Raw genomic sequence first — 70826 nt, 5'->3', positions numbered from 1 at the left:
GAGATTCCAGTTTCACTCAATACGAATCCTAAATATTTTACTGATTTCTGGCAAAATTTGGATTTCTCAACACTGATTGTCAAATTGGCCTTGTGTAGGCGCAGTGCGACTTTTTGAAGCAAGTCAAAATGTTCATTCAAAGAATCGGACGTTATAATGATGTCGTCAAGGTAGACCCACACCTTCGGGCTCAAATCATAACCGATAACACGTGCCATTAATCGGGTTAATGTTGCACCACTGTTTAACAACCCAAATGGCATCGTTTTGTACCGATAAAGCGCTTTTGAGGTGCGAAAAGCGGTCAGATCACGTGAATCGGGATGTAAGAGTACCTGATGGTAGGCGTCTTTTAAATCAATTGTTGTGAAATATTTAGATTTTTCGATTCGGTGTAAAATTTGTGACATATTTGGGAATGGGTATTCATCCCGTTTTGTCAATGAATTTAATCGTCTCGCATCAAGACACAAACGCCATTTATTTTCTCCTTTCCGCACAGGAAGCAAAGGGTTAATGAAATCACTTTCACATTCTTCAATCAGGTCTAAACTCTTGAGTCGTTCAATTTCCTTGTCTACTTCTTTTTCGATTTTGGGTGAAATTGGATAAATCGGAACTTTTTTGTGTTTGATTTCATGCAGACTTTGATTTAGTACGATTTTATGTTGAATAAGTTGTGTTCGTCCTATTTTTCCGTTCACAGTTCGTGGAAAAGCTTTCAATATTTCAAATAATTTCAGTTTTTCAGGTTCGGACAGCGCGTGTTCTGTTTTTATCTCATCAACCGAAGTAAGATCGTGATTGGAAATTTCTATTGAAGGAATATCTAAACTTTCGTCGACCGGAGGGGATTCTACTGGGCCGCGGAATGACGGGTCTACTTCTAAGCTGAAACAGATGTTATCGTGATCGTATTCTGCCACGTGCGATATGGAATTAACATCGAAATCGATCGCGCTGCCTTCCGGGACAGGTTTACCGCCGATTGACAAGTGGATATCGAACGCTTTCCAAAAATCTGTTCCGAGGATCAAGTCTTTCGACAATTCCGGGATGATCGCGGTTGGAATGACTTTCGTCTTATTATTGAACGTGAAGGGAATGTACGCGAAACCGATACAGGTAAGCTGAGCTCCATTGGCTGCTTGAACACGAATCTGATTTTGACTATTTTTAGATTTAATCGCTCGAGAAGATCTACTGCGTTAGTCACCGTAATATTCGCTCCTGAATCGAGAAGTCCTGTTAACCTTTCATTGAGGATTTCAACGGTTGCGTGCGGACATCGTGAAGGGCTCGTATTGACGTGGAAAACTCGATTGAAATAATTGAAATCAACTTGGGACGACGGCAGTACGTCCTGGGCCGTCCCGCCACCTAGTTTTTGGACTACTTGACGCCACGTATGCTTATTCGGACAAGTTTTCAACGTACAATCCGGCTCACCGCACACGTAACAGAAGGTCGTACGTGGTTCTGGACAATCCGTGTACCAGTGTTCAGTCTTCCTGCAGTTCCAACACGTGCTACGCTTGATACCGTCCTGATTATCTTCTGGTGAGTTGTTCGAATTCTCTCTTCTTATGAATTTCTTGTTCTTAAATCTTTTATCCCTGAAAAGTGCATTCACTTCTTCATCGTCTTCAAATTCATTTTCCTCATCATCCAATTCAGAGCAGCTGATCTGATTGATTGGATGAGAATTGTGGATCGTCGATTGGTTAATCGCAGGGTGAAGATTTGGTTCCAAACAGTCAAAGTTGTGACAACAATCGGTTAGTTGTTCCAAAGTGTAAATTGGGATCAACAATAAGCGTCTTTTATATGAGATTTTTGTATTTTGGTAAATTAATTTAAGTTTTTGCCTTTCATCGATTTTGTATGATAACTCCTGGAATAACCTTTCCATATCTTGCAAGTATGTCTTAAATCGCTCGTTTCCACGATGTTTGCGGCTCTTAATGGCATCTTCGACCGCCTCGTCCTTGTTGGGATGTTCAAAGTCCAACTTCAAATAGTAAATAAGGTGATCCCAAGTTGAAAATTTTTCCCAGTACGTGAAATACCAACGTCTGGCTTCCCTGTGAAAACACATGAGACTGTTGAAGCAATTGTTCGTTAGAAACTTGGTTTGAATATGCCAGTATTGAGACTTGTCTTACAAAATCTCCAACCGATAGCGATCTTGGTCCTGGTTCACCACTGTAATGTATTTGCCACCTTTCTAGTTTTGTTTTCAACGGGTTGTTGTAGTTTTGTTCATTGAATCTGGGATTATTTGGGACATTTTGGGTGTTTGGGAAATTGGGGTTGTTAGGGATGTTCACGTTGTTTGGGATGTTATTACTTAATAACGGAAAACTACTCTGAGGGTTATTTACACTGTTTGGGGCATTCTGGGCGTTAGGGATGGTTGGGTTGTTAGGGATATTATTACTCAAGAATGGAAAATTACTCTGTGGGTTATTAACACTGGTTGGGGCATTCTGGGCGTTAGGGATGTTCGGGTTGTTAGGGATATTATTACTCGAGAATGGAAAACTACTCCGAGAGTTATAAACATTTTGAGTGTCGTTTCCTGGATTAGAAGTAAGAATTTCATTACGCCTTTGTTCGACACGGTCTTGGAAAAAAGTTGATCTTGGTGTCATTGTTGGGGTTCTCGCTTGCTCTAAGTCACCGAAATAATCTACGATCGAATCCCTGACCAGGTTTCTAATTAGAGATTGCATTTCTGAACGAAAATCATCGTTAACTAAATCGTTTGCCTGACTGTTCGAGGGTTGATTCTGATTAGCGTTAGCAGAATTTTGGGACGTATTTTGGTTTTGAGATTGATCTTGTTCAGAATGATTCTGGGTTGTGTTCTGGGAGAATTGTATTTCATTGAGAGCTCTGCTCAAATCATGCATGTTTATTGCGGTACTGTTTGATTGTTGGCTTGAAATTGAAAAATTAGGAGGATCTAGGTGAGAAGTAGTGTTCACTGCTGTTCTATAGTTGTGTTGGGTTGGTGCTTTCTGTTTTGCAAAGGGTAGATTTGTTTCTGAATTTAAGTTGGTCTGTGAAAACGATTTGTTGGTAAGGTTTTGGCCTAATTGAGGATTTTGATTTCTATTGGTTTGGGTTCCGCTAAATGGTGTATTCCTCTGATCCTGGTTTTGAGCTTGATTCCGAAAAAAATTGGATTGTGGGGGAAACTCGAAGTTTGGATTACGCGGCATTTGATAGTGTGCGTTTCTCTGATCCTGATTTTGAGCATGATTTCGAAGGAAATCTGATTGTGGGGGAAACTCGAAGTTTGGATTACACGGCACTTGATATTGTGATTGGTTGCGCTCGGTATTTGATGGAATTGTTGGGGGTGGGAAATTAAAGTTTGGCACTTGTGGGTTGAGGTTGATCGGAGAAGATGTCCTGTTCATAGAATTTTGTGAGAAGTTTTGATTTTGATTAATGGGTTGGGGTGGTCCGAATTGAACCTGGTACCCACCTAATCTCAATTTTACACGCCTGATAACCTGGCATTCGCTCTGAGCTGCCCTATTATCTAAGGTATTATTTGATACGTTCTGAACATGATTTGACTCAGTTTGGTCGGCGATTTGGGTCCAAAATTGTGAAGCTGGCATGTTTGCAAAACTGCTTGAACTACTAACATTCACCTCATTTCTGATCATATTTGTTGATGTATTCGTTGAGGGATTTGTTGAGGGATTTGGATTCATCATCTGATTAACAGCCTGTTCAATCTGCTGATCCCAAATATGGCTTAAGTTTTCTTCTACATTCTGGTTCGTATTAACATTCGACGCTTGATTTGAAACTTGTCCTGAATTTGAATTTGTAGTGTGATTTACTGCCTGGTTTGATAGTTGATTTACGTTTTGAGGAATAATTTGTTGTTGGCAAGAACTAGGATTTGGAACTGGGTTAGTCTGAACTACTTGTCCTAAGGTTTGAACCTGAGAGTTGGGTTTTTGTTTACTGAAATAGATTCGCAAAAGTCCGTTAATCTCATCAAGGAAAGACTGTCTTTCATTAATGCGCTGGTAAGCGGTCGAGCGTAAAATACGATACACAGAAAAAAAAATGTAAATTTACCCAACACTGAAACCATGTTTTATACGTAAACATGCTCAATGTAATTTAGAAATTCATTGTAAAAAGTTGTATCGCATTTAAATGACCGTAATGTAAAATTAGATTCAACGTAATGCATGAATCTCATCTAAATGGAACTTTTCATTTCGAGAAATCATAAATTTGAATCTATGAAAAGCATGTAAATGTTGTTCGATGTAAAATTTAGTAAATGTAAACTCATAAAGCATTTAAATTTATTGTAAAACTCTGTTGTGAAAGTGACAGCTCAAGAAAATGACGAAAACAAATCAGTGCAAAGTTTTGAATGTTTAGCGCGCATCAAACTTAAGCTGTATTCGGATGATTGCTCGATTTTAAGGCAAAAAAAATAGTCAAACGTCATGGTGACGTCCGAGACTGTCCAAAACAAATAATGCCGATTGGAGGCAACTTGAAAATGTTGCGGGCAATGAAATGGTTCAATTTCTAAAAATGAGGTAAGTTTCCAAGTAGATCGCTAGCAGGTATGACAATAATTTGTAAATACTAACTTATTTAATGATTGATGTTTAGCTATCATCATCAAATTGTTTGTCGCTGAGTCCGCTGCAGAATGGTAAACAATGGCACGGAAACCGGAAAGCAAAGGGCGAGTAGAGTCTGGAGCTAGGAATAGGTACACTCGAGGCACGGCAGACCAGCTGGATGTCCCTGTGGCACACGCAAAATAGAAGTACCAGGTGAACTTCCTACGGGCACCGACTAAGAGTGCGGATTGATCATGATTTTCTGGGCGTATTCATGCATCACCGCTGGAACGGAAACTTGTAAACAGGAACTTCTTCTGGGACCGTGACACATCTTCCCGGCTCCGGTGAAAGGGGCACTTTAGGGGCAGCGCTGGTTGCTGCTGGTTGCGTAATTTTCTCCGGAAGTTCAATTCACAACAATGCTGGGACTGTTTGCTTGCTTTAGAGCAAAACAAACTTTTCACTGCAAACCATGGTGTTTCCGTGGGCTTGGCCACGAATTAGAGAAATTTCACACTTTTAATAGTGAATTATTTACAAATTCGGCACATTATTTTTAAAAGCAGGTATAATTATAATGTTTAGAAAAAGGTTTAGTAAACAAACGGATTGTCAAAGTTGTCAGAGTTTACATACACGACTATCTTAGCATAGCAATAATTTGGATGTATTACAACTCCGACAAAAAGTGCATTCTAATTTGAAAAAAGCTTAGCCCAAAAGTGGGTAAAAGAATTTACGTATTAGTTTTAAAGCTATTTTGTATCGCTTAAGTTGAAACAAAAACCGAATATTCATGTTGTAATCTGATCTGAATTTCTAATTTCAAGCCTAATATTCAAAATTTCTTAACCAAAAGTATAATAAATAGTTATGGTTTTATAAAAAAAATGCTGAATATCTATGAATTTATGATAATATTCAATTTTTTAAACTTTTACGTTTTGTACCGATCCTTAGTCCCAGAATACAAAATTCTTTAAAAAGATAACTTAGATAACTCTATAATTTGTTTTTGCTTCCTATTTTTTTGGGAAAATTTTGAACCAAAACCATTTTTTTTTTTTTGCAATGGTCTCTATCACCTAATGCATGTCATTCTTGAGCGCATTTTATTCTGAGATGTGATTTGAAAAATTAGGCTTTATTTTAAGTCTTTCGCAAAAAATTCTCTCAACTTTAGATTTAGTCGCTGTTTTAGTTTGTTTGATTTATTTTACCTTCCAATGTTGTTTCTTTAAAGTTACTTCCTTGGCCTGAGGCAAAGTGTATATACTAAAAGGCTATCGTTCTCAATAAACAAACAAATTACAAATAAAATGCTATCGAGAAATTAAAAAGAGAGTTGTGAACCGGTATCATGGAATTAAGCTTTCTCAGCTGATATGGAAAACTTCACAGCAGCTAGACAGAAAGTTTAACTCCATGTTGCACTTTGAATTTCTCGATTGTGCGTGAGATCGAGCTCAAAAAGCAAATCGATAAAATATTTCATTTTGAACTTTAAGCTACCCTAAACTGGGTATATTGCATTCCGACAAAACTCCGACAAGCACTTCTGTTACCAGTCTATCAATATGCAATTTCATTGATTCCAAAACGTCAGTTTTGTTTACCAACTTTCGGAAGGGCAGCAGGCCAAGAGATGCTGTGCCGCCTACTGCGATTGTTTCGTTCGTGGTCAGGCCGATCATCGTCGACTACTTTTTAACATTTTGCATTTCTAAAGCGCGGGCCGTGTTTGCTGCATAATTTTCCGGTGGTGTTGCTTATCCGGTCGGTGGCAGCGGCTACAGTAGTTTGTGGAAACTGATCGGTTGTGACCGCGGTGACGATCAGACGAGCCAGATGATCCTGCTGCTGGGCGTCGATGGACAGGAACAGCTGATCGAAGCTTCGTTGGTGAAGGCCGGAAGGGCAAACTATGCACGTTGCACGTTCAGAGAAATGTACCATCAAGGTAAACTCACGGATTTTTGGCGATGAAGGTAACAAGCTGATCAATTTCTTTGCTTTTTAGGATAAAAAAAGTGGAACATACAACGCACAGCGCACCTTTGCCACTGGCATGCTCCCCGAGTTTTTCAACGGCCCGAAAGAGTACACCGCTAACTGGTTCAACATGCCGCCGATCTGCCTGTCGTGCGTGTAACATCGCGTCAACGCCGTGTTCCTCAACTCGTGCAAGTGAGTTTTGAGTTGATATTTTTAAAGAATTAGAATTAGATTTTGACAATTGATTGACCAATTTTGACCAGGTTCGACGGTGGCCGGCATGCGCTCGCTCGTATCATTACTACCAAAAGTCTTGTCTACGTTTGATACTTGCGGGAAGACTTCGAAGAAAGCGCAGTCAGGACGTCATCTACCGTCAGGGCAACAAAACTTGCTTCCGTTGCTGGGCCGTTTGCTGATCGACGGCTTGCAGGTGCTATACAAGAAGCAACACAACATTGCTTTCGACACCGGGCAGCATCTCTCCACGTCTCATCTCGATAAATATATAGCCGGCAACCAAAAACGATGACTCAGCGTTCCGATTGGACTTGTCGTTTGCCATGAACCAAGAGGACATGACCCGAATCAGGACAATCGTAAGTAATTCCGTATTGAAAAAATCACCTTTTGCCAGACACATTTTTGACATTTTAAAAAAAATATTTTATTAACTGTTGTAATGTTTATGGGACGGGAAAACTGTTAGGCTCAGTAATCCCCATTCATTTAAATGTGTTTCTTATCATTCAATCTTCCAATGGTTTGTGGTCATTTAAATCATATCCCTTTTCAATTCTTCGTTGAATCTGGTACCTGATGCAATTTTCAAACACTGGCTTTGCAACCCGTTTGAAATTTACATCGGATTTTAGATTCAACGGAGCTAAAAAAATTTTTGAATTGTGGTAAATTTACGTTAATTTCATCGGAAATTTACAAGTTTTCAAAATATTTTGCCTAGGCACGTTTACATCGGATGTCATGTAAATTTCCGATAAAGTAAATGTAAATTAGCATCATTAATGACGTGCACTTTTGGTACATCATAAATGATGTAAATTTACCGGATTTTTTTTTTCTGTGTAGTAAAGGTGAACTAACCTAGATCGGATTTTCTGTTCTGGACGCAACGTGATAAGTGTACTGATTTGTGCTAGGTCATGTTTGATCACATCGTACTCCTGGTCAAATGTTAGTCTCGCGATGTATTCATATTTGTTTTCTTTGTCGTGTTTCAACCACTTGCGTAAAGACCGTTTCATACTATCAATGGTAGCGCCTTGTTCAACCCGGACTTCCCGAAGGTCTAATTCATACCTGATCTCTTCTTCGACCAAGTCATCTGCATGATAGTCGTACATTTTGTACAGTTATTTAACGTTAAACTTTGATTTGGAAATCCAATTAAACAATATAAACAATATAATAATACGGGGTTCAAAAAAATGAAATGAGCAAATGAGAAAAGAAAGATTTGAAAAGATAGGTTTAAAGGAAAGGTGGGGAAAATTGAAGAATTTAAAATTCAGTTGTGCTTAAAAATAGTGAAAAATAACAACTGAAATTAAGTATAATATTCAGTAAATGATAATAAAAATTGAAACTCTCTAATAAGAGAAAATTATAATAATAAACTGAGTAAACTGCAAATTCTCACAACGCAGTAATAGGAAAAGTAAATGAATAAACCAAAATCAATACTAAATCCGGTAGTTGGGCGCCAAAATGTAACAGTTCTTTTGGGGGGATGCGATTAGCGACTGGTGAGGTGAGGGACACGGAACCAAAATTTGATTTTTTTGACCCACCACCACAACTGTTTCCGCCAACCAACGATCCGGAAAAGACCACCCTTTTGAAACCCTCTCGCTTAAGCGCCAGTGTGGCTTGGGGCCACACTGCGAAAGGGCGTGTTGCTTTGAGAACCCGGCTTAGCTTCTCAGGGCAGGTCAAGTGGGAACCACTTATTAAAAGCGCGTCAACGGAAACGGAACTAGGGATAGAAAAGGGACTCAAATACCAAGTGTTCTTTGAAGGTGCGTTTCGTAAAGAGTCACACGGAGATATAAACTTTGCATCCACTCGTTTATTCTCTGGGGCAGGTTTTACAATTTAGGGCACGTGCACGTGTGAGGGGATAGAGAGCTCTCTTAAACCTAATCTGACCTGCTACAGCCTAAGGCTGTTTTATGTTGCTGCACACTCAGTCGCCGGCGCGGTCCACTGGCTCAAGGATTTGACGCGTCCTCTACGGACTCGCACGCCTGTCCGATTCTCGATCGGAAGTTGGCCAGCTGGGCTGGCGTGAACGACTGGGTCCTCTGGCTCACGTGCGTTGGCGGGCACGCTACGGACACGTTGCTCTGCTGCTTCTGCTGCTGCTGCTGCTGCTGATAACTCACGGTACCGCTGCTGTTGCTGGGCGGGCTCTCGGGCCGCCTGGTACGAATGCTGCGCGGGTGCTGCTCTGTTGCTGCTCTGTTGCTGCTGCTTCTGGGCGGGCTCTGGGGCCGCCTGGTACGGGCGCTGCGCGTGTATGAATTTCCTACACTGGTGATACAACTCGCCACGGAGTGGCGACTTCGCAGGGACACGTGGTACTCGAGATAGCACTTCCAGGCGTCGGTGAAGTCCACTGGCTCGGGGTTTTCGGCTCGTCCCCTACGGAGCACTCACCTGCCGATCGATGTCGGGTTATTGACCAGCGCAGCTGGCTTGAAACGGCTGGATCCAATGGCTCACGTGCTTTGGCGGGCACGCTACAGACTCGTGCTTCGAGCTAGAGTTGAAAACCACGTGTCACGGGTCGAACGCCGGATGGGTCGGATGCTGACGAACGTCGATGGTGGTCCTGTGGCTCAAGGTCGTAAACGAGGACCTCTACGGACGACACCACGTGGCCGTGGGAACGGCTCAGCTGACCAGCGAGGCTGGTTCTCGTCGACGATCGCGTCCTGTGGCTCGGAGGTTGGTATGGCCTCCTACGGACTCTCGGCGGACCCTGGCGGATAGGCACGGTTCGTTCGCTGTGCTAGCTGGCTTGGGCTGCTCCGGTGTGAAGCACGCGATGGCGTGGTGCTTGCTTCACGGTGCGGCACCGCGTTGTGGAACGGTCGCGGGTGCCAACGGGAAGAAAACCTAGCAAAGAACCTTCGCCTGTGAAGGTTCTACAGGCGAAAACGAGAAACCTTAGATCACTGGGCCTAAACTAGCGTAGGAATTTACCTTTGGTCTGCTTTAACACAGCACGCCCGCGGAGGGTGGAAAAGCACTTAGTATGGAAAATTGGCCTAATTTGCAAAAGGTAATAAAGCGATCTAAATAAGTTATCCTAGCAGTTGATCTGGAGTAGCCTCCTACTCACTTCCAAACGCAATTCACTTGGCACACGCGGGTACAATTCGTACGGCAAACTCACTTGGTAACTTCTAAAAATTAGCAACTCGAACACTTCCCTAATGCTTGCGATCTTCGCTAGCGCACGATCTCGGAGCAAATGGCAGAGAGACCTTGACTTCGCTAGCTCGAAACCTTGACCGCGAAAAGTGGCTCATGCGTGGCCGGCCCTGATTGGCCAAGGCCAAGGTCCTCTCACAAGGTGCCCTTGTTGCTAGGCGTTAAGGCAAATTAGAGAGAGTTTCAAAAAGGTTGATCGATCCCGCGATCATCGTCTACGGGAGTTGCAGAGTAGGTCTATTTTTTAAATTTTTAGTTCCCGTGCTCGCCACCTCACACAGTTGGCGCTCGCTCATTTAGGGGAAATTGATGATCGCCCATGATCGCCCTTAATATGGTTACAACTGCCGCCGATTGCTTGCAACAGCCTTGCAAAAACATTCCCGCATCTTGGTAACTTTCGAGTGGTGAAGGAAAGTAAATTGATTTCACTTCGATTTCTATTTCAGCTCCACATGCAATTTCCGTCCCCTTAGTTCGATAGGACGGTTATTATAAGGGGTGAATTTGGACCGGACATTCTAATCGAAAATTTCAACAATCATCTTGCAAAGTTCTTTGTCATACTGGTCATGTGTAACATAACCACCTGCACCTTTTTTTTCAAAGAATATTACTTTGTTATTCTTGACATTCGTCTCTTTCTCTTCATAATAAGAAAAATTTCAATTCAAATTTAAGTACAATCAGCTGAAATCAATTTAAAATGCATTCCCCTGCGTTCAGAATCATGTTAAGCATGCATGTTTGCATCTTTTGAACTGTCGAAATTTTTTAATGTTTATTATCGCAAAAAAAAAAAATTTCGCTTAAATTTTTGTTTTCCAAAACAACTGAACTAGTTAAAATGCACTTAAAAAAACTTTTTTTATGCATATGTTGAAACTATGGCTTGTTATTTCAATATATATTTTTTTGCCCAATCAATTGGCAATTCACATAATACAAAATTTTTAAATTATTATTACATAATTATAGGTATCCGTTACACTATGTATACCAAATTATTTTATTTTACGATTTAAAAAAAATAAATATACTTGTTTTTCACTGTTGAATTAACAGCATTTGCATACCTAAACAACAAATACTAGAGCCATCCCTAGATTGGTGAATTATCATGATTTTGCGGAGCGCGTCTAATGCATTTTTTTTTTTCAAATATGGTATTTACAAAGATCTTTAATAAAACAAAAACAAGTGCTTTATACAAAAATCCACCACATTAATCTCAACACATAAATTTTATGAAATAGTCTATTGAATTCTAGAATGTTTCAGACGATATCAAACTACCATGGGTAGGGTACACAGAAAAAAATATTCCTGTAGATTTACATTATTTATCATGTACCAAAAGGTATCATGATAAATGATGTATATTTACATTACTTTCATCGGAAATTTACATGCTTTTCATTGGAAATGCTTACAGCAAAACAATTCAAGAAACGTGTAAATTTCCAATAAATGTAATGCTAATTTTCAATGAAAATAATGTAAAATTTCCAAAGCAAAAAAAATTTTTTTGCTCCGCCGAATCTGGAATCTGTAACCGTTTCCAGATTCCAGACACAACGGAGCTTTGTTTTAGTTGATGATATCGAACATTATTTTGTGAGTTTAACACTAAAGAACATATTGACCTACGAATTGAGGTCTGTGGCATGGCGAATTTATTCATCATCGTATTGATGACCGTGGGGAGCCTAATCTTACAAACCTGGAGCAACATTTGAAAGGGGCAGTACGACATTGCTGTTACGGCCTTTCGTTCCATTTAAACGCGTGTAATGAAAGGCCGTAAGAGCAATGTCCTTCCGCCCCTTTCAAATGTTGCTCCAGAAATATCCATGATCGTCTGCGGCTCTCTAACTCTCTGATGTCATTCTACGACGAAGAAATTGTTTGTAATCAAAGCTTGCAAAAAAGAAATCTCTAAAGTAACTCACCTGGTTATGGTTTTGAAGATATTTTAAGGTTAGGCACCACGCAGAATAACCTCTTCTTGATGATTAGTTATAGCAAGAAAGGTTACGCGATCAGGATTGCGACGAGCTTAGCTGTAGAACTCGCAATGAGCAACGCTGAACTCGGGATGATTCACATACGCTAGATCGTTGTCAATTTGTGGCACTGGCCACCGTTCTTGTAGGGTCACACCAGGGGCGAGGGGCAAATGCGTTCCAAGGCGTGAAAATCATGTTAGGGTTTTTGCAAGTAGATGATTTGTGTTAAGGCAAACGACCTCGGCTGTGCTGCGGTGCGATGTCAGTATTGTAAGGCAAGACTATCGGCAACCTCCGCGACCAGCGGCACAGCTACGTGCACGTGTACAGATCGTGATAATCTGAAGAAGAAGAAGATTAGAGGTTGAAATCGAATAAGTTAAATCTACGCTCTACTCACCCTTCAAACTAGATGGATTGGCGAGGCTTCGTTAAACCACAACTTATACGCGGTCATACGGGCAACTCGAATACGCCGGTTCGTTTGGGGGCTGCAGCTGAGCATTATCATCTAGCGATTTTGCACCGCTAGTTCCGGTCTGGACCGCACAAACACCACATCCTCCCTGTCCGTGGCGAACGACGATCGTCAGATTGGGTATTTTGTTCTTTATTTTTCACGCACATTTTGGAACACTCCAGCCTCGACTTCGTTGAGCTGGGTGTGACAAATCTCTCACCGTTGCTGCCACCCGGGAACTGGAATGTTTTGTTTTGATGGAATCGATGGAAATCGCCTTGCAGTCGAAAAGCTGTCGTAACCGGCACCAGCAGTCCCAGACGGCGGATGATTACGGGTGTGCTTGTAGTTGAAACACTCCTACCGGCTCAAAATCTAAACATCTGACGTGGTTCTGGCGATCGAGATGCATTTCTGCTACACGCTCACCTGTTGCAGCCGGTCTTAAGAACCGCACACGGTGCCATCGCAATCGTTATTTTACCGGAACGTTTGAAAAACAGAGACATTAATCTGTTTGTAAAAATGTTTTTGCCTACTGAATGACGTTTCATCTGGCTTTGGTGTTTTTTTTTACATTCTGTTTTGCATGTCTGTTCTGTTGGTTGAAACACATGCATGGGCGTAGTAAAAATTGGGTTTCAAAACTTTTGCTGCTAGGGCTTGCGCTGTTAGCCAAACCAGGGATGTCAGATGCACAAATTTGTACTTGGGCAGATTTCTTTAGGTGATTAATTGTTAATTGATTTGGTTGACTTTTTATCTGTAAGTTCGACAAATCTAGAATTTTCATATCTTGCTTTTTGAATGTTTTAAAATACCCCTGACTCAAGGCGGTTTCTAAAACATTCAAAAAGGTAAAATTGCAAAATTTGAATTTTGAAATTCAGGTTAAAATAAATCTAGGTCCTTTCACAAATTTTACACAAACAAGCTAATTTTTACTCAATATTTTTCTCAAATATTGTTAAATACATTTACCTGGGTTTATCAAATTTTAAATTTCTAGATTTTTTTTAAAGGTCCTGCAAACAAAATTTAAATTTTGACATAAAAAATGCTGATTGCCAACCTTTAATTTGCATATGTGACACTGCGTGTTGTAAGTATAGGAAAAGCGTGACAAAGGGGGGTAGGGGGTAAATTTTGGCTGTTTTGAGCGTGACGTACTTTATGGATGAAGCCTTGGTCAGGAAATTCCACCCCCTCAAAAATATATTGGGATTGGCCAAATCAAATCTTTTTAGAAAAAAAAGTGTTTACAATCACCTCATTGACAAGAACAATAAAAAGTCTATGTTTGCTAATGAATTCCCGAGAAAATCTTTTTTATTTGCATCAAATTAACCCAAAAATCCGAAACGAGAGCACCCGACAATGGCAGGACAATCTGAATAACAAAGTCGCCCGAAAACGGCCCGACAACGTCGATTTTCTCAAACGTCGATTTCGTCGATCGTCGGACAAAGTGTTGCAAATACGCACGGAAAGGGCCCGAATTCCGTCGGACAAACCGTCGGAATTCGGGCCGTTTTGTCGAGCCGTCGGACCGTTTTCGGGCCGTTGTCGGCCCCGTCTGTCAGTCAGGGATAGCCGGCTTGTTGCCCATGAAGCAAAACTTGTTCGTCGATAATACTGTCACTGCCACGGCACTGTTGTCGAATGAAACGAAAAGAAAGCGCTGACAAAAACAGAACAACAATCAGAACAGGAAAAAAAACACAAAAAATCATCTATAGATTTCTTCAAAAAACATTAAAACGCATCAAAAGTAGTTTAAAATTGTGGTCAGAAATTAAGCTGTCAGCAGCCCAACGACTAGCAGCCCAAATCTCCGATCAGCCGGTGTTTTTGGAGAGCCCAGAAGGAGATGCGGAATTTTCTAGATTGAGTTAATGGAATCGATCCGGCTGGATTTTTTTAGATTGTGGACATCTCCAGCTTTGTGCACTCGAGGAAGAAGTCAAAATTAGCTCAACCTCAAACTGTCCCACCTGCCCCGGAAGAATCTCCTCAAAGTTCGAATTGCACGCTCACAAGGGGTAGAAGAAAGTTGTTTGATGCTTCCGAGCGTATTCTGCGATGTCGACTTCCGGATGCCCGAGGTTGGTATGGATAATTGCGTACGCTGCGTTGGTTGGCTGACCGGTGGAAGTCAGATGTTGATACTTAAGATTACGGCCACTCTGGAATGGTCCAGCTGATGGAAATACGTTGGCAGAAAATGAGAGGTTCCGCGTGGAAGCGCTAAAAAGGTTGGATACTTTTAGGATCAAGATTAGGCAAAATTTTTGAAAATTTTAAAAGCAACAATCACCGGTGGACTTGTTTTCACGTCTGACTTTCTCTTACCTGATGTAACACCCGTACACCGATTCCAATTCGCTTATCGTTACAAACACAACTAAATTTGACACGAAATAAACTAATTTTGAATCGAATCAATCTATGATTGTTTTTGAACGACCGCTTCCTAACAACAACAAACTTGAACTGTTTTATTTTGATTAGCTGTCACTTGGCAGTCGCAATGAAAATTTACATTTATTTCAAATTTACATTGACTGTTATTTACATTCTTTTAAGATTTACATGTTTCAGATTTGTAAATAAATGACAAAAGCTGTTCCGTTTACATCTGATTCACAGATTACATGCGATTAATTTTTACATGATCGCCTTTTACATCTGATTTAGCATTTTACATATGATTTTATTTTTACATGTACCAAGTTTACATTTAAAACATAGTTTACATGACGTGGAAATTTACATATTTTTTTCTGTGTAGAGTAGTCATCAATGAGACACGGGGAACAATGATAAAATGGCTCTCACAAGTTGTAGTTTCAACCAATCAGGCTCATATTTGGGGGAAAGGTGTATCTGGATACACGTCTGCTATAATAGTGGCTTTGGTTATGGACGCTCCCTTGAAAAGTTATTCATAAATGTTTGATTCTGGGTTGTAAAAGTAAATTATGGACAAAAAATACTTTTACGCTCGTAGGCTGCCATTTACACCAAAATTAATATTTCTTCAAATTTCTTTCGACGCTCCATAGGGATTGAGTTGGGCTACAATGTCCTTTCATTTGGTTTGACCAAAATTTAGAATATACCCTGAATCCAGGGCTGTCTCATTGTTCCCCACTCATTTTAGCCCATGGGTAACAATGAGACACTTTGATTTTTCTTCATCAAACAAAATCCGTGTAAATCTTTCAAAACATGAATTGAAAGTGATTTTTGACATATTTATAGAGTTTTAACTTCATTTAACCAAACATACAAAGTTATTTGGTATAAATATATGGTTCCCCAGCTGTCTCATTGTTCCTGTCAAGTGCGTCTACAATGAGACAGTTGAATAACTCTGGCTGTAGATGTCAGATCGATCTCATATTTTGGTCAATGTTAGAACACACTAAAAGAAAGAAAATGCAACAAAAAGCTCATTAAAACATGCTGAAGAAAAAAAATAGAAAAACCGTTGAAAGTTGAAAACCAAAAGTATCTCATTGATGACTACCCTACCCTACTGACAATAATTGTCTATGAATGGATTTTTGAAAGTCAATATTTTTAAATTTGAAAATGGCTAAGTGTTTCTAATATTCAATTCTAAGAGAATAGACACATAAGTTTGCCGCATATGTAGAATTTTGAATAATTAACATTCAATATACTACCCATGATCGCATAAATGTCCCATATGCATTTTCATCGTTTTTGAGTTAATGATGCAGTTTGGTTCAAAATCGTGTACTCTTTCAGAAAAGCCTATAACATCCAGTACTTCGTTCTAGAAATCAGGAGAAAACCCAGTTTTTTCGAGAAAACTTAACACGTACCCTTATGCGTGGGACAAACTTCAAATGCGTATTTCTCAGCATGCTGTTTTTGCATATGGGACATTTATGCGAACATGGGCAGTATAGCAAAGCACTAAAATTAAGAGTTGTTCTTTTCAAAATGCCAAGATTTTTTATTGGGGGGTAAAACATTTCAAGATCATGGAAGCAAATTCGTTTAGGTGTACAGAACAAATAAAATGTTTAGTGGCAGGGCCACTTGAAACAAAAGTGCCGTAATCTGGGGTGAATCGGGACTACAGTTTGAATGGGGACAGCAGTTTTTAGAGCACTTAAAGCTTTTATATTTGGAAATGGATGTACACACTTTGTTGGTCGGAGTCTGTTCTAACCGAAACCAACCAGAAAAATCAAAATGTTGTGCTCCAACATGGTTAAAACTGCTGTCCCAATTCGCCCCATGTGTCTCGATTGAACCCAGTTTACGATGAGTTTTTTTTAGTTTGTGGCAAGGTATTTAAATACAAATTATATATTATATAATTATATACCTAATGAAACAAAAAAATAAATTGAATAGTAATGGTTTTTCAAACTTTCTGATGCATTTTTTCGATTTGTATTATTTTTACCGTGTTAAGGAAGTCATTTCGAGCAAGTTTTGTTATACCGTCATTAGGGGTAACATTTGATCTGGGGGGTGAGATTGGATCATACAAATTTCTGCATTTTTGTATGACACAATCTCACCCCCAGACCCAATGTCACGTCTGATGACGGTACAAAAAAACATAACTTTTCTTGTTTTATGTTTTTCTTGTTTCATTTTTATTGTTTTATTTTGACTTTAACTTGTTTAGTTTATGTTTGTCTCTTATCGAGAAATTAAAGGTGTTGGTGTGTGCGTGCAACATAGACAACTTTTTGAAAAGCCTTGGTAAGCTTCACAGCAACTGCACAGAAATGCTTAATGTTGCGATTTGACAGCTTGATGGTTTTACCTTATTCTACCGCCTCCTATCATTACTTTATGCCTTTAAATTGTTTATACAGTCACTTCTTAATTTTATTGGATGAGCACAGCCAAAATTGATCCAAAATATTTTTTTTTTAACATTTTGCCAATGTGTCACATAAAACAATACGAACTTCCAACGCTAACATTTTGATAAACATTACTGGAGTTTTTTTAAACCATTTTTTTCAGTTTTTGCTTTTTAGGTGTTTTTGAAACCGCCTTGAGTCAGAGGTATTCAAAAACACCCAAAAAGCAAAAACTGATTTGTTTTGTTGAACCCAAGTTGAACCTTTTCAAAAAAAAAACTCCAGATTAGTTCCTCTTTCCAATGCTACTAAAAGATCAAAAATTGGTTGAACAATTGATTTTTGGAGAATTTTCAGGGTAGAGTGTTTTAAAAATCAGTCTAATCTCCTTTGTAAACTCTTGCCACATGATAGTGTTGCCACAAACTGTGTTAAATTTGGCTCAAGTTACATTGATTTTTATAAAATTATTTGTTGGACGAGTTGGGAAATGAAGTGCACCTTCTGTGCAAAACTTTGGTTTGTTTTCATAGCGTGTAAATTTTCCGTGTACATTCAAATGACACAAATAATAAAGAAACAGAGTTTAGCGTGTAACAGAAAAGGCAAGACGCGCGCGTTTTTACTCGATCCGTTCGCGGAAAGAAAAAATCCGAAAAATCGAGAAAAATACAGTCCACTCGAAGTAAAACGCAAGAACATTGTGGTCCTTCGAACCGGATGCTGAAGTAGTGGTCCGGGAGTGACGGTTGACGGATTTCGACGGGAAATCCGACTTTGAACACGGTCGACGTGTCCGTGTGTGCGCGTGTGTGAGACGTCGAGGGGCGTAGCACCCACGCCGCGAAAAAGTGCGCGATCCGACAGTCAGTGCTTTGGAAGACCGGGAAGTGCTCCGGAAGATCGGGAAAAGGTTCCGAAAGACTGGACTAGTGGTCCGGAAGTGACGGAGAAATCCGATTCGTTCGCGTGATTGACGTTAGCGCGTGTGAGAGTGTTTGTGGGACGTCGAGGCGTAGCACCACCTAGCGACGGGCATGGATGATGTTGAGAACGCCCAAAGGTGGTAGGAAGAAGACGCCAAAGAAGAAAACCCCCGCGAAAAGTGACAAGAACGGTGACGCTCAAAAGAGCGATACGCAAGAAGTGAAAGTGGTTCCGGTTACGCCGATCAGCAAGCAGCTTGAGGAACAGCGCCGGAAGGAGGAAGCTCGGAAGATGGAAGAGCAGCAGAAAGTGCTGATGCGGCAGCGGGACGCGGTGGCGGAAAAGCTGGACCGAGTAAAGGCAGCCATCAAGTCGAGCACCGAGCAACTGAACCAGAACTTGAAGAACCTGCACTTCCTGAAGTTGCAGTTGAAGACGGTTGAGGCCTGCTACGGTGAGTTCAATGCATTCCAGAACCAGATCTACGGACTGGCACTCACTCCGGAGCAGGAGAAGCTGCACCGGGCGTGCTACTTAAAATTCGAGACGCTTCACAACATTTTGACGGTTCAGCTCAACGAGTTGATCGAACGGCTTTCAAAGCCAAGCGTCGCGCTCGTTCCGGCCGCCCCCGCGTGTGCAGTTGTGCCGCAGTACTTGCCGCCGCTCAGTGTGCCCTTGCCGAAGTTCGACGGCACTTACGAGAACTGGTTTTCGTTCAAGTGCATGTTCAGGAGCGTGATGGACCGGTACCAGGGTGAGGCTCCGTCGATGAAGCTGTACCATCTACGGAACTCGTTGGTCGGCAGGGCAGAAGGCGTGATCGACCAAGACATCATCAACAACAACGACTACGAGGCAGCGTGGGCTCTCTTGGTGGAAACATACGAGGACAAGCGAGTGATAATCGACAAGCACATCGAAGCTTTGTTCAATCTGCCGAAGATCACAAATGACGACGCCGTCGCGTTCCGGAAATTGATTGACACGTGCGTCAAGCACATCGAGGCGTTGAAGAATCTTCAACTTCCTGTCGACGGATTGGGTGAGCAGATGCTGATGAACCTGCTTGCAGCAAGGATGGACAAGGAGACGCGGTTGGCGTGGGAATCGCAATGGAAGGCCGGCGAGCTACCGACGTACGCGGCCACGATCGCGTACCTAAAGGAGAAGTGCCGAGTTCTGGAGGTGGTGGAACAGTGCAGTGTGACGGTGGAAAAAGTGACGCCGCACAGATCAGTAGCGATGCTGATAGCTGGTACGCAGAAGTGTTCCGTATGCAACCGGCAACACGGCTTGAACGGGTGCGAGCAGTTCAAAGGAAAATCCGTCAACGAGAAGTACAGCCATTTGCGGAAATGTGGGTTGTGCTTCAACTGTTTGAGGAGAGGACATCGCGTGGCAGCATGTACGTCTACGAACACCTGCAAGATCTGTGGCAATCGGCATCACACAATGCTGCACACTGGTGGAGTGAAGAAGCAGATGGTCGTTCCGATCTCGACGGCGCCAGTTACGTCGAAGCCAATGGACAAACGCCGCACTCGACCTGCCAGGAAACAGACCCTTCTCTCGACCGCCGTAGTACTCGTCGACGGTGGAAGCAGCGGCCCGCACTTGTGTCGAGCGCTGATAGACTCGGGATCGCAAAACCACTTCGTCACGGAACGGTTTGCCGACAAACTGGCGATCAAGAAGGAGCGCGCCGACTACCAGGTCAGTGGTTTGCACGACTTTAAGACGAGGATCAGCAGCCTGATCCGAGCGACGGTTAAGTCTCGCGTTGGCGATTTCTCGACCGAGCTGGAGCTGTTAGTCACTCCGAGTATAATTGATGACCTGCCGCCGGAATCGATCGACATCACAAGCTGGAACTTACCACCGAACATCAAGCTCGCTGATCCGGGGTTCAATTCGGCAAGCCCAATCGATATGCTGCTGGGAGCAGAATTGTTTTGGAACCTGATAAGGTCAGGTAGGATCACGCTGGCGGAGACCATGCCCTCGCTCAGGGAAACTGAGTTGGGATGGGTTGTCGGCGGTGTGTTGAAGCATTGAAGCGGCAGAGGAGCAGGAAGCGAGGATGGAGGTTTGAAATGCAGTCATTTCAACGTGGGGAGGATGTTGGACGAGTTGGGAAATGAAGTGCACCTTCTGTGCAAAACTTTGGTTTGTTTTCATAGCGTGTAAATTTTCCGTGTACATTCAAATGACACAAATAATAAAGAAACAGAGTTTAGCGTGTAACAGAAAAGGCAAGACGCGCGCGTTTTTACTCGATCCGTTCGCGGAAAGAAAAAATCCGAAAAATCGAGAAAAATACAGTCCACTCGAAGTAAAACGCAAGAACATTATTTGTAAAAACTTCTACCTCTCCAGGCCAAAAATTACAACGCTCAAATCTCTGCTACTGTACCTACCCAAAAAAGAGTACTTTTGTTTCACTATTCTTCATTTCCACGCATCACCCCCCGGCGTCCTGCGCTCTCCTCCTGACAGCCGACCCTGGCACAAAACACAAGCCAACTTTTGACAACTCACTCGCGCGACGACGACGACGTTTCCAAAACACAACACAACATTTCGCTGCTGTTTACCAGATTTTCGCGGAATTTCGCGGATTTGTTGGGTAGGAAAGTGCGTTCCAAAGTGTAGAGTTCCCCCGCGGGTGCGAAATGGCCGCCATGGACGAGGAGTACGAGGAGGACGGATGGATCAACCGGAACAACCAGCCGGTGGCCGCCGGAGCTGGAGTCGCTGGCATCGTTGGCGGTGGTGGCGGCGGCGCCGAGGAGGAGGTGAGAAATTTGGACATTGTTTTTTTGCGGGGAATTTTGTTGACGATTTTTGGGAATTTTAGGCCGACGGTCACGACGAGCCGCTGGAGAACCCGCAGGAGGTGCTGGGGGAATGTTTGAGCAAGTTTGCCACGAATGATTACATTATGGAACCGGGGATTTTCGCCCAGCTGAAGCGGTACTTCCAAGCGGGAGGAACGCCCGAGCAGGTCATTAACCAGCTGTCGGCGAATTACACGGCCGTTGCGCAGATGGCCAACCTGCTCGCGGAGTGGTTGATCCTGGCGGGGGTGCGCGTCACGGACGTTCAGGCCATGGTCGAGAACCACCTGAAGGACATGATCCTGAAGACGTTCGACCCGAAAAAGGCGGACAAGATCTTCACCGAGGAGGGTGAAACGCCAGCCTGGTTGACGGAGATGATTGAGCATCATACGTGGCGGTCACTGATTTACCGGCTCGCCGAAGAATACCCGGACTGTTTGATGTTGAACTTCACGATCAAGCTTATTTCCGACGCCGGCTTCCAAAGCGAAATCACCTCCATCTCGACGGCAGCCCAGCAAATCGAAGTGTTCTCGCGCGTGCTCAAAACGGCCATCGCCAAATTCCTGAACCACCCGGACGACGGTGCGACCGCCATCCAGGAGTGTGCCAAAATGGTATGCCACGGCCAGCACACTTACGTCTACAGTCAGGTCCTGATCCAAGTTCTGTCCCAGGAACCCAAAGGTGGTTTCATCATGAAACGCCTCGCCCAGGAAATCACCAAGTACGCCCTCAAGAACAACCACAACGTGACCCCGATCACGATGGCCCTCAATTCGGCGCGCCATCCCCAAGCCTGCGAAGCCCTCACCTCAATGCTGACCCGCAACGCGCTCAACCCGGCGGACATTACCGTGCTCTATCGGAACTATTCCTCGCCGGAACCCCCGCCCATCGACCTCATCCGAAACCCACAGTTTCTGGACCTGCTCGTGGACTCGCTCTTCAAGGTGGGCGTCAAAATCAACCAGGAGCATAAGGCGAAGTACATCTATCTGTTGGCGTACGCGGCCAGTGTGTGCGAGACGCCCGGCAAGAAGGGTCAGCCCAAGGGCCACCGGAACACGAACAAGGACGAGCTCAAGCCGACGATTCAGGTGAGTTTAGCATTTTGAATTATTTAAGGTGTGACTTAAACAACTCCCTTAATGTTGGGAACGATTGGTTTGAACCTCGTTTTGCGCAACGCGATGTGGGTATGTTTCCATACAAAAAAAAATATGTAAAAAGTGATTATTTTGATTATTAGAATTTTGCTGCTATTAGGGCCTTCAACTGAATGCCTTATTTCTCAGGTCTGCAATGTTTGATAAAAATGTATTTAATGTTTGGAAAAATAATCCGCATTAAAACGTGAGCGTGATTGCTGGCGACGCCACTGTTCACAATTTTCGCTCGAGTTTGAGCCTAAGTCGACTCGAGACTCGAGCCAAAATTCTTACTGAGTGTCGGCCAAATGTTCGTCAGGTCCCTGTATAAAAATTGACAGTTCGCAAATTGACGCTGATGCGAAAAGCGTGAGTCGACTATGTTGGGATGCGGCAATGGATTTAGCTAGAGACCTTAAATAGAGAGACTGGTCTAAGTTTGCTAAATCGATCTGCAACGTATGGTGTCGCTCGTACTGACTCAGAGCAAGGGTGAGATGTAGGTTTAAGGGCAGTGCGTCTTCGTCGGGAACCTAGTGCATAAGATCGGTCAAGGCCCGTTCTTACACTGAAAATTGTAAATTGCGAATGAATCAACACATAATTATTGATTTTGAAGGTGAACGAGAACAAAAAAATAATAAAAACCCATATTTGCCCCCGCGGTGGGCTTGTTTCGGTGGCAAATTTGCTACCCTACCGGTGGGGATGACGAAGTTTTTACAAGGTGGCAAATTTGATCTCGGTATTCATAAGCTGGGTGCAAATTTGATTTGCACTCCAGTGCTGCAGATGCTCTAAGAAAATTTTGAAATTCAAATTACAAGTTTCAACATTTTAATGAAAAAAGTGTTTGAAAATTCATCTACACCAATACAATTGATTTGCAAACATTGAAATATTTTTAGACGAGGCCGAACATTGTTAATATGATTAAAATGACCAACAAAAATTACTGCGCATACTCAACTCTAAAGAAGCATGAACTTTGAAGTTCCCCGAAACACGTGCGCTTTGATTTTTCAAAAATATTTAGATAGGTCCGAATGGTTTTCCTCGACATTTCAATAGGACGGACCAGGATTTGATGCCTAAATTTAATGGACCTGATTGCTCCAAAAAGACTCATTCACTCGCGATCACAAATCGAACGCGACAAAAACTGAGAATTTTGGCTCGAGCCTCGACTCGATTCAGGCTCGATCTCGAGCCAGATCGACTCGAGGCTCGAGCCAAAATTCTCAGTGGGTTGATACCTCCCGCTCTCGACGTTCCCCTAAAATCGACATAGTGACAGAGAGAATCCACTGTAACTGGAGAGTCTCCACTCTGACCGTCGGTGGACGGTTAATCGAATTATGTTTTTCTATCCAATCTAATCTATCTAATCAGACCCTAGCGCAGCCAATCTTTCGAAAGGATCCTGGAAAGTGCCTCAAGTTAGATTCCGTCTAGCATTTTTCTAGTCATTTATTAACATTTGTAGTGCGCTATAGAGTTATTTACGTGCGCATGTATTGCGTGTACGTACACGAAAAAAGTAAGGTTAAATTTTGTCCGACCAGCAAAATCAAATGGTGGGCTAGTGTGTGTACGCGAAACGTCATAAAGCTCTATTGCATTGAAACATCAAAAAAATCAAAGTCAAATTATTCGCTCTACAGCATTGCCTTGGCGTTCTCGATTGCGAGATTCCTACTCGAAGCGCCACAAGCATTGAAACATCACAATCTTTAAAGCGGCCAGGCCTTCCGCGTAATGTCGTATCGCAGAGACAAGACTCGTTTTGAAGTGGGTTGAGTTTGAGCACAGAGTGTTCGAACCTGTGCGAACAACAACATAATTCTGAATCGACAGGGGAGGAAGAAGCTTGGGAACTAGGGTGCCCAGAATATGGGACTTTTTTCAAAACCAAGCTGAACATTGTTCCTTGAGCTATTTTAGAACTCTGATCCAAATATGAGCTAAATCGGTAAACATTTACCCGTTGATACTCGGAGGTGAAGTTTGTATGGAAAAAATCGAAAAAAATGTATGAAAACCCCAATTTTCTAACGGTTTTGTCTGCAGAGTGCGCTACTGCCATTCAAATATGCTAGGAAATGTGATTCTCATAAGAAAATTTATTGCTCTACAACTTTGTAGAACATACCAAAGCTGTAAAATTTGGTCCTTAAAAGTTATTAGCGATTTAAAAAAGTAATTTTTGTATGAAACAATGGGTTAATCTTGCAGGCCAAGGATTGATACCTAAGAGCATGCAATGGCACTGACCTTGTTGCGTGCTCTTCGGTTGACGTCCACGTAAGGAACATCCTGGAAGGAGCGTAACTAACTACATCCGTAGTTCTGTTAGATCATCCGAATTATCTTGATTAGAACAGTATAGCTCTGGTTCCTTGCGAGTGTCCTATTTTCTTACCTCCACGTTGACTTGGTTTTCATGATGACCTAGCTGGTGGCCTGTGGAAACGGATCGTAAACCATTGACCACCGCGGGTCAGAGTCGAGACGGCTAAAAGAAAGGGGCGCGACAATGTGGGAAAGGGAAGTAATTTGTGATTGTAGACGGTATTGTTTTGATTCGCAGTATGTTGAGTCAACTGCTGTGGATATACCTGGAACATCGCACAACGGGGTTTCTCTTCTCTTCATTCTCAGCTACCACCTATCTCCTATTTTTATTTTGCTCTTCTGATTTCCAATTCTTCACTGATTCTTCTATTTAATATCCAACATTTGATTTTAATTTTACTAACTTTTGATTCTCTTATCTCTCAAAGCTTTTCCACTCTTTTCTATCAATTGATACTGCTGTAACAAACTTTGTTTTGGTTTTTTTTTACTTAAAAATATACTTTTCCTTAATGTACTAGTAATATCAAGTCTAATTATCATTTGCCTAATCTTTTTTGATTTTATTGCGAATTTATTTATTTGAATAATTCATTATCTGTCCTATAAATTATCATTACTATAATCTAAGCTTGTTTTGTATCTCTATTTAATAACTATTGTCTAATTTTACATCTAATACATCTAGCTTCTCATTTTTATTCTTCAAAATACGCTCATCATTCTCTTACTATTGATACTTGATTTTTATAAAAAAATCTCTTTTACTGTCTATTGTTTTCAATCTTCACCCTTTTTTCAAACAAGTGAGGTTTGAGCCCTTACTCAATTTATGGAATGGTTAAAGGATTAACATAAATATTACTATTGTATTTTTGGTAAACTTTTATAACATGCTTAGGACCAAAAATTGTAACAAAACACCGCGACAGAAGAAATAGCAACATATAAACACGACTCAACACTAGGAAAGGTTTCAGGAGAAAACAATACACAGTAAAATAACAATTAGTGCTTGAATTCAAACTAAAAATAAAACAGTTTTTGCTTTAATGAAAGTTGATAGGCACACTCAGAGCCGTACCTAGGGTCCACGGCGCCCTTGGCGAAGCATCAATTTGGCGCCCCTCCAAATTTTTCATCATTTTGATATGTTTACTTAAATTTTCAGCGATTGCTTCAAAGAGTTTTAATAATATAATGGTAATTGATTGAATAAATATCACAGCTAAAAAATCCAACCACAATTTCATTCTTTGAAGAATATTCAAATTAATGTTTTATTATTTATCTTTCCAATACAGATAGGTTGTAACGAAAAGGTGCTTTAGGATTGATGTTGACTGAAAATAGCAGAGTGTTAAATTTCATTGTATCAGCATTTTCCTGCATTCCTGAAAAAATAGTTTAACTGATTAGAAAATGGACTCCTTTTCAAACTTGTTTTTGGATGGATTCCTTTTGAAACTATTTTTTTCAATTTATTTTTGAAAACAATATTTCTTTTCTCTGTGACTGTGTTTTTTGATTGATATAAAATTCCTAAAATTTGTTTTTTGAAAATTCATAGCTTCAAACAAAGGCAATTAGTTTTTACCTTTTTAACGCATTGAAATTTTTTGTGTTTATCTTTCGACAAGTTTCTTAAAATTTTGTTTAAAAACCATTACACTCAAATAGCGGGACGAGCGGGAATTCCCGGGAAATCGACCATTTTTGGACCTCTTGATTCCCGGGAAATTTGGTCGAAGCAAAATTATATAAACAAATAAAAAACAAATTTAAAATTCGAAATTGTTCAGAACATTGGGTGTTCAATGTAAGATGTTCAAGTTCGAATGAACCAATGCTTCTCTTATCTTCTAATTCAGAAAGTGTAAATTTTAACTTATTTAAAATTCCAATAACTATAATTGGTAAACTTAAAATAATGTGGACCCCAAAATTAACCTAAAAGCATACTTAGCAGTTAGCCACAAGAAGAAAGTCTATTTTTTATATTTTTGTTTATTATTTTTAAGAGTATAATTTTCATATCCTCTTTCAAGCATAGCAATTCTTATAATCCATTTTTTTTTTATTCTTATTATTTTAATTTCGCTGTATCAAGGTAATTTCCTTTTTTGATGTCATGGAGTAATTTTGTGTTTCGCTTAAACCTCAATATTAAATTATATCTTAGAAAAAAAAAATTCTGGAAATCTTTGTAAAGTCCGCCAAATGTGAACATTCGGGTTTTCCGGATCACTATTTCTTCAATGCATATTTACAGTTTTAAAAAAGAAAAAAAATTTGAATTGTTGTTTTGAGTCGCTATTTATTATATTGTGAAAATCCCGATACTGGGAAATTATATATTAGCTATTTTGTTATTTCACAAAAATCTAATAACAAGTTCATACAACAAGTTGTATTGCAGATTCAGAAAAAATCAAGAAGTAGATCATAGTTCCCAAAAATAATGAGGCTACTAATTAACATTTCATTAAATAAGCATGAATAATTCGTAACTGAATTCATTGAAAAGAAACACATTTATAACTTTTTCTTTATACATTACTGGCACTATTGGCATAGTTATAAACACTACCAGGTCCTGGAATTCCTGAAATTTCAAATTCAACTCTCGATTCCCGGGAAATTGAAAATCTCGAGAATAGTCACCCTCTACACACAAAGCTTTTAGAACCGTTTGTGTAAATGTGAAAATTTAGGCGAAATTACACTGGATAGCCCAACACATGGAATCCATGAAATAAAAAAATGTATGTGAAAGATAAGCAACTTTATCCATTCTATTAAAACATAACAAAACAAAAATTTTCATAAGAAAGGTTACTAACATTCTTCAAATTATTGACCCTAGAAGCAAAATTAAGTGGAACTTTGTGTTTTCCCAAAAAATATTGCTGTTTTTGGAGTTGGAATTTTGCTTTGGTTTAAAATCTAATGGGTCCGCGATAATGGTGTTTCTGCAAATCAAAATTATACAAGAAATTGTATAATATTTTACTTTTACGACCAAAAAGTTGGTAGGCATGCCAATCTATGCAACTTTGTCGAAGACACCCAAATTTTACTTTTTCACTCTTGCTACAAGCAATTGAATACAAGCAGCAGAATATAATATATTTAGAGCAATTTATGTGCTCTTAAAAAAACAACATTTTTATGTTGAAAAAAAAATATTTTGCTAGAAATTTAACAAAAGTCAAAGCATTTTTTGTGTTAGAAATATTCAATTTAAACACTTCAGTATTTTGAAAACGTAGGCCAATCTCAACGCAACGTTTGCATTTAAAACGATAAAAATATCTCAAATGCCATTTTCTTTATACTTGCAATATCTTATTCTTTTTATTTCAGATTTTCAATAGAAATGTGTTAATTTCAATTAAATAGCTGATTATATAAAAAAAAATACTTCAAAACATAAAAAAGCTTGATGGTTCCTGATGCTGGAAAAAATGGTGAAATTTAAATTGAATTTTATATACTGTAGTTGAAATATAAAATCTCTAGCTATTTCAAAGAATTGTTATAAAACCCTGAAATTTTTGCCACTTGAGCGCCCCCTTTGATAAATGAATTCTCGATTAAATTTTCAAAAGGCCCTATCTGCATAGGAAACCCATGAGGGATAGGTTGTTTTGAAAATTTAATCTAGAATTGAGAGAATTCAATTTTAAATTTAATTCTGGTACAATTATTGAATTAGTTGATTTTGGCGCCCCAAGTGTTATAAGTAATATTTGTAATATTCCGACCAAGATAATCGAGTTATTTTGTAGTCCTACTTTAAAATTTGGCGCCCCTTTTGTTCTGAATACCTTTCTAGGATTTTAAAATAACATGACAAATTTGTACAATCATCGTTTTCGGCGCCCCCCAAGGGCTGGCGCCCTTGGCGGTCGCCAACTGCGCCAACCCCTAGGTACGGCGCTGGGCACACTATAAATGGTTAGGCGCTTATACTTACATCAAACCCTACGTAATGTACCACCCCCGGCCGAGTTAAAATGCGTAACCGGAAAAGAAGGTGTGCATGCCTGGCACGAACACTCAAAGCGTGTTCTAGCGTGCTGCTCGTACTGACTCAGAGCAAGGGTGAGATGTAGGTGTAAGGGCAGTGCGTGTTCGTCGGGAACCTAGTGCATAAGATCGGTCAAGGCCCGTTCTTACACTGAAAATTGCGAATTGCGAAAATTGCGAAACAATGGGTTAATCTCAACCAATTTCGCTCAAAATTTGCTCAGATGCTTAAAATAACCCAAAGATCTGTTTTTCGCTTGTGGAGCAGGGGGTTATTTTTTCTGGGCACCCTAGTGGGGACACACCACCATACGCTCCGAGATTTGATTGTATTCGTTAGGAGTACCATGCTAAGCAGTTTTGGGACTCCGGGACCCTCTGGGATGGGACCACGAATGCCCTGGACACTATTTGCCGTGGTTATAGCGCCATAACTCGCTCGTTATGTTTTTTCTATAAGCAATACAGTGTGATGATCTGACAATTATTGACAATGTAGGGGAACAGCATCTAATTCCAGCGTGCCTCTAATGTTGGCAGGTCAGAACTTTGACATTCAATTAAAACTAATTAAAAGCGTTTTCAACTGAAATCGAGTGATAAATAGATCAATAAGAAGTGAGCAAGCAAGTTTCTTTTATAAGTTTTGCAAAATTATCTATTTGAACAGTGAAAATCAGCAAATTGGATAGAGTTAGGAGCGAGTGCTTAACCTGCCAAACATACGAGAATTTCCCCGACAGATGTATTTTTAGAAAAAAAAATCAATACTATAACTATTACAGCCTATGCAGGCTGAGGGATGGTATTTACTCGTTTCCTCGCCGATGGCGAGGGCTTTTAGATATCGTCCCTCGCTCAAATCATCAAATTTTTGGCGTTCTCCCAAAACTGCATCAAGAGAGCGAAGCGAAAACGACGCCGATGAAATAGCGAGCAACGAACAAACCGATGCGTAAGACGGAAAAAATCTCTCACACAGCCAGTCCCCTCGCTCAAAAAGCAAGAGAAAGAGCAATCGTGAAATTCTCTCGCCCGTAAGCCCTGTAGAAATGAGTTCATTTTTGTGCGTGAGCTCCAGTGTATGTATACAGCAATTTCGTGTGCGTGCCTCTCCGGTTGGAACGATAGTTCCATCGGAGTCAGCGAGAGGGTATTTCTCGTCGATGTGATGGGCTTTCGATATTCGCGATAGCAAGCCAACCATCACTCGGCTGCGAAAGAGAAGAGAAATTTTAAGAGACGAGGAACGCACCGAAATCGATGCCAACATTTCAAAAAGCATCATGTACAAACCATGCGTTTTGAGAAAAACGCATTTGAATGTTGAGCATCCATTATCAATTACCATTTTTCTATAAAAGCAAAATAAGATGTTCTAATGATAACAAGCGATGAAAAACGTTGCTTTTGTTGATACTTGATCATCCATATTCAATAAAACATTATTTCCGTAATTTTATTTGAGAAAAAACAAACATAACTTCTTTTGAAATCACCAACGTCGATATCACCCTGCTGTCACTGAGGGGGGCGCTTTGTTATGATTCGTTTTTCTTCGCCGAATGTACATGGCGCTTTTTTCATGTTGCTTTTTTTCGTCACGAGGTTTATGTAGCCTTTTGTTTGACAGGTTGACAGGGCTATATAAACAGGACTGCTGATAGCAGAGATTTTGTTTATGTTACTTTATTTAAAATCATGATTAAACAGACTTTACTGAAGTAACTTTTGCTCATTTTTGGTGGAGAGGTAGCTTATTAGAAGTACTTTCAGAATATACAATAACCCAGAAAGAGTCAAAATGTACATGATGCCTTTTGAAATGTTACCGTCGAAATATGCATCAATGATAGTGCGATGGTGATGGTTTACCTACCCTGGCAGGCTCATTCGGTTGATTTCTTGGCAGATTCAATTAAAATTTGTCTATCGCTTCACGCAACAATGCCTGACAAATCTTGAGCCGGGTGTTTTCTACAGGGTTATGTCGACAAATTGTCACCCAGGTTTCCTGTCAAATTTCTCACTGGGTGTGCTTTTAAAACTGTACATCAAACCAAAATAACGGTCCCGAAAGTCGCGTTCTTTTTTTTCCTCCCGCTGCTGATTTCTCCCCCCGAATCGGAACATGGAACATTGCGAAATCTGCCACCAACCGGTGGCCCACACGTTGCGTTCGACGGCCCGAGGCCGAACGGGCATCGCGTGCAGTGGCACCTCCTGCGGCGGCCGAATCGTCCACGCCAAGTGTGCCAACCTCGCGGGACCGGTGCTGGAAGCGCTGACCGGGGGCAGCAACCTGGGATTGTTTTGGTTCTGTGAGCGGTGCCGGCGTCATCCGGAGCGACGCGTGTTGGCCGAGCGGAACCGCCACCAGGAACTGACCGAGCTGAGCGCGATCCGGGTGTTGGCCGCGAAGATGGTCGAATCGGTGGACGAAAATCTGAACCACGTGAGGTGTTTGGTGAGGGGCGAGGAGGATTCCGGTGGTAAGGAGGACAAGGCGTGCCAGTGGCCGGAGGTGGAACCGGAGTTGCCGCCGCTGCCGGCGGAGATTTGGCAGAGCGTGTTTCGGCACCTGGCGGAAGCGGATCTGTTGAGGGTGCGTTCGACCTGCCGGCGTTGGCGGGACATGCTGGAGGGTTGTACGGCGTTGCGGGAAAAGTTCCTGCCGCGGTTCCCGAAGGGAGTGCTGATCGATGGGAATTACGCACCGCAGTTTCTGTTTCCGGCCGCTTCGAGTATCTTTTTCGGGAATGCCCGGATCTTTGAAGTAGGTTCTTGGTGGACGCGGATTGGCCCAGGGCTGACGGAGATTAATTTTTGTGAGTGTAAGTGCGTGCTGGGTGCGCTGCTGGCCATGCTACGCGAGACGCCCAACCTGAAGGAAACGTCGTGGAATGACGTCATGCTGGATACGGTCGAGGGTTGTTCCGAAGTGGACTTCCGGCTTAATCAAATGGAGAAGTTCATCTTCAAAGGTGATAGAGATGCGAAGGTTTTAAGCGTTATGGAGAAGCTTTGCCCAAATTTGAAAATCCTCCTGATTAATTCGGACGAGCTGAGCGATGCCGACATGGGGCGCGCAGTCAGTTTCGTGACATCCGTCCAAAAGACCTTGGAAACGCTCCAGATAACCGTCACCGACAGCGCGATGGAGCAAATGTTAAAGCTGGACCAACTGAGCCTCAAGCAGCTGCTTTTGGACGGAGATGAAATTACCGACAAGAGCGTCGCGGTCGATTTGTGCCGCCGGATTCCCTCGATAAAGGGCCTCCATCTGCAGAGTGGGTTCTCGCTGCGAGGATCGGTGAGCATGGCTTCGTTTCCCCTTTAAACAGTATTTAAAAATTCATCCTTACAGGACCTCAAAGAACTTGGCGAATCGCTGCCCAACCTGGAGTGCTTCTCGACGCACTTCCCGCACCAGATGCAAATACTGCCAACGTTCCTGGCCCATCTCCCCACCAGTCTACGCCATCTGGCCCTCGTCGGCGATAACGAGGAACGGCACACGATCGAATTCACCACCGCCAACGTTGGCCAGGGCTGTCCGCACCTGACCCACCTGGCCCTTCACGAGATAATTCTCCCCGGCGACAGTCTCCAACAGCTGACCGCCAAATCTCCCCAGCTCACCTCCCTGACGCTGGAAACCGTCGACATTAGAGACTGGCCCGCCCTGTACGCGGCCTTCGCCGAACTGCCACGCCTCGTGCGAATCCATCTGTCGCTGGTGAACACGCAGGAAACGGTCACCGAAGGCGGAAACGTGTTCAACGAGCTGCCGAACGTAAAATTTCTCAAACTCAACTATTGCGACTTTGACGAGGAGGAGCTTGCGGCACTGCTGGGTGTTTTGCCCAACCTACAGCAGCTCAAGCTGTTCAACATGTACGAAAAGGTCGGCGATGACGTGTTGGGGATGATTTGTCGGAAATTTAAGCGCCTCAGCGAGCTCAAGATCGTGGGCTGTTCGTTGACGCCGGCGCAGGAGCGGCTGATTTATGCGGAGTTAGGCGGCGCGTTGCGTTCGTTGGTCATTTCGGAGAATCGTCATAATTGTGACTAAAGTGGACCCAGAAATACACATAAAATGTAATTAAAGCGCTACAATAATGAATTGTACATAAAGAACATATCTTGAATTATAAACGAACAGTTATTTAATATATTTCTAAATTACTATTTTTTTTCACCGCCATACGTTTGTCTGAAACTGCTTTAATTGCTTTTTACTGAAAACCAATTAAAATATGTTTTGTTTCAGAGAAAATGTTCGATTAAGTGTCGGAGGCCGTAATGGTTGTAACGACGTATTGCAAATATTACAAACTAAGCCGAAATATGATCTATGCGAGAAAGAGAAAGCAGATTCTGATGCAAACAAACCAACTTCTGTGCCACCACAGACAAACAAACGTAAATCTTTTTTCAAATCCCTCAATCAGCTATCTAACGGCTGATTTGAACTCTAATGTAGTTTTCGAATCATCCACCCGCAATGGGATGGCGCTACAATCAAGGCACAGTCAGCTAGCGCGCCAAACGGTTCTGTGTTTGTTTTGCTCGTTCCTTTCGGTGTCGAGTTTTTTCTGCTGCTCAATGGGGACAATAGTTTTCATGTTACAGATATTATAGTGACTGTTTTTAAATTTTTAGAAATTTTGGATTTTTCATGAATTAGAATTAAGATTTTTGAACTTAACTCGCAATTTTTTGCAGTTTGGGGGATGATATTCCTCGGTTGACGAGGAACATCCCGAAAGGAGCCCAACCACATCCGTAGGGCTGTTCAAGGGGTTGGAAACTCTTAGATCTATAATTATTATGTCAACCAGTATATCAAAATATATGTTAGTATACTTATTATTTTCTTTACCAATCGCCAGTATACTTACCAATATACTGAGAGTATCTTAATATACTAACAGTTTATTGCTGTTCGGTAAGTATACTAACAAGTATACTGGAATATCGTTAGTATACTCAGTATTCTTAAGTAATATTAGAGTTTCCAGCCCCTTGGGGCTGTTAGATGGTATGGCCATATGGCAGAGAGTATGACTCTGGTTCCTTGCAAGTGTCCTATTTTCTTATCTCCACGTTGGTTTGGTTTAGTAACCTAGCTGGTGGCCTGTGGAAACGGCTCGTCAACCTTTGACCAGCGAGGGTCAGAGTCGAGACGGCTAGAAGAGTGGGGCGCATCAATGTGGGAAAGGGAAGTATTTTGTGATTGTAGACGGTATTGTTTTGATTCGCAGCATGTTGAGTCAACTGTTGTGGATGTACCTGAACATCGCAGAAGGGGGTTCTCTTCATTTCATTCTCAGCTACCATCTATCTCCTGTTTTTCACTGATTGTTCTGTTTATTTACCATCCATTTGATTTTGATTTTATTAACTCTTGGTTCTCTTATCTCTCAATGCTTTTCCACTCTAATTAATGTGCTTTTTTTCCTTAAAAATATACTTCCTGTTTATCGTTGCTTGTTCTTTATTGATTAACTTCTTTATTTATTTATTTGAATAATTCTTAATCTGCCCTATAAGTTTATAGTAATAAACAGGGGTACCTAACCTTTTGGCCATGCGGGCCAGATCTAATTATTCGGAATCAGTGGCGGGCCGGAACAATTGTTTGATAGAAGTTGAAAAAAGTTAAATATTTTTCATATTTTTTCAGAAAGCTTTTTTTTAAATAAACAAATTAAAAAACCAGTGTAAAACGTACGCTGGGTGGGGAGAGATCGGACAGCAAGTCGAGTAAGAAGAATAACGCACGTCTTGTATGTTGCACTGGTGAACAGCGAAAGAGAGCGCGACAACCGTCGCGATGTCGTTTTATTCATTTTCTTTGTGAGTGTATTAGTGTTACATTTTTAGTACAGTTGTTTGGCCCAAGGCCCGTATGCAACAACTCCTTCCCCTTTCGGAAGTTGTTTCTATAGTCTAAGATTAAACTAAAAATATTTTACAATTCACTGTTTCCAAAGTAAAAGAATTCACTTCTAATGCTAACAAAATCAATTCATTTTAATTCTGATCAAAATACATTTCTCTATATAAATCCGAAATCGCAATTCAACGACATGAAAAAAATCCAAAGTTAAACATATTTAAATTCGAAATCCTGTTTAGGTTTACGCAAACGTTTTGAACGTCTTAAGCACACTTCCGGCAATTGAGCCGCATCGACTTTTCTTTTTCTGGCCCTAGCCAGCTCGGCGTTCGAGTATCCACGGAAATCTCCATCCTCGTCTGCGCTTCCGGACGCTCTCAGCGTCGCTGGTTGCTCCAGGTTCATGTTTGCACCGGATGCCGTCGGAATTAGGATATTTGTCCTCGCTTCCTCACGAGCCCGGTATGGTCGCAGCTGATCTCTATGAGCGAGGATTTCCCCGCTTCCAGCCAACACCTGGAAAACGTTTGGAGAAAATTTCTTAATAAAGCTTGCTTTAATCCATCTATTTGGTATGCTATTTTTATTATTCTTGTACCACACCAAATCCCCAGCTATCAGCTCATCTAATTCGTCCTTTGACGTCTTTCTGATTGCTTTTGGTACATCTACCACTTCATCATTTGGGGTTGGTAGCACAGTTAAAAATTGTTTATAATGCTTTTTGGGATTCAGCAAGTCCAAAGCTGTTTTTGGTTTATATAAAAATACTCTATCCGAGGGAAATTGCCCACTACTCGTCACAATGTTATTACGATAATTCATTAAAAATAAGTTAATCTGATCCTCCAAATCAACGCTGTCCAAATCCGGATCCAACAAAAACTTTTTCAAAACATCCTTAGTTGTTCTCACTAGCCTTTCGGCTTGTCCATTGCTTTGTGGATTATAAGGTGGACTTTTCATCACCTTTATTCCTTGCCTTTCAAGGAAAGAAGTGAAAGAATAAGAGTTGAAAGGAGGACCCCCGTCCGATACCAGAACATCCGGTAATCCAAATCTCGCAAAATACGATACCAATTTCTTCACAACTTTTGCACAATCCGTGCCCCTCTTCATCCATTCTACTTCCAACCACTTCGAAAAAGAATCAACAATCAACAAAAAAGTATGATTGGAAAAGTAGAAGAAATCAATGTGAATCCTACTAAAAGGTCTAGTCGTAGGTGTCCATTGAGACTCAATCTTAGTTTTTGGTACGATAGCCATACTTGCACAGACGTCGCACGTAGAAACATATTTTTCAATGTCTTTGTTAATCCCAAACCAATAAACCTGCTTCCTTGCCAGTTGTTTCATCTTAACCATCCCTGCGTGGTTGGCATGCAAAAGCTTCAAAATCCCGCTTTGCATTTTACGTGGTATAACCACCCTGTCTTGGTACAATAAGCACCCATCGACTTCTTCCAAATCACTTTGATTTGCGTAAACGTCCAGTAAGCGTTTGTCAATCTTTTGCGGCCATCCAACACGCAGATAGTTCATAATTTGCTGTAAATAAACGTCGTCAACTGTTGCCTTAGCAAACGAAACAGAATCTAAAGGGAACTCCCTACTAAAGTTTATGCTCCGTACAATATCTTGATCCAATTCAGCAGGAACCGACTGCTCCAATGGAAATCTCGAACAAAAATCCGCATTTCCCATTTTCGCAGAAGGCCTATACCGAAGTTCAAATTTATAAATAGAAAGTTCCAAAATGTACCGTTGGAGTCTCGTTACAAAAATTGAATTTTTTCCTTCTTTGCCGAAAATACCTAGCAATGGTTTATGATCAGTGTAAGCAATGAACTCTTGTCCGAATAAATACTTATGAAATTTTTTAATTGTACAAACCAAAGCCAATGCCTCCAAGTGAAGAATAGGATATTTCTTCTGCGCGTCATCTAAAGTAAAAGAAGTAAAACTAATCGGTTTTTCAACACCATCAATAACATGAGCAATCACTCCTCCAAGGCCATAGCCCGATGCGTCAGAAACCACAATAATGTCTTTCTTTGGATCATAAAACTCCTGCTTCAACCAAAGCCTGTTTACTGTCATGAAAAGCTTTATCACAATTATGATCCCAATTAAACTTCACATTCTTTCTTAACAAATTGTACAAATAAAACAGCTTTGAAGACATGTTAGGTATAAAACGATTGTAATAATTAATCAAACCTAAGTAAGATTTCAGTTCATTCTCATTTTTAGGAACTTTTGCCTTTTGAATTGTCGAAATTTTATCTGGACTGGGCATGAGACCTTTCTCACTGATAATGTGCCCTAAATATTTCAAATCAGAAACAAAAAACTTGCACTTTTCCCAGTTGACTTTAATATAAGCCATTGCCAAACGATTCAATACAATTATCAACTTGTTATGACAGTTATCCAGGGTTTCTCCCGCAATCAAAACATCATCAAGATAGCAATAAACATTTTCAATTCCTCCCAAGACTTGATCCATCATTTGTTGAAATATCGATGCACTTGGGGAAGCACCTTGTGGAAGGCGATTGTATGTATATAAACCTTTAATTGTATTTATCACCATGAATTTCCTGGACCTTTCCGACAATGCCAACTGCGTGTAAGCTCCCTCCAAATCTAGAGCACAGAAAACCTTACAATTTGCCAGTTTAGCAAATAGGTCACTCGCAATTGGCAAAGGGTAAGTATTTGGAACTAAGACCTTGTTAATTGAAACTTTGCAGTCAATAACCAGTCTTATCTTATTATCCTTCTTCATTACGATTATTACTGGTGAAGCCCATTCACTAGATTTCACTGGAGTAATAACGTTTTCTTTTTCCAATCTGTCCAAATATTCCAAAACTTGCTCCCTTAAACGGTAAGGCACATCATATGCTTTCTTAAAAATCGGGACATTAATTTTTAAAACCAATTCGGCTTCAAAACCTTTGATAGGTGTAGAAAAATCCTTGATAAAAACCTCTGGAAAATCACTCTTAATTTGCTCAATCAACTTGTCACCATTTGGCGCTGTTACTCTGTTTACCTGCTCATTAATTGCTGTATTGTTAGAGAAGAACTGTCTCCACTGTGGAAAGAAAACATCCATCCAGTTTCGACCAAACAAAGGAATAAATTTGAAGTCCGTATCTAAAACAATAATTTTCAAATTGCGTTTCAAACCATTAAGTTGCACTAAAACATCAGTTTCTCCCCAGATCTTCAACTTGTTCCCATTCACAACTAAAAGTTGCTTGGTACTCTTTAGCAAACGCTTATTAAAAAGATTGTCAAATTGCAATTTTCCCATCACAGTCACAGTTGAACCACAGTCCACTTCCATTTCAACAAAAATATTATCCAACAAAACGTTGATCAAACAAGGCTCACTAATCTTATTCAAGGACGCAACACACATACACTGTAGATGTGTCGAGATCAACATTCCCACCAGTGCTCAGCCGCCCCATCATGCTAGACAGCTGTCTCTCCGCACCAGTCTCAGCAGACGATCCACCTGAAGGTCCAGCTGACGATCTACCTGAAGGTCCCGCTCTGTCCTCAGTAACAAAGTTTACCGCTTCCCTTCTCTGGTTCCTCAGCCTGAAGCACTTCCGCTTGATGTGACCCAACTGACCACAGTGATCACACGTCATGCGGGAATAGTCCGTCCTGTATCTGAAGTTATTGTTTCCCCCATTGTAACCATTGTTATTGTTGTTGTAATTTGCATTTCGATTAAAATTTCTGTTGCTGTGTTGAAATCGAACAGTACGCTGAGAATTGTGAGCTTGTGGTGAAATGTGTGCACGTTGTTGATTGTTAAAATTTTCCTGTCTATTGTAGTTATTTGCTCTTGTGTAATTATTTCGATATTGCGAGTTCTGCCTATTATTGTATGGGTTAAAGCCAAGTCGCTCCCGAACTGGCCTTCTAATTTGATTGATGTTCCCTGGTGGTGTGTGTGTTCGTGCGTTGATTGCGTGTACATTTGATTTTGCAATATTCCATGTAGTAATATATTTGTCCATTTTAGCAATCGTCAATTTCTCCTCTTTCAAAAGTTGCTCTTTTAAGTCATCGTCAGTTAAACCCACTAAAACCCGATCTAAAATTGCATTATCGCGAAACTCCCCAAAATTGCAAAACTCGGCCTGGAGTTTGACCGCCTGGACAAACTCTTCAGCGGTTTCGTCAGGATGCTGAATCCTCTTGCTGAAACGGAACCGCTGAACCAGGTCCGGTTCAGTCTTATCCAGTTTTTGTTTGAGTTTTTCAACTAATTCTTTATAGGTTGCTTTATCGAGATCAGATTTTTTGTAAATAGTTTTCAGTTCAGAGTATAAGTATGAACCACATAAATTCATAAAGTGAGTTTTCATCAAGTCGGACACCTTCTGTGCAGCCCAGTTCGTGTTCCTCCAGACTGTTTTGAACAGCTTCGACAAATTCAATCAGATAAACGTAAGGAGCGAACTTTTGAAACTTTCTCTCGTAACTTAGCGCAAGTTTCTTCAAGTTTGGACAACACTTCCGGAGGACGGCCAGAACTTCTATGTCGAAGTTATTCGCTAAGTTTAACGCTTCCAGTTTATCCCGCCAACGACGGCAAGTCATGCGAATCCCCAGCAGCTGCCCCTCTGTCAGCATCCCGAAAACCCGCTCCCACATCTCCGCCGGCAACGCCGCTCCCTTCCAGCCATTCTTCCGCTTCCTCCCTCGCGGAGTCTAATTCGCGACCATCCGTCGGGCCAACTTCCGAATCGTGCCCAGTTCCGTCAACTCCCGCTTGCGGCTTCCCTCCGTCGTCGTCTTCCGACACTGCTCGCAGGCCCAGAACAGTCCGAGCTTCCCGCCGGTGAGGGCTTCCAGTACCGGTCCGGTCAGGTTGGCACATCCGGCGTGGACGGCGGTTCCGTTGCAGGAGGCGCCACTGCTACAAGTGATGATGGTTTGGGTGCTGCCCTTCCTGGCCGCTGACGAAGACCGCAGCTGGCGGGTTTCTGGCTGGTTGCAGATTTGGCATTGGTCCATGTTCTGTGTCGGGATCGCTTTCGGAAAGATTTCGTAAATTCGCTTGTTTTTTGTTTTGTTTGTGATGAATAATGAATATCAAATGTGACAGTTGAAAGTTTCACAAAATAATAAGTCAAAATAATAATAAGTCGACATAACCCAGTAATAAAATCTGTGTCGAGAAAAATCTAATAATTTTTTGATATCGGCATTGATATCGGCGTGTGATCAGCACTTTGACATTCAATAGACAAATCCAGCGAAAGCTCAACGCTGCTTTTTGATGGTGAGAGATTTGACAGCTCCCATACTAAATGTCTCGATTTTCATACTTTTTGTTAATTTTCTTCTAAAATAAAACACTTAACATATGAAAACTATACATTTTTGGTGCCCAAAATTCCTGCTGAATCGAATGGTGTACTTATCTCAATTGCAAATTTTTTAAACAGTTTTTATTTTAATAATATTCTAGACACATTTTGTGCACCTAATCAATCAATACTTTTATCAGGTGTGTGGAAAGAGCCATGTTGACATCGGTCGCGTTTTGTTTCGCCGGGAACTAGTTTGACAATTTTGTGTTGTTTTCGGGAGTTATTTGGCCGAATATGTAGTGGAACTTGAATATAGTTGCAAGGGCTACTAGGGAAAAGTGAAGTTTTTGTGAAGTTAGGTGATTTTTAGTTTCTTAGAGCGATTCAATTTTGCCGTCCTGTGCAAAAAGTCATCGCTATTCGCCTTTTTTCTCCCTCCCAGACTAAAGGGAGAGAGAGAGTGAGTTAACGTGTGTTCGTGTTTTTTGGTGACCGCCATGGTCGACGTGTGTCACTCATGCGCAACGGCACTCAAGGCACTCACAGATGACAGTGCGCGGGGTACAGGGACAGCGCAATTTTGTATCCCATAATAGTTTTTTTTCTAGCATTTATAAAATGGAGGTTTATTGCTTGTGGTATAAGTCATTCCGGTTTACGTAAAAATTAGCTCGAAATAACGCAAATTTAGAAATTGAAATGAGACCAAACAAAAAATAATGTTCGAACAAGTTGCAACTTTGATTCAGACTTTCCACAGCCGGCTGTCTAAGACTGAATCGATTTTTAAATAATCATAAATTTTCACAACTTACACTAGTCGATTCCCACGTATGCCGAAGCTGGAAACTTGATGAGAACTTTCCATTATTATGTTTTTTTATAATTTTAAATATGCTGATTAATCTCATTACAAAAAAAAAGTTTTAATATTAACTAAGTATGTTATTTCAATCGGTCGTTTTAATTCAACTTCTAACTCTTACATTCCAATAAAACAAATATATAAATAATTAATGTTCACTCCGCATCGCTGTAAGAGTTTAAAATCTTAAGTTCAATTATGCGTTAAATCATTTATAACCTCGAATTTCGCTAAAACACATAATTATTTAAAGAAAAATATATTTTTTTTGTACTCTTACAGTCGGTAGCATGAGTTTAATAGCTAACTTGTTAAAACTGTGTTTAATCAGCATTGCTTTCATCAGAGAAAATGGTTGGTTTAGTAATACTACAATCGATTTAATCATGCACGGCTTCGTCGCGTTGTTTCTGCCGTGGTTTAAAATATGAAACATATAAATCATGCATCTTTTACACTATACAGTCACAAGTATACGTTTAATATTAAAAAACTAACTCTACTTGATTCGCCCGCAATACCTTTCGGGGTATATCCTAGGGTTCTACCTCTCCTACTAACATTGAGTCCAAAACCTACAAACATCTATACCACTAAGGTGACGTAGGGGTCCCTGCGCACTTTAGATAGGTGTTTACTAACATTCCTTCATTTCCCCGAGGATAGCTTGGACCCGGCGTGGACCCCCTTATGCCCTGGGCTGTATTACACACTCATCAAAAGATGAAGACATGGTATCTCCCGTGTTGGATTATTGTTCCGGATGAGGGTCTAACACAACCAGACCAAACAGTGGGATAAGCGTTGTGGAGCCTTCCGGTGGTGAGGCGTCCTCCAAATGCTAATGCTAATGCTAATCAATCAATACTTTTATCATAAATAATCATTTTATTGCTTAAAAATTGAGTTTTCCTGAGCTCCCATATTCAAATACATGGAAGCTGTCATTTCTAACACCATTGGCCACCTAGCGGCCATTTCAAACTGGATACGTCTATTACAGCAAATCAAAAGCGTTTTCGACTGAAATCGAATGAGTAAGCAAGTTTCTATCAAAAGTTTTTCAAAAATAGTTGTTTTAATAGTGTAAATCAGTTGGACAGTTGGGCTCACAATCCGAAGGTAGTCAGTTCGAATCCCGGAGTGGAAGAGAGGTAGGTTGGGTTAAAGAAAAGAAGAGAGAGTGAAGAAAAAGTTGAAGTTTGCAGTGGCGGTTTTGTAAATTCCTTGGTAAATTCTGTAACATTTTCAATATTTGCAACTCTTTTGGCACTCTATGAGCTCGTAAGGTTTTTGAAAAATGCTTAATGTAAAGTATGCACTTCGGAAGAAACCGGTCAAGAAAAATTTCAAATGGGCAGCAGCGGTAGCGAAAGCAAGCCAGAGAGGGTGAAGAAAAGCCCCAAGAATACGTTTCCTCTTTTTTGTTCTGCCGTTCGTAAAGCTGTCCCAGTAAAATCTATCCGAATTCTGAAACGGAATCTAATTAGAATTGTATACAAATTCCGTTTCAAACGCAACAACCGGTTTCGTGTTCGAACCGGTTGTTGCGTTTGAAACGGAATTTGTATACGATTCTAATTAGATTCCGTTTCAGAATTCGGATTGATTTGACCGGGGTTTCTTGACCCCTTTCCTTCCGATCTCCGTACTAGCCTAAAATCGCTAAGGGGCTCAAAACTGGCAAAAATCAAAACGCATCGAATTGACAGAAAAACGAAACGAAACTATTGGCACTACGCCCCCCGGGGCATGGCCTTCCTCTAACGTGGGATTTCTGCTCCAGCGCCTCTGACGAGACAGGAGAAACCGGGACCGACGTTTTACTTCACCATCCGATAGAAGCTCAGTGGATAAGGCGGGAATCGAACCCGCGTCTCATAGCATCATCGGGATCGGCAGCCGAAGCCGCTACCCCTGCGCCACGAGACCCACAATTGACAGGTTAAATCTAATTTAAACTTCAAAGTCAAAGCGCCAGGTTATGTCGCAACCTATCATGCTCATATACACTAGCACTAAGCAAAGCGCTGGAAGAAAAAAGAACTAAGCTGAAAATAGGAAAATGGGTAAATAAAATGCATTTGGGAAATATTTCTTTTAAATGCTTGTAAAAGGAATTGCATGACTTGCACAACTTTTAATAAAATCAAAATAAACAGAAATGTTCACAAAAAGCTGCTCTACTCGTTATTGTACTTAAGACCATGTAAATAGTGCACACGAGCTGTCAAATGACGTAAAACCTAATTTAGGTTTTACGCCGACTCAATTTTTAGGTTAGAAATTTGACAGCTTGGCTGCACTGTTTACATTTTTTGCACGTGTGTCTCAGCAAAAATGTGTGTGCGTGTGCGCTCGTGACGTCACGCTGTAAAACCTAATATTTCCCCTCCCTTCTTTATCTGGATTTGATCACCCGGAATTGAACACCCTACAATCCGGAGTAAATTAAATGTCAAGAATTTTAACAAACGTGTCTTTTTTAATTTACTAGTATTATTTGAGTGATTTAATCTTGTAACTTTTACTTTATTTTTACAGGCCGTCGAAAAGGTGCACACCATCTGCAACGTGAACCGCGGCTCGACCGAGCTGATCGCGGAGATCTCCACCCTGTACAACTGCATCCGCTTCCCGGTGGTGGGCGTCGGCGTCATCCGGTGGGTCGAGAACACCGTCACGGAGCCGTCTTACTTTAAGCTGTGCACCGAGAGCTGCCCGCTGCACTTGGCGCTGCTGGACGAGGTCGCGTGCGTCCACTCGTCGCTGCACGACCAGATCCTGCGCCTGCTGATTCAGCTGTTCGAGTCCAAGCAGGACGAGCTGGAGATTTTGGTTCAGCTGGAGATGAAGAAGATGCTGCTCGATCGGATGGTGAACCTGTTGGCGCGCGGTTGCGTCGTCCCCGTGGTCAAGTACATCCGGCAGTGTTGCACCAAGGGCGACACAGACATCTCGCTGATTCGGTACTTTGTGACGGAAGTGCTGGAGACGATTACGCATCCGTACTCGCCCGAGTTTGTGCAGCTGTTTCTGCCGATGGTGGAGAACGAGGAGATCACTGGGTCGATGCGGGGTGAGGGCGACAACGATCCGGTGTCGGAGTTTATTGTGCACTGCAAGGCGCACTACACGACGATCTAGATGACGGTGAGAGTATGTAGAGTTAAGATTTATTATTTCTTTTAAAAACGAAAAGTAATGAATTATTTGATAGGATAGTCGAACGAGGATGGTTTAGTTGGATCCGAACGTCCTTGAATGTTTTGGGAACTTCTCTACAGAATGAAAACATGGGCATTTGTTCGAATCACTTGTATATTTCGCCCAATTCCAGCCTCAAACTCAAGTATAGCTGTCGAGTCTGGTCAATCAGCGCGCGAAAGGACAGTCCAATCTCACCCACTGTGATCGGACCGTGCTTTCGACGCGATTTCTCGGATGGCATCAGTGAATTGCTGAGCCGGAATCGGGTTCTCATTTTTCGAGAATGATAAAGTTGACGCCCTCTCGGTCTGCTCTGTCTGTCTGTCGCGAGTCTCAAGTCCATTTCTCATCTAATTTATCGCAAATTTTGGTACCATTTGACTAGAATGGGCGTTTGTTCTCTAGTTCGTGCCTTATATTATAAGACCGTCGAAATTGCACCGATCTGTGAGTTTGTTGTGTACGAAAATCATAAAAACAGGTAATCTCGCAACTAAAGGAACTTAAAACTATACAAAAAGGTAAAAAAAGTCGTCTTGATTTGTTGCTGCCAACGCTGCGTTGCCACCAGGGCCTTAGTTGGACTTTTTGGCGTCCTTGGACTCCTCCTTGGCCTGGCCGCGGCCGAGGATCTTCGCCAGGCTGTCCCAGATGCCACCGAAGAAGAGCGCGCAGCTCAGGTTCTCGAACGGCACGAACGGGTCGTGGATGCCGAGCAGGATCGACGACAGCTTGAAGTACACCAGGAAGATGACTATGCCGAAGTAGACGAGGGCGTGCGGCGCCGAGATCAGGTCGGTCTTCTTGTCCAGCACGAAGATGATGGACGCGATCAGCGAGGCCTTGGTGTAGCTGGAGGGAGGGAAGTTTGGGTTAGTTTTGGTTGCGGCCCAGTGCAAAAAATATGTGGGAGTGCGCTTTGCGCTTCTGAGTGATTATGTTTCAATTAGTGTGTAGACCGTGTAGACAAGCTAGCTGTCACGAAAATACTTACAAGCTTGGCTGCAGGAACTCCATGGCGGTCGGGGTCCAGACGCCGCGTATCAGTCGTTCCAGCAGCTTGGTGAAGCCGGCTCCGTTACCCTTGAGCGTACCGATGATGATCATAATGATGAAGGCGTTCGGGTACAGCTTGGCGGCGTGCGTCACACCGTCGTGAATCTGTTGATAAACATCCAGTTTAGAAAATTTGAACACTTCAAACTCAACCCGACCGGACCTTCTTGGCGCGGTAGATCTCCTTCATGGCACTGGCAACAACTTTCACCGGCAGGAACTTGGCGACCTTGTATCCAATGTCGAACGGAGTGTAGAACACGATGTACCAGCAAGCGGTGGCCACCAGCAGCTGGGGGGTGTTCTTGAGCGGGGCTAGGATGGGCTCGCCCAGCAGCCCGTTGGCGACCATGCCTCCGGCGAACACGACCAGCATCGTCGACAGCCAGCAGGCGAGCGGGTGCTTCCGGGAGAAGGCCTGCGCCCCCGCGCCCAGATCCTCCTTGACCGACAGCGCGCACAGCAAGCTGTGCGCGATGTCAAAGTACGGGAACATCTTGAGCTTTATCACCTGGTTGGCGATATCGAGGAATGCTTCCGGATCCATGGTGGCGGATGTGGTGGTCGTCGTCGGCTCGGGATCAGTTGCTGGAAGGCGTTGCTGCTGTCGTTGGCGGCGCAGGAACTATTCTGAAGGGGGAGCGAAAAAGTAGGCCAGCGAAAACCATTAAAGGTGAGTGAGATCGTAATCGGTTGTGGAGTATCGATTTTTCTTGGGAGGTCACAGTAAAGAACAGCGATAACAGATCTGTGTAGGACAACGTGTGTTTCAATCATTTTAAAATATAAATTCAATAATCAGAAAAATTTAACCACTTCCTACCAAAAAGAAACGTAATCATTCAATAAATATGTCGACTTTGCAGCTAGTCAATTTAGTCGACAAATTGTTGATTTTTGCAACTGCCGTGTTTTCTATGGGGTGGCAGCTATAAAAGGACGCCGAGTCACATCCGTCAAGTGTCAGTGCTGAAACACGTGTTTTATTTCAAAAGTTTTTGTCTTCCGTGATACTTTATCAGACAGATTTAACCAAAATTATACGGATATTCGCATAACTCTGAAGGTTGTCGAAACACTTCGAAGGCATTAGTGGCAAACCTTGTGTGGATCAGATAGTGACAATTCGTGTCATCCCCGAACAAGTCAACGAATTCCAGAATTTCTCCATCATGAAAACTTCTTCAAGGCGAGGTACCTACAAAGTTTTCATTTAACCAAGACTTGCGGAGGATGATGAGTGTTCAAAATCAGGGGCTCCTTTGGTAGCATAACGATCAGGACGGAACAACTCAACGACCTCGACTTTGCGGATGACATTTTCCTGTTCTCGAATCAACATGGAGTAATGCTCAGATCTCTTGGGTGGCCGGTCGATCGCTGTGAATACGAAACGACCCTGAAACTTTGCGGATACACACTTGTCTATACGTCTATACCCCTGGAAGCGGGAGTCGTTGAAGACAGGATAAAAGTTGAGAACGATGGAATAGCTGTGAACCCTCCTACGTTGGAGAACGTGGTTAAAGCCGTAAAGGATCTCGAAAACGGGAAATCTGGACTTCCGGCCGAACTTTTCAAGCACAGGAGGACGCGGTGAAGGTGTTTCGGAGGTGGAAATATATGGGGAAAGATACGAGGTGGTGGGTGACATTCGACAACGGTGTGAGTGTCACAAGATCAAGTATCCTGAAAATCTTCATTTAGTTCTGCGTTAGGTTGATAGACTTGATGCTAATAAAATGAAGTAAGTAAGTAAGACTAAGACTCGACAAATCCACAAGACCAGAGCAGCTTCCGCAGATCGTCATCACCTTTGATGTTCAAATCAACTCAGCTTACGCACAAGCATTCAAAATCTACAGTCTTTGGTCTATGCAACATCATTCGTTCCTGGTAGCCCAACAACTGGGTATCAAATGAAGAGTTCCATCTGCGGTTTCAGCAGAGTCCCGCACACAAAACAGATCCGGGAGCCTAAATGAAACTGGATTTGCCACACGAGAAGCGCTTGATTGGAACCCGCACGGTGAAGAAGTCCTAACAACTCACAATAGCGGTTCATATATCAATTCATGCACTGAAAATCCCCAGGTGAATTAAGCAAAGACACCACTTGGAATTTAAACGCCTCGTCAAATAATGTTGCATCAAGCTCGACACGTTACCAAAGTCGTAAGTACCCAGCTCGCATCCCATCACATCCGACAAACACCGGCTGCTGGTCCAGCTTCAAAACAGCCGCCTCTCTTCAAGACGTTCCTCTAATGACAACCATCAATCTTTTCGACGTCACACCGCGCCGATGAAATATATCGACATAACCTAAGCTCAAGACACGTTTTCGTTCGTACTTGAGATTTCCCCATCAAACGAGCAACCATCAAAGATCTATTTTTCACGGTGAAATATCCAACCAAAACGGTCGCCGGGATCACCACTACAACCACACACACATTCAACGGCTTGGACACGTCCGTTGGCCGTGAAACTCTTCACCTCACACTTGACTTTCGTGAGCTTGAATAACTGCGAGTCGTGTCACATCGTGAGCAAATTATTCCATCGCTTGTGGTCGCTGACCCCCGATCAATTGATCGGCAAATAATCCAGAAAATTATCCACACACTAACACACACACTCGTACGGCGAACTCTTCAAGGAACCCCCGGGAAGCGTTTGAGCTAAACTTATACACACGATCAGGTCGAGCGCGCAAGAGTGACGTACCGAACACGTCCGCACGGGCCGAGCTCCAGACACGAAAAGAGAGCCGACCAAGCCCTTCACGAAGTTGGGCTCACGCACGCACGAAGTCCCAACCCCCCTCTCGTTACAACAGTCACCACCGCTCACCCTACACACGATTACGTACGATTCTGTGCTGCTGCTGGACTCTAGAGGCCCTCGTGGCGGCGGCAGCCTTTCCGGAATGCAGAGACGAAACCTGTCCCGTCGGGATCCGCTTGCTGGGCGAATTTTCGTTACACTGAACGGAGTATCGTCGTGACACGCACACACGATCACGTCGTGCCGTGAGCCTTTTCGGCGGTTCTAAATTTAGCGCGCCAAGTGGATGCGGGAGACATGATGCGCGCTGTTCGGGATGGTGGTGAGAGCGTGATCGTGCGTCGGCTTGAAAAGCCGAAGATCGGTGCGCGAGTACGCGAGAGAGTTTTGGTTGAAAGAGAAAGTGCATTGAAGGGAGGGGGCACAGATAAATGGATTTGAAAAGTATGATAATGGGAGTACACTCAAACCCCGATGGTTTGACACCAACTGTTGTCAAACGAACAGGATCACTTTTTAGTCTGACACCCCTTTTACACGGATTTCACACACACTACCAAGCGTTTGTTTTGATAGTGTGCGTGAGCACCGTGTAGAGGGGTTGAGTGTAGTAAATCAATCAATGAATGATTTCCAGATCAGTGAACCTCATCAGTTCGACAGTAATTCACGCAGAAAAATCCGATTGTAAACCTAGCAAAATGTTGGGTGTACTCCACAAACATGATAGTCATCTCAGGGCCTGCAAACATGTTTGTCCAAATCAAACCAACATTTTTTGTCGATCCAACAAACATGTTTGTTATGGCCTAAAATGACATTTTCAATCTATCAACTATCATGAGGGATGGTTCAACAAACATGTTTATCGAATGAATAAACTATTTTATGAAACTGATAATCTGGTTTAACATGTTTTTCTTCTTCTTGTCTTATTATTCTTTATTTTAAAAACAGTGTTGTTTGTTTATGTTCAATTTATTTATTTCGCACAGTAAGCACTTTACGTTAAAATTTAACTAAAATAATCACTCAATATTCCACTAATAACACTGTTGTCCAGCAACTGCAGCCAAGAAAATCCTCCACTGACGTCATGGTGTCACGTCATCTAATGTGGGAAAAATAATGAAAAAATATGCAAATATTTTAGAATAAACATCTTTGAGCATAGTTCAATGTGGCATTATTTGATCAAAGTAACATTTTGTTAAAATAAAAAAAAGACCTCTAACAGCAGGAAACCAGGAACCTTCGCCGGAACTGGACCAGTAATCCTATATTTGATCCGCGACAATCACAAATTGGTAAAAGAAGAAAAACACATTAATTATCAATATTCAATGCTGAAGATAATAAATACTTACGACCTTGCCACATTCTTCACCATTATTTTTTTTAAAAGCCGTACAAAGAAAACATTTCGTGTCCTTTTCACTTCGGCCATCTTATAATTCAGTGAGGGTGAAAAAAAAAAAATTAGAGTACACGTTGAGAAAAATCAAATCAAAGGCAACAAACATGTTTGCCAAACTGACAAAATGTTTGTGGAATGAATAATATGCGATTGTTAATTTTATTAAATTGGTTTGTTGTTTTCATAAACCAAGATATGTATTTCTAACAAACAGGTTTGTTGATTCAAAATAACATAATTTCCATGCGTGTTGTTAACCACGTGGACACCTTAGGGTTAGAAGATGGGCAATATTATTAAAATTTTAAAGACTCACATTATAAAGGGCGATATATATTTAGAGTTTGAAGAAATCAAAAATTTAGAATCAGACCATTCATTTTTGAGATATCGGCATTTTAAAATTGAGAAGAATAATGTCTAAATATTCACAGTTTCTAAGAAGAATTGATGAGAAATTGTCTCAGCATCTTGAAAAAAAACTGGGCACTTACAAGCGGTTTTATGCATTAAGGATTACTGACCAGCCTGCGTGGAATTGCTAGGCTTACTGGTAATATGTCACGGATTACCTTTAAATTCCTAGAATTACTGGGATTTACCAAAAACTATTTGGAATCACACCTTATTTACAAGAATTACTGAAATTACTGCCAAGCTGCCAGCATGTATTTTAAAAAGTTTTTTCAAGGCTGATTGCAAAATGTTTGCCCATACTTTTCTGTTGCTCATAAGTTGCCTTTTTCGGTCACCTAAAACAATAAAAAAATATCGAAAATAAAATAAAACGGATTTTGGATAGAGAGTTTATATGGAGAGGCAAAATGTAATTCTCGGAATTCCAATCGAGCTGTCAAAACAGGGGTCCAATCGAGTGATAAGACTTTGCAAGAATTAGGTTGCAGTCCCTGTTAATTATTTTTTATCAATTAACATCATTTTGTACATTACAAATGTTTTAAACTGTTGTTTGTAAAATAAATATAGTTTAAAAAAATGTGTGATGCTCAAAATGATAATTATTGATCAAACATAATTCAAAGGGATTCCAACCTAATTCTTGTAAGCTCTTGTTGCTCGATTGGACCCCTGTTTTGACAGTTCGATTGGAACCCCGAGAGTAACATTTCGCCTCTCCATATAGGCTTTCTAATTTTGGGAATTCGATTTTGGGGTCATTCTTAGGCAAAATTAGCTGAGCTTTCCGAAATACTTTCTAAAGCACACGATTGAGTTCAAATTCAATTCAATTCAAAAAACTGGTAAAAAATGGTCAAAATCATAACTTTTTCAAAAAACTTTTTTGTAAGGTTCTGATAACTCGTGAAGAATACATGCAAACCCCTTATGTCTATACATCATTTTTTTTTTGTTTTTGTCGTTTTTGTCTGCTCTACAACTTTGTAGAACATTGTTACACTCTAAAATGTAACCCTGCAAAGTTAGAAAAAAAACGTAATTTTTAAATGGATTTTTTTTAAATGAAAAATGACCCTTCTGGGTTATTTCAGATTCGAAAAGTACATTAAATTTCCCATAAAATGACATGTCTCATGACTTTTGACAGTTGAGTAACGGGAAATGGCAGTGATTTTAAAACTATTTTTTAACTTTTTTTGATGAAAAATACGTTTTTTCGGAATTTGAGTACACTGAAAAAAACCAACATAGCAAGTTCACATGCTTTTTCACGTGAGCTAATCCAAAAACTAACACAATGAAGTAACATGCTTTTCCTTTGACTTAGCCATAACTTTCATTTTAAACGCACGTGAAAACCTCATCAGCTACAGCCATCTTGATCCACTCTTTTTTCATGGGATTTTTACCCCAGATTCACGTGAATTGCACTTTGATTCACCCCAATTGACTCTTCCTTAAGGTTTCAAGTGAATTTCACGTTACTTTCGAATGTTTTAAAATTGAAGTTCGAAAAGAAAAAAAAGTCTGAGTCAAGATGGCCACTCACATTAAATCAGAGTTAGAGCTCTCGCGTTTAAATTGGATTATTCGCCAGAAAAGAGGGGTTTGTTTCTCGACATTGTGGCAGGATTATTTCTAAAACTATGGTAAGTATTTTCTAAATATTTCTTCGGACAAAAATTTATGCCTAAACATGTTTTTAATCATATTTCCAGGGAATTTCTGTTTCTCGCCGCCGCTGCCTCAAAATTTCTAAAGTATTTGCCTAAGATTTTTTTTGTGGATGATGACTGACCCCCCATCGAGGCATGTTTATGATGGTCAACGAGGATCCGGAAATGTCCAAGGAAACCCGCGAGAGTCCCGGTGTGTGGCGCAGGAGCACGACTTTCTGCTTATACGGGGAGCATATTTTTGTGTGAATGAAAAAGTGAAGTTTATGTGTATTATCGAAGAAATAAATTGAAAACTAATGAATACACGAAATGCATTTTTATTTCAAAACATGAAAAAGAAAAGGTTACCTAAATCTTCACTGGAAAAGCAATTGAAAAACGTTTGATTTAAAAGTGAAATCCATTTCATTTCCATTAGCATTTCTTATGAAAGTCACGTGAAACGACACATGAAGCTAACGTGATTTTCACTTGGTTTGAACATGCAGCGTGATGAAATTTTCTATGTGATTTACACATGAAATTCACATGCAAAGTGGTATGGGGCAGATCCATGTGTAAAACATGACATATAACTATGGGCCTTTCTTTCAGTGTACGCCATCAAATCGGGCGTCTAATATTACACAAAAGTCCCTTTGACACCAAATTACTATCTCTTCACGGTTGCGAGCTACAAAAAACCAGATAAATGAAAGGGGTCGTACCGCCCCACCGTCACGAAATATCGAAAAATGGACCTCGGATTCGTGATCAGGGACCAAAATTACCCCTTAGAGCAAAGTTTCACCAAAATCGAAGAGGGGTCGGGGCAACTTTTCCGATTTCGTGTGAGTTGGTGGAGAATTACCCTACAATACAATATTGTATGGAAACATTTGTTGTCAAAAACGATACAAAATCCCCACAATAAATCAAACCCCCACAATAAATCAAATCAAAAGAAAAAAACATGAAATAGGCCGATTTCTCAGAGCACTGCTCAGAATATATTGTAAAAGAATCAATCAAAGACGCCCTGCAATCAATATGAATATTTCTTGTGAAAAAGACTTTGTTAAATATATTTCAAATTAGTTCCATTTGTCTATGATTGTTTACAGCATTCGTGAACGCAAAGAACAGCCACAAATTATTTGAAGAGAGTTTTCATTAGCTTAGGTGTGTAATAAACAGAATGATGCTTGGAAAGTTAAATGTTCTGAACAGATACTTACATTTGAAATTCTTTGGAACAATAATAATAAAAAAAAAACTGGAAATCGGACTTCCACTGGACTGGACTGGACATCATATCACTTTTGTACATGCACCTGACCGGTAAGCGGTAATGTAATTTGATATTTGTTTGCATTATATAACAGTTACGAATGGTAACAAAACCGTTGTGTTTTAAAGTTCATCAATTGGTCGTTGAAGTACCAAATTCCAATACAAAGTAGATACAAATTCCCTCTTATCATTTTGGTCTAGCATATCAGCAAGGTAAAAGCCAAAGAAACACAACTCGTGAAGTCACCCTAATAGTCACACAACACACGACAATCTCCGCGATATGCTTCCGCGTGTATTATGCGGCGACTATTTTCTGGTTTTAACATTATTTTTTGTGTGGTTGTTGCTGCTGCCGAAATCCCCTTTCCAAGATATAAATATACATCCAAATGGCTACCAAACAATATCAGATACCTACCGGCAACTGCAGGACCTTTGCTCAGTTGGTCTAAATTTGTCACAATGTGTCACACACTTTTTCAGCTAATAATTCACAGACTCTGCCACTTCTTTACTTTCGTTTAGACTAAATTGTATTTCAGATCTTGCCCCGCTGTTTCGCACTGTATCGTCACTTGACTCTCCTGTGTTTTTCGTACGTCTCTATGTTTTCATTTTACCTTTAAACGCAGTCTCCCACTTCTCTCTCTATATTTTATTTCCTCTCTTTGTGGCGCGACCGTCAGTGAGTCCAGTGTTGGTCTGCCCTTAACAAAATCCCAATGAGGCTTGTGTGTTTGAACTGTGATAAGTTGCGCTCCTGTAGAAAGTGATTAGAAAATTAATAAATGATGTTTGAACTGACAACATTTCAGTGGTGGTTCGATGCTGCATACGAATTAAATAACAGTTTGATTTATTTGCACTGAGTCACTGTTTGGCTTTGAGGTCATGTTGTTTTTTTACAATTTCTGAGGAATATTATGTTTATCTGTTTTTTTTAAATGAGCCTTTAAATACGAAAAAATGGTATGGAGTACACTTTTGACACTTTTTTTGTTTGTATCCCATTGGTTGGTCAAAGTCAAACTAAAAAGTGACGAACTGTCACTTTTTTCACGGCGCTCACGCGCACTATCTAAACAAACGTTTGAAAGTGTGTGTGAACTCCGTGTAAAGGGGGTGTCAAACTGAAAAGAACCCCGTTTGTTTGACAACAGTTGGTGTCAAACCATCGGGGTTTTAGTGTAAAACCAAACATAATAGAGAAGTGTTCTATTTTTTTCTGCAAATTTTGAAAGATTTAAAAAATTAGCCAACTATAAATATGAAATCATTGATAAAAAGGATTATTTGAATACTCCACATGAATTTAAGTGTCTTGTTATTGTAAATGAAAATGAGTTCGAATCTGAAAACAGACTGCATTTTCCGATTCTTTAGACAACTTTACACAAAGAACAGCTAAAATTAGATTAACATGTTTTAAGTGTATTGAAACGGAAATAAAAAATATCTGCAGATTTATAAGCATTTTCAGCAGAATATTTTGCTTAGAAAATTTATGAATTCTAGAGTGAATAGGTCCTATAAACTATTGTGTTTCATATGTTTATAAACGAAACGAAAAAAAAAACGAAACTATTGGCACTACGCCCCCCGGGGCATGGCCTTCCTCTAACGTGGGATTTCTGCTCCAGCGCCTCTGACGAGACAGGAGAAACCGGGACCGACGTTTCACTTCACCATCCGATAGAAGCTCAGTGGATAAGGCGGGAATCGAACCCGCGTCTCATAGCATCATCGGACCTTTAAAAAAACTCTTGAATTATACTATAAAATTAGTTTTGGTTCCTATAAAAAATATATTTTCATGAAAAATCAATTTCTGGAGTTTTTTATTAAATGGTCCAATAAACCATATTTTCAGTTATTGTTTTTTGGGTGTTTTTTAATACCCCTGATGCCCCTGATTCAATGCGGTTTCAAAAACACCCAAAAAGCAAAAACTTCAAATTTGGTTTATTGGACCTTTTAAAAAAAAATCCAGATTCGTAATAAATTTTGATCAAATTTGGATCTTTTTATTTCCAAATCTCAATTTTATATAATTTTAATTAATGGGGTGGGGTGGGGGGAGGGAGGGGGAGGGGGTGGTGGGTTACATTTGTCCACACTCCATATATTTTTTTTTGTGTGTGGTCGATATTTGCGAACGTGCACGCAGAACACAGAACAGTGAGAACTAGCGAAAATGCCTCACTTTCTTCTGATACAAGTCGCCATATTGAAATTGCTTGAAGATTCATACCCGTGCTATTGATCACGAGGGGGTTGGGTGGGGGGGTTGAGATTTTTAAAAAAGTGTCCACGTGGTTTATGGATGGTCCCTTACAATTTGCTAACTTAGGCTAAAATTGGATTTTAATACTCGATTATCCGAAGGCCTCGGAAAACAATCACTTCGGATAACCAAAACTTTGGATAATCGATTCACGAAAAAAATATATTTTCGTTGTCTTATTTTTTATTCTTGAGCTTAATTATGACCCATAAACTACTCTAAACTGATTTAGAAATTAAAAATACAAGATGACGGCCAAAACGGTGGTGATGAAATATTGAAAAAATACATTTATTAGTTGTTAAAGCATTCAACGATTTAAATTTGACTAAAATGAGGTCGCAGAATTCGAATTTGATGTAAGAAGCAAGAAAATAAAAATACGTAAAAAAATTTTTTTGGTCATGACTCGATTATCCGAAGTTCCATACAAACCTTCGGATAATCGAACTTCGGATAATCGAGTCTGGACTGTAATAAGTTTTTTAACAAAACATTTATGGATCTGGCTGTTCAACGCAAATTCACTCGATTCGCATTGCGCTACTCTCCCAATCAATCTTTGGATTATGCCAGTCGATGTGATTTCCTTCATCTTGATTTTTTGTCTGTCAGGAGAGATTTAGCGAAAACCGTGTTTGTTTCTGATCTGTTGAGATCCAACATTGATTGTCCTTACTTGGTCGGACAACTCAACATCAACATTCGCCGGCGAACACTTCGCTCATTTGCCTTTCTGACCCTACCCTTTGCTCGCACCAATTACGCCTTCAATGAACCATTCTCCAGCATGTGCAGAGTCTTCAATCGGTGCTACTCGTCTTTCGATTTTAATTTGTCTCGTCCTGTTCAAAAACTTCAATTCTTGACGTTTCTCCGAGAAGAAAATCCCCGACCCCTTAACCCTCTAGTTTAGGTTTACACTTGTAGCTTATTTATTTATTTATTTATTTATTTATTTATTTATTTATATTATATGTAATTTTCGTTAGCTTATTAGATTAGTTTAAGTAATTATGTAAAAGCCTTTTTGTCATTTGGACTGTAAATCTGTTGACAATAAAAAAAGAGGTTTTGTGCCTATTTGAGAAGGACCCATCGGTTGGCGATCCACTCACACGGGCTTTTCCCTCCAAACAAAACAAAACAAAACAGCATTGGAGTAGTGCGGTGCCTGTGTGGACGCTCAGTCCTGTTTTTTCGTGTTATTTTCCGTCTCTTTTGTGTCGCTGTTCGAGTGCATGGGGTGATTGGTCAGTATAATTAAATAATGGCATCAGTAGTGCGGTGCCTGTGTGGACGCGCAGTCCCGTTTTTTTTTCGTTTTATTTTCCGTCTCTTTTGTGTCGCTATTTGTGTACATGTAAAGTAAAGTAAATCTTTCCCTGTTCCTGAGGGGAACACCCTTGAAGAGTATCGGGGTCGGCATTTACAAAGCGGATTCAGTGGCATTTTCATTCTCAACTTAATGTTAACATGTTAAGGTTAATGTTAACATTCCATAGGTCGCCTCCCTAAGGTGTCGTGATAAGGTCCAGTTTGTGACGATACACTACCTTCCCTTTACTAAACAATCGATTCCAGAAGGGAAAAGATCACCAGTTGTGTTGGTCCGAGCCGGGATTTGAACCCCGATCTACCGCTTACGAGGCGGAAGCGTTACCACTGGGCTACGTGGCTCGGTCATTTGTGTACATGGGGTGATTGGATTTCTTCTTCTTCTTTTTTTTTCATTTATTTTTTGTTCGCGCGTTCGTTGGCCGATGAATTTTATTTTTGTTCTCTTTATATAGTTTTCGATAGAAACGATCCGATTTTTGTTTTTTGAGACAAGCATGTCGTATTGCTGGATTAAGTCCTTTCCATATCATCGAGGATCGGAAGGCACGTCGACGGATATGTTTTAAGGCTTATGATATAAAATAATTTTAATGAATGAAGCCCTTCCTACATCATCGTTGATCGGAAGGCACGCCGACGGAGAATTTCTGGAGAATCGCGGTCGAATTAATACTATATTTAAATCCCTAGATAGGTATCTTTCCGCAGCCGGCTGCCTAAGATTTTCAAAATTTCAACCGATAAACAAATTGCTCATGGTCGCATCACCTACCACAGTGAATCCTGACCTCATACCCATCTTACTAACCCCTCAAAACTCATGTGATACTTTGTCGGAGACCCAGTCGATTTGGCGGTCCCATCACTCAAGTATCGGCTAACATTCCCATCCACTTCCCCGTGTCTTACCACTGGTCGTGGCCGGCGTCGGTATTGATCAGCACGATAGGGACCTTTGAAAATTGCGAAGGGGTGATGATTGGTTCCTACTTTTCATCTGTGGTCCACGGAGCAATGTTTGGGGGTCCTGGTCAATAACGAAGTAGCAGCTACGGGTAGACACCAATGCTATGCTATGCTAAAACATTTATTTTAAACAGCATTGATTTTTTTTTTTTGTTGTAAAAACGTACATGAACAGCTTAGTACACATACTTGTATGTTCTGTATCATTGGAATAACTTTATCAAATCCTAATAGCGAGGTTTTTTGAGAATTTCTTTGAATTCATTAAAATTTTATTAAAATATGTTCTGAAAACATTTTTCAAATTATTTAGCATGTATGCCGAATTAAAGAATATGCTTGTACAACTTAAAAATTATATTCTGATTATGATCTCAATGGTTGAATAATATTTGAAAAATAAATTGGTATCCAATAACACATCGGGTCTGGGTGACCGAGATGTGGTCATATCAATTTCTGCTTTTTTATGACCCAATCTCACCGATAATGTTGTATTTAGAAAGGGATAATCCATAAACTACGTGGACAATTTTCGTTTGTAATATTTACAAAAAAAAAATAATGTTACAAAGTTAGGATCGTTTTTATTAATATTTTTCAAAGCAAAAAAAATCCAAAAAAATGTTAGGTCATGGCTCCCAAACACGGACGCCAACATCAAGAAACCCTACAAACCAAACTTGCACTACTGAATTGTGTAGTGTACTGATTTCTGTAATACTAAATTTTTCAGTAAATATAAATTTGCTGAAATATCAGTAAATGAAAATTTGCTGAAATATCATTGTTGTTATGTGTCTTTAGTCGAACATTAGAACAGTCTATCGAACTTATTTCTTGAACCACAGCGGATTTTCTATTCCTCTAGACCACCAAAGAGTAAGTATAACTAAAGAAATAAACAATGCTTATTAATCAAGTCAGTTTCACGATTTCTACGAGATTTTCTATAATAATCTGTCCATTGTACTGGTGCCAAACCCGATTGAACCGTTTGCCGAGGTCAAATCCGCTTTCTTGAAATTTCAAAACAATGTATGTTACCACTGAACTTCACTTTGAATAACATCTACTCACTCGATGCTTCGCTGATGCTAAACACATTTCAGACGTAGCTTGCCTCGCTTTGCCCCTTTTATTCAAGCCATTCAAGCCAACGCCAAAAGTGACACTTCTCTCGCAACAACAACAAAAATGCAATGAGTTGTCAGAAGAGCAGCAGCTGTCGCTCCGTTGCGAGAGAGAGTCTGGTCTGGTTTCTGATGTCTGTAGTTGAAATTTAAGGGTGAATTATTTGCAATTAGCAGCAGCAGGAGTACGACCAGGACAGACGACACCGTCAGCAGCAGCAGTATTAGCAGGGTCAATCAAAGCGAAACAATTAAAATCTCCGTCGATGATAACGTAGCACCTAATTAAGCTAGAAGGCCACAACACTGCAAACTCCACTTTAAAAGTGTCCAGATTGGACGAAAGAAATCGATAATTGAGGGTGAGTCTCACGAATTGTTTATGTGGCTTTAATTGAATGTAGCTATAGGGGTTGAACAAGATTTGCAATAGTTATTGCGTATTTGCACCCACGCAGGAAAACTAATCTTTTTATCTTTTTTAGACGACTGCAGCAGATCGATCGATTTTAGTCCCCTTTACACGTCCCCATTACACGTCCGCATAACTCTAGCTAGGATAAACAAAGATGGTCAAGCTGTACGCGCTGAGTGTCTTCTACAAGGCTCCGAATGAGGCACGGCTGCTCAAGTCCGCGTACGACCTGCAGAGCTTCTCGTTCTTCCAGCGTGGTTCCGTGCAGGAGTTTATTAGGTAAGTCTGGTTTCAGTAGGATTCCAATCTTAATGAGCTACAGGTTGAGCAGGTCGTTCACTAGCTTGGGGAAATATGCCCATTTTAAGCCTAATAAGCGGTCGTGTTTGAATGATGCTGGATAATCTGGATTGTTCCTTGAAATTCACTAAAACCAAGTACCCCAACGAGTAGAGCAACTTTCTGTGAACATTTCTGTTTATTTTCACTTTTATTAAAAGTTATGCTATTCCTTTTACAAGCATTTAAAAAAATATTTCAAAAATGCATTCTAATCAGTCGAGTGCATTGGGCCACGCCCATTTTTCTATTTTCAGCTTAGTTCTTTTTTTCTTCCAGCGCTCTTTTGGGTCTGCTTAGTGCTGCCAAAATTGATGAAATTTTAAGCGAACACTCACGAAAAGTAGCACTTATAGCGAAAGTTTCCTGGCAGCACTTGCTCACTCCAACAGGCGCTGCACCAGTATGTTGGACGTTGGTGGTGTTGGTGGCACGCCCTTTGTTCTTTATTTGCCTTCGTTCCTCGCTCGGTTTTCGTCAGCCTTCGATTGGAATGGGTATTCAAAATTCAAACGTCAAACGACTTGGCGCGTTTGTTTCTTTGATGGTGCTTGCTAATTATTTACATGTTTCGGGATTATTTTTCAAATGAATTACTAACTAATGGGCAAAAGAACATGTTGCCGGTAGTTGGAAGCAATTTTATATCTAAAGCGCTTTGAAATCGTTAGCGCAAGTTAAAAGATATTGATGGCGACTTTCGTTAAGAAGTTGAGCTCTCATCTTGCGGCTGGATGTGTGTGCCACCAAAATGATGAGAAATGGTCTCGCAAAATAGAAATTATAAACAAAAGTGCATTAAATTTGATCTTTTTGGCCAGTAAGTGGCATAAATTTGCGTGCTTACTTGAGGCGGTGCTGTTGCTGGTAAGTTTATAGCCGAAATAGTATTTTTGGAGCTTTAATCGAGCATCAAACTCTTCATATGACGAAGATAGGTGTCTGAATAGAAAGGGTACATTCCCCCTACTTAGCCTATTTTTTATTTTAATTTTCATTTATTTCGTTGTTTAAGCAACATAACAGCAGAATAACACAGCCATCACCTGAGACCTGAGTATGATTAAAGACTACACTGAAAAAAATAAATAAAATAGAATGGGCAAAAAGTCTTTGACCGAGTTATGAATTTTTGAATCAATACTGATTAAAAAAATGATGTATATCAATTAACTTTTTTTGAAAATAGTCGAATTTATTCATTTTTCTAAATTATGAAAATGACTATAACTTGAACCCGGTGCACTTTATCAAGATTTCACTATAGTTCTTTTTGATTGCAAATTTGATTTTCATAGAAAAATGAACTTGAATTTTTTTTTGTTGTTTCGGTCAAAGTTTTTTTGCCCGTTAGGAAATTTCTGAAAAGTTGGCCCTAAAAATATCAGAAAAATTAGTGTTTTTTGCAAATCATGTTTTAGTGACAAAAATCATACCTAGAACTTTTACGAAACACCAAATCCATCAAAAAATTCCTTCAAAAAATACAGATTTTTAAATTTTCATACATCATTTTTGTATGGGCAGCTGCCAAATTTGTATGGAAACTTATATGGACAAACTAATCATGCAAAATGGCTTCTTTGGGCATGACGATGGCACTAAAAAAAGTTTCAGCCGGATTAAAATATACAAAAAAAAAACGAAAGACCGAAACCTCAGAAAATTGCTTTTATTAAGTCAAAAATAATGCATAAATTTGTATAGAGTTATCTAAGGTCCAATAAACCAAATTTTCAGTTTTTGCTTTTTGGGCGTTTTTTAATACCCCTGACTCAAGGCGGTTTCAAAAACACCCAAAAAGCAAAAACTGGAAATTTAGTTTATCGGACCTTTTCAAAACAAACTCCAGTATTTATAAATTTTGTAATTTTAAATTTTTTGAATTATTGGATTTTTAAATTATGGGTTCTTTATATTTTGGATTTTGTTAATTTTCTAAGTGATTTTTTCAATTTTTTTTTCTTATTTTTTGAAAAATTTCACTGAATCTTTTTAAGCAACGGCAAAGCTGAAATTTATGGCTTTTTTAAAATCCTATCAAAAAGTTACACAGAATATTGTTTGTTTTGCTGTCCAACTTGTTTGAGACCTAAAGAATACAGTTTACTAAAATGTTAGCCTAAATTTAAGAGATTCATCAACTGAAACGGATGTGTCCGGAATTTGAAGCAAATGTGTCCGGATTCATAATCAGCCTTTATCAGTGTCCGAGATACGAAGCACAACAAATAATTTTAATTTTAAAATCCTGATAAAAAAAATGCAGACATATTTCACATGCATTCTCTTAAAATAGATTAGGAAGTTTCTAAAAAAATATTATGTTTTTTTTTTCATTTTGATATTATTTGAATTGATTTGAATTTTCCTGGGCCTTGTAAAGTCAAGGGGCATGATTTGATCCTAGTGCATTAGTTAAAATTTGGGTATACATACTTTTTTATAAGCACTATGGACACCACTTCATGCTACGAGAACTCGCTTTGTCGCAGCCCCAGGGCTTAAGCGTCGACCGATAAGCTGTCTACGTGAACTAGGTAGTTCTCCGATAGTGAAAATATCACAATTGCACAAGACACCGCTGCTTCTGTGACTTTTTTACTATCACAATGTGGGTTTTAGGTTGGGACTTCAGGATAGTATAATTGTGTTGTTGCTTAGCATTAGCATTTAAAATAAAACTGTATCCTTTCCAAATCTATTTGATGTTAAAGTTAGTTGCAATTGTTAAGTAGGAGTAATGCTGTCAATAAACTTTGATTGATGTAGAATACTAGGCATTCTTTTATGCCAAATTGTCCATAGAGTCTCGATCAATCAATAATGTAATGATATCGGACAAAATTCGTTGATCTGTTGAACTAACGGTTTTCGGATTATGGTTGTATCGACCATTGTTGCGAATCGAGGAACTACGGATCTTTTGACGTAAATGGTCATCTCTTTTTCAAATCGCGATTTCTATCCTATTTGTATATCAGTTCATAATTTTTTTTATTGTTTTTGTATTTGTATTTGTATTTGTATCTTTATTTCAAAAATATACATAAGGGCAAGCCTTTTATCGTATACAGAGACATCATTTAGTTCGAATATGATAAAACTACAAACAAAAAAAAAACTTAAAACTAACTAAAAATTAGGTTAGAGTACATGAAATGATCATTGTATAAACAAAGAGAAATAACTTAACCTAAAAACAAATGAAAATGACTTCAACAAGAAGAATTTAGGTGAGAAAATAAACTGGTCAAGAAACTGTTTCTATCAAGTGTTCCTTAAATATTCCCTACACTGTTGCTTGAAATCACTAATAGAAGTAAGATTTTTCAGACGATGAGGCAAAGCGTTCCACAGGCGTGCGCCACGGACTACGAATGAATTCCCCAGATAATTAGTATGATGAGTTGGAATTAGAATGTTATGTGTACGTTGTGATCTACTAAAGGAAAATTCTTCATATAGATAAGTTGGCTCTTTGAATTTAATAAGTTTAAACAAAAAAACAAGAAGCTGCAAATGAAAATATTTTTGTAAAGGTATGCCAAGAATTGACGACTGATATTGAGAAACATGGTCATATCTGCGTAAATTGTAAATGAATCTAATACAACTATTGAAACAAACTTTTAAATGACGTTCAGTTTCTGCTGACAAATGAGAGAAAATTACATTACCGTAAATAAAGTGAGGTAAAAGAAGAGTTTTTACTAGTTTTGTTTTAGTATCAATTGATAAAGTGTTTCTATGTTGGTTTAAAATTCGTAAAGTTGTATAAACCTTCCTAATAATAAAAGATACATGATCGTTCCAGGTTAGGTGTTTGTTCATAACTATTCCAAGATTGTTTACTTTATCAACTATTTCAATTATATCGTTGTCTATTGTAATGGGCGGTAATACAGGTAGATCAGAATTAGGACGAGTAAAAATTATGGCTTTTGTTTTAGATGCGTTAAGTACTAGACCATTATTGCGACAAAAATTTAAAATGGATAAAAGATCAGCGTTCAGCAAAGAAATATAGTGAGGAAGTTCTGAAATAGGACAAGATAAATAAACTTGGGTGTCATCGGCAAAAGATTGTATACTGCAATAACGAACATGTCTTGGGAGATCATTAATTGACATTGTGAAGGCTAAGGGACCTCCAACGGATCCTTGTGGAACCCCTCGTTCGTTTTGTCTAAATTGTGATCGACTTCCATTGATTTCAACCAGTTGATGTCTTCCTCCTAAATAACTCTTAAACAAATTAAAAGCTTCTGCTGAGAAATTATATTGCTTTTCCAGTTTAGCTACAAAAATGTTATGGTCAATCAGATCAAAAGCTTTCGTGAAATCTATGAGGACAAGTATTGTTGCCATGTCTGGCAACAATACTTGTCCTCAAGTGTCTAAAGCTTTATTTATGTCCTGACAAACTTTAATAACGGTTGAAGATGTACTGTGATGTTCCCGGAAACCAGATTGAAAAGGGGTTATAAGCTTTTTGAATGTTAAATATTGTACTATTTGATCCTTAAAAAGATTCTCACATGCCTTCGATAATGTTGGTAAAATGGAAATTGGTCTGAGATCATTCGGTGTTGCTGGAAATTTAACTTTGGCTAAAGGTCTAACTATAGATAATTTGAAAACTAAAGGAAAAGAACTTGTAACAATGATTTTGTTGAAGATTAACGTAACATAAGGCAGTAATATATTAATGAACATTTTAACAAATTTAAGTGGGATGCCATCATAACCTATTGCATCAGATTTTATTTTTAATATGGCTTTATGAACTTCATCGGCTGAAACTGCTCTAAACTTAAATTTATCATCATCGTCATCATAAATGGGTGAGTTTGCAAGAGCTGCTTGTAGATTTCAGATGGGTAGCTGTTGACTTTATCAATAAAAAAATTATTAACTAAATCTGAATTGAACTGATCGTCTAAAGGGCTGATTTCCTCTTTGTAGCCAAGTTTTTAAAATTGTTCCAAAGTGCTTTTGCTGACAGGGAAGGGTCAAACATTTTTGCTGAATGACTAACTTTGGCATTTCTGATTAACTGGTTGGCTCTGTTACGAAAACGTCTGAAAATAATTTTATTTTCAACTGTCCTGTTATGTTTCCAATTCCTGTATGCAAGATCACGATCAACACATGCGTTGTAAGCTTCATGACTATACCAAGGACAATCATTTGAACGGATGCGTTTCGTTTTAATGGGAGCATGTTTATCAATTAAATTTAGTAATTTGGAATTAAAATGAGCTACTAAAATAATAAAATAAGTAGTACTACAACAGTTAACGGAACGTTTACTTTTAAACATTAAGTTTAGAGGATTTTAGATTAAAGTTTAGATTTTCAATCCAAAATAGTAAGCAAATGAATATTTGGACTTTAAGGAATAATTGAACATTTTGGACTTATGAATAACACTCAACTGTGCATTTATTCTAGAGTCAGATCCATACAGCGTCAGTGTTTATTTGGTCGAAGTGTACTAATTCATTGGCAGATCTGATTCTAGTTGTAATGTACGACAAGACTACTGACGGACGTGACAGGACGAGGGCCCAGTTTAGAGGTTTCAACATCAACGATGTGCGGCTGGACCACCCTCCCAAAAAAAAAAAAAAGATATTATTTGAATTGATTTGAATTTGTCTGTTTTGCCTGATATTTTAGGCAAACCAATCCAAATGGGCCACATACAAAGTTTGAATAAACAGTATATCCTGCGCTCAACATTGTATTGTTAGATTGGTGTTCTTGCCCAAATATTTTAAAGGGGCAAGACTTGGAACTTGTTTGTGAACATTCGAAATGAGTTAGTAAATCCGGTAACTGAGCGCTTCGTTAGCCAACCTTCCCCATGACTGCATTTAAATGATTGCTGTCATCGCGCAACACCACACAAGCGAGAAAGAGAGAAAAGAAAGAATGAAAAAAATGCTTTCGTGTAGCGCGGCTGCTTGAGTGTCGAGCTAGGCATTCGTTCGTTTCTACTTCGTGTGCGTTCACTGACGATTGCTTCGATCATGACAGGCGCGCTCAGTCAGCATTCAACGATCGAGTCGATGATTAATGCTGAAATTTGTAGGAATTTCAATGTTCTAGAATTTTGTCAAAATTATACAAGTTGAAAATCTTTTTTTCCTTCCAGCTTCGCCAGCAAAACCCTGATCGAGCGCACGCAAGCGGCGACCCGCCAGTCGGTCAAGCAGGACGTCTACATGTGCCACGTGTACGTCCGGGCGGACAACCTCGGGGCGGTTCTCATCTCCGACCACGAGTACCCGCACCGGGTTTCGCACACCCTGCTCACCAAAGTGCTGGACGACTTTAGCGCCAAGATCAGTCCCGACCAGTGGCCGGCAGGATCGGAGTCGTCGATCGATTTCTCCACGCTCGCGGCCTTCCTCAGCAAGTACCAGGACCCGCGGGAAGCGGACGCCCTCACCCGGATGCAGGAAGATCTGGACGAGACGAAAATCATCCTGCGAAACACGATCGAAGCGGTGCTGGAGCGGGGCGAAAAGCTGGACGATCTGGTGTACAAGTCCGAGTCGCTGTCGATACAGAGCAAGGCGTTCTACAAAACGGCCAAGAAGACCAATTCGTGCTGCAACTTTGGCTAGGGGAGGAGCCAGTTCACTCACGCTGGATCGGAATTTACCAACCCACCAAATGTGCTGAATGGGCTTCGTTTCGTTTCGTTCGCGGCGTTGGGACCGGCCGAGATCTGTGCGCGTGTTTCAAAATTATTGTCGTTAGGTTCGGTAAGTACACCCTTATTCGCTGTTAGGAACTCATTTTACACCAAGTTATTATTAAACGCTTAGTTTTACCTCCCGTCACTAAGTTACGCACTTGTAAGAAAAATGCATGGACGTCACAAGCTAGCTTGTTTTAAATGAATAAAAAAAATAATTGGCATTGAATCGTGATGGTTGAACGGGCTAAACTGCAAAATATAAGATGTTTTACGCTAATAAAAAAAGACGCTGAACGAAACAGATATTCCAACCAATTAACGTGAAACCGTGTGTGGTTATAAGTGTGCGGCGCAACAAAGATACAATAAAACATTACATATTACAACACAGAGTTACTGCATACGCGATGAATATACACTAAAACAAACAATAAATTTAAAATGTTATCAGTGGAAACGAGATGCGTTTTATTTTTTCATGTTCCGAAAGTTTCCAAATATCTCACTTTTGATAGTTTAAAATTTCCTTACTGCTTTGCCGAAGAAAGCAAAACTATCTGAGGTGTTCGTAATGTACGACTCGAGCTGAAAAAAACTAAATTCTGCTTCTGTACGAATCCGGTGGGCCGGACACGTCACAAGAATGCGGGATGCGCGCCAACCGAACCAGACAATCAATCAGTGTTTAATTCAGAGCCGGTTGGAACGCGGCGCAGAAGGGTGCAACGTGCAAGGTGGTTGAACCAAGTGGAGGAAGATCTGGAAAGTGTGGGAGTTCCGAGTCGGAATTGGAGAGAAGCAGCCCAGAACCGAGTTAGATGGCTACGTATCTGGAGACAGCTCATGGCCCGGAGGTTGTCCGAGCAGTTAAAGTTAAAAGTGAAGTATTCCTGGAATCCGTCTTTTTAGCAGTTTTGTTTTGCCTTTCTCTCTGAAAAAAAGCTATGAAATTACTCGTTGAATGAACTCCCTTAACCAACCCAGTTAATATATTGCTAATTTGCGATTTTTTTCTAAAAACTTATCCTAGCCGTCGTATTTTCAACTTAATTGAAACAAAAAAAAATGATATCACAAGTTAAAAAATGTATCAAAATCTAATAATTTACCAAAATTTAAATCAGATGGAAAAAATATTCAAAACATAAAATAAAAATTTAGGAAAAAAAAAACCAACAAAAAACTAAAAATTACATTTTTTTTAATTTTAAAAATATTAAAAAAAAATGTTCTTAAAACAATTTTTTAAATAGAAATAAAAGCCACAAAACAAATAACATTCCCAGTTGTAGGATTTTAAAAATACAGTCGACTCTCTGGCTGTCGATCTTCTCGATATCAATACTGCTCCATCTATCGATGAATTCTTCAGTCCCTTCAAACTTCGATTGGTTTTATTCCTCGATATTTTCTCTTGCTTGAAGGATCTCTTCCTCGACGGTCCTTTGGATTCTGTTTGCTTTAAAAATCTCATCCGGTTGTCAATAATTTCACTTTCTCATGGCTTGCATAGACATTTTTCTTGGTGAAACGAAGCTTTGAAGGTTGTTTGACATTAGTTGTTTTTGTTTGATGGACGTTGCCATGATTCTCTCCCATAGCTGGGTATCAAGAAAAAAAATATTTTCAATCGAGTCTTCATTTTGCATCGTTCTGTAAACTGATGATTCTCTTCCTCGACGGTCCCTTGGATATTGACAACCAGAGAGTCGACTGTATCTTATTTTTGTAAATAAAAAAAATGCAGCAACTTTGACATTAAAAAAAAATTGGAACAGAATTTTAACATTGAAAAAAAGAAACAAAAATGTATAGATTTTAAATCATACAATTTCAGATTTAAGAATCACAAAATTCCGGAAAATTCTTGAAAATTTGAAGTATTTAGTTAGTTCTAAAAATAAAAACACACAGAATTTAAAAAAAAATCAAAAAGGTGTTTGAAATTAACCCTCTACAACCCAACCCCGCCTCTATACGGGCGATATAAAAAATCGCCAAATAGTAGTTTATGCAACAAGTTGCAAAAAGAGGATTTTTTCAGCACGAGTCGCACATTTATCCAACGAGGTTCACCGAGTTGGATAAATACGAAGAGTGCTGAAAAAATCAAGTTTTGCAACGAGTTCCATACAACATTTTTTGCAATTCCAAAAAACACACAATGAGTGAAATTTTATGTCAAATTTTCATGTATTTTGTCAATAAATCGTTTAAATCAAAAAAATGTTGAAAAGTGTTACTTTTCGAAACAAGTGCTGAAAAGTTCAACTTTTCAGCACCCATTTGAGTGCTGAAAAGTAGAACTTTTCAGCATTTATTTTGAAAAGTGTTGCTATTCTATGCTATTATTTTTGGTACAGAAAAGTAGGCTATTTCGTCGTTCAAGAATGACAGGAAAAGTAAGTAGTTTCACGACGGAATTGCAAAAAATCAATTTTTCAACCAATTTTTGATCTTTAAAATGCATTGCACAGTGGTCCAGATCGCAAAATTAAGTGGAAAATGGAGTTTCCGTTAAATGATGAAGTTTTGGAGCTTTGGTGTCTTGAGAAGAGTTGTTGCATATGGAAAGGGGCAACTTTTGGTTTGGTTGGAAATTAGGGTGGTTCACTATTAGGGTGATTTTGAAAGTGTAACTTTACAGGAATATTTTTGGGATTTTTTTTGTCTTCTAGAAAGTTGTTGGGCTTGCCAATCCAAGCAACTTTGTCCAAGACACCAAAATTTTATCTCGTAATCTACGCCTTCTACGACCAAATTTATAGAAAGTTTCTGAGCAAACCTTCAAAAAACAGTTTTTTGAACGTGGAAATTCAGGGTTAAGTTTTAGAGAAAAGTGGTATTTGGGGCACTTTTAGAGCTCTAAAAAACAAACTTTTTTTTATTTTTTGACAGGTCGATTTGGACTTAAGGGTCAAAAGTTACAGCGATTTTAAGGTAAAAAAGATGCAAATTTAAAGCTTAAATTTCCATGTAAAATTATCATTTAAACCCAAAATATGACCAAAAATCGATTTTTCAACACTTTGGGTCAATTCTGAGGCCAGAGTCAGATTCACCGTGCAAAATTACATGGAAAAACATATATTTGAACAATTTTCAAAATTCGGTAGGGTGGTCCCATAAGGTTTTCCCTTGAAAATTAGACTTTTTCAAATGAAGATATCTTGAGTTTAAAGAAAAACACCCCTGAGATTTTTTCAGCGTTTGTAGTGCTAGATCTCCTCTTTTAAATGCAACCTGGCGCTTAAAATTTGGCTTGCGCCTTTTTGAGATATTTAAGTTCAAATCGACCTGGCAAAAAATAAAAATGTTTGTTTTTTAGAGCTCTAAAAGTGCCCCCAATTTCACTTTTCTCTAAAACTTAACCCTGAATTTCCACGCTCAAAAACTGTTTTTTAAAGGTTTGCTCAGATGCTTTCTATAAATTTGGTCGTAGAAGGCGTAGACTACGAGATAACATTTGGTGTCTTGGACAAAGTTGCTTGGATTGGCAAGCCTAACTAATTTCTAGAAGACAAAAAAAAATCCCAAAAATATTCCTGTAAAGTTAGACTTTCAAAATCACCCTAATAGTGAACCACCCTAATTTCCAACCAAACCAAAAATTGCCCCTTTCCATATGCAACAACTCTTCTCAAGACACCAAAGCTCCAGAACTTCATCATTTAACGGAAAATCCATTTTCCACTTAATTTTGCGATCTGGACCACTGTGCATTTTGAAGAAGAACTCTTAAAATTTTAGAAAATTTATGGGCTGGAAGATTTAGGGGAACAGCATCTAATTCCAGCGTGCCTCTAATGTTGGCAGGTCAGAACTTTGACATTCAATTAAAGCTAATTAAAAGCGTTTTCAACTGAAATCGAGTGATAAATAGCTCAATAAGAAGTGAGCAAGCAAGTTTCTATCAAAAGTTTTGCAAAATTAGTTGTTTAAATAGTGAAAATCAGCAAATTGGATGGAGTTAGGAGCGAGTGCTTAACCTGCCAAACATACGAGAATTTCCCCTATTTGTTTTATGAGACTTTGGCAATGTTTTTAAAAACGACATTTTTTTGGGGTCAACTTTGGCTGTGTTTTATTTCTAACATTTCCTATATTTTAAGTAAAGAGAAGTATGTAGTAATTTTTGTATGATTATGCCTATACGCATTTTTTACCATTTAAATGATAATGATGCCATTTTATGGCAAAAAAAGTGAAAAACAAGCAAAAAATTGAAAAAGTTACAGTCACTGTCACATGAGAAAATTTGGGCAGTAGCGGGTTAAAACAGTATAAAACATTAGTTAAAAATAGCTGTTTCTTAACTTTAAAAATTAGAAGCAAATAAAAAACCCGATTTAATATCACCAGAGGTGAAATAGAGCCTTTCTTACAAAATTATGAAACTCCGAAAAATATATTGGTGGAATTATTTTTTCAGAAACATAATGATACCACCCAGTGAGAATTTGACCTAAAGTTACGAATCTTTTTAGGCAAAATCTCGAATGCAATTTTTTTTAATTTCACAAGTACATTATGGGTCGCAAGATAATTATATTTAATTTAGAAAAACTTACTGGATTAACATTATTATAAAAAGGGTACTCAGTCTTTGATGTTAGTCTATGATTAACTAAAAGAATATGTATCGATATTGCACTTTGTCGATCTATTATGAGAAGCCAGAAAGAACACTTTCACGCGCAGCGTAAAACGCGCAAGCGTAAAAGTGCTGGCGTTTATGCTTCGACTTGATGATCTTTCGAGCGAGAACGAGCCGGGACTTCGAATTTGATGTTCAGTATATGATTCTGTATAAAACCAAAAATTTAATGGGAAAAAATAGGGTGACAATAAGACGTAAAACACTAATATGGCTAAATCTCTGGAAATATATTTTGGAAAAGCTTCAAATTTCGGGTCCAAGCAATTTATGGCGCATGTTTTCGAATGGCTTTTTGT

At 40.0% G+C, this 70826-nt stretch overlaps 5 protein-coding genes and 2 long non-coding RNA genes across 10 annotated transcripts in view; 6 read left to right on the top strand and 1 right to left on the bottom strand.

The window, feature by feature from the left end:
- LOC119765190 overlaps nt 1–1382 on the top strand; it is a 3836-nt gene extending 2454 nt beyond the window's left edge. For both annotated transcript variants that reach the window (XR_005276555.1, XR_005276554.1), the window contains 2 exons: nt 752–1125; nt 1181–1382. This is a non-coding gene — a long non-coding RNA (uncharacterized LOC119765190). The remainder of the gene's footprint in view (nt 1–751; nt 1126–1180) is intronic.
- Nucleotides 1383–18445: 17063 nt separating this feature from the next.
- Nucleotides 18446–20386, top strand: LOC119770593. Its single transcript, XM_038265789.1, has one exon. It carries the CDS (start codon nt 18446–18448, stop codon nt 20384–20386), a length of 1941 nt encoding a protein of 646 aa, XP_038121717.1.
- A 467-nt stretch (nt 20387–20853) lies between these two features.
- On the top strand, nt 20854–44060 carry LOC6045134 (negative elongation factor D). The gene is made up of 3 exons (XM_001862501.2): nt 20854–21126; nt 21189–22271; nt 43375–44060. The coding sequence occupies exons 1-3, from the start codon at nt 21004–21006 to the stop codon at nt 43975–43977; spliced, it is 1809 nt and encodes a 602-aa protein (XP_001862536.1). The 5' UTR covers nt 20854–21003; the 3' UTR covers nt 43978–44060.
- On the top strand, nt 30741–32894 carry LOC6046972. Its single transcript, XM_038249602.1, has 2 exons — nt 30741–32022; nt 32077–32894. The coding sequence occupies exons 1-2, from the start codon at nt 30841–30843 to the stop codon at nt 32782–32784; spliced, it is 1890 nt and encodes a 629-aa protein (XP_038105530.1). The 5' UTR covers nt 30741–30840; the 3' UTR covers nt 32785–32894.
- Nucleotides 44061–44133: 73 nt separating the features above from the next.
- On the bottom strand, nt 44134–53282 carry LOC6045132 (trimeric intracellular cation channel type 1B.1). Of its 3 annotated transcripts, none has more exons than XM_038249604.1 (4): nt 53096–53282; nt 45260–45726; nt 45035–45201; nt 44134–44892 (listed from the first exon to the last, which is right to left on the bottom strand). In XM_038249604.1, the coding sequence occupies exons 2-4, from the start codon at nt 45641–45643 to the stop codon at nt 44616–44618; spliced, it is 828 nt and encodes a 275-aa protein (XP_038105532.1). In that variant the 5' UTR covers nt 45644–45726; nt 53096–53282; the 3' UTR covers nt 44134–44615. The 3 variants fall into 3 exon arrangements, with proteins under 3 accessions (XP_038105532.1, XP_001862534.1, XP_038105533.1); XM_001862499.2 differs by lacking the exon at nt 53096–53282 and adding an exon at nt 47972–48099; XM_038249605.1 differs by lacking the exon at nt 53096–53282 and adding an exon at nt 47827–47912.
- Nucleotides 53283–58472: 5190 nt separating this feature from the next.
- Nucleotides 58473–66289, top strand: LOC6045131 (synaptobrevin homolog YKT6). The gene is made up of 3 exons (XM_001862498.2): nt 58473–58763; nt 58887–59095; nt 65319–66289. The coding sequence occupies exons 2-3, from the start codon at nt 58971–58973 to the stop codon at nt 65791–65793; spliced, it is 600 nt and encodes a 199-aa protein (XP_001862533.1). The 5' UTR covers nt 58473–58763; nt 58887–58970; the 3' UTR covers nt 65794–66289.
- LOC119765536 lies at nt 62152–63233 on the top strand. The gene is made up of 2 exons (XR_005276802.1): nt 62152–62391; nt 62492–63233. It is a non-coding gene; the product is annotated as an uncharacterized LOC119765536 (long non-coding RNA).
- Nucleotides 66290–70826: the final 4537 nt, after the last annotated feature.

This window comes from Culex quinquefasciatus, chromosome 1, assembly GCF_015732765.1.
Source record: "Culex quinquefasciatus strain JHB chromosome 1, VPISU_Cqui_1.0_pri_paternal, whole genome shotgun sequence".
Taxonomy (NCBI): Eukaryota; Metazoa; Arthropoda; class Insecta; order Diptera; family Culicidae; genus Culex; species Culex quinquefasciatus.
The sequence above is the reverse complement of the archived record's forward strand: the minus strand, read 5'-3'. Positions and strand labels throughout refer to the sequence as shown.

Excerpts from the sequence above, each read along its gene's own strand:
- LOC119770593 (XM_038265789.1), top strand. The coding sequence starts at position 18,446 with ATGTTGAGAACGCCCAAAGGTGGTAGGAAGAAGACGCCAAAGAAGAAA.
- LOC6045134 (XM_001862501.2), top strand. The coding sequence starts at position 21,004 with ATGGCCGCCATGGACGAGGAGTACGAGGAGGACGGATGGATCAACCGG. Across the intron at positions 21,127-21,188 it reads GCGGCGGCGCCGAGGAGGAG|GCCGACGGTCACGACGAGCC; the intron begins GTGAGAAATTTG and ends TGGGAATTTTAG. Across the intron at positions 22,272-43,374 it reads AGCTCAAGCCGACGATTCAG|GCCGTCGAAAAGGTGCACAC; the intron begins GTGAGTTTAGCA and ends TTATTTTTACAG.
- LOC6046972 (XM_038249602.1), top strand. The coding sequence starts at position 30,841 with ATGGAACATTGCGAAATCTGCCACCAACCGGTGGCCCACACGTTGCGT. Across the intron at positions 32,023-32,076 it reads GGTTCTCGCTGCGAGGATCG|GACCTCAAAGAACTTGGCGA; the intron begins GTGAGCATGGCT and ends TCATCCTTACAG.
- LOC6045132 (XM_038249604.1), bottom strand. The coding sequence starts at position 45,643 with ATGGATCCGGAAGCATTCCTCGATATCGCCAACCAGGTGATAAAGCTC. Across the intron at positions 45,202-45,259 it reads AGATCTACCGCGCCAAGAAG|ATTCACGACGGTGTGACGCA; the intron begins GTCCGGTCGGGT and ends GTTTATCAACAG. Across the intron at positions 44,893-45,034 it reads GAGTTCCTGCAGCCAAGCTT|CTACACCAAGGCCTCGCTGA; the intron begins GTAAGTATTTTC and ends CCCTCCCTCCAG.
- LOC6045131 (XM_001862498.2), top strand. The coding sequence starts at position 58,971 with ATGGTCAAGCTGTACGCGCTGAGTGTCTTCTACAAGGCTCCGAATGAG. Across the intron at positions 59,096-65,318 it reads TCCGTGCAGGAGTTTATTAG|CTTCGCCAGCAAAACCCTGA; the intron begins GTAAGTCTGGTT and ends TTTTCCTTCCAG.